This window comes from Vombatus ursinus, unplaced genomic scaffold (assembly GCF_900497805.2).
Source record: "Vombatus ursinus unplaced genomic scaffold, bare-nosed wombat genome assembly UNPS02014807.1, whole genome shotgun sequence".
In the NCBI taxonomy this organism is placed as follows: Eukaryota; Metazoa; Chordata; class Mammalia; order Diprotodontia; family Vombatidae; genus Vombatus; species Vombatus ursinus.
In genome coordinates this window covers 54,058,956-54,131,044 of record NW_020954585.1, presented here as the reverse complement: position 1 = coordinate 54,131,044, position 72,089 = coordinate 54,058,956, and the positions used below count along the sequence as shown (strand labels likewise).

General features: G+C 40.3%; 2 protein-coding genes across 2 annotated transcripts; one reads left to right on the top strand and one right to left on the bottom strand.

Moving 5' to 3' along the window:
• Positions 1–69: 69 nt before the first annotated feature.
• Positions 70–10,997, bottom strand: LOC114052334 (cytochrome c oxidase assembly protein COX19). Its single transcript, XM_027874887.1, has 3 exons — positions 10,844–10,997; positions 6,568–6,679; positions 70–673 (listed from the first exon to the last, which is right to left on the bottom strand). The coding sequence occupies exons 1-3, from the start codon at positions 10,923–10,925 to the stop codon at positions 589–591; spliced, it is 279 nt and encodes a 92-aa protein (XP_027730688.1). The 5' UTR covers positions 10,926–10,997; the 3' UTR covers positions 70–588.
• Positions 10,998–29,862: 18,865 nt separating this feature from the next.
• On the top strand, positions 29,863–70,405 carry LOC114052179 (cytochrome P450 2K1-like). The gene is made up of 10 exons (XM_027874659.1): positions 29,863–29,950; positions 32,713–32,855; positions 39,398–39,560; positions 40,653–40,802; positions 44,418–44,578; positions 55,515–55,688; positions 57,529–57,670; positions 59,321–59,508; positions 61,297–61,438; positions 70,203–70,405. The coding sequence occupies exons 1-10, from the start codon at positions 29,863–29,865 to the stop codon at positions 70,403–70,405; spliced, it is 1,554 nt and encodes a 517-aa protein (XP_027730460.1).
• The last annotated feature ends 1,684 nt before the right edge of the window (positions 70,406–72,089 follow it).

The window sequence follows — 72,089 nt, the reverse complement described above, 5'->3', positions numbered from 1 at the left end:
AAAATAGACAACTTTGTAGGCATTTAGTTAACTCAAAAATATTCATTGTACTCTATTAAAACTTACACATTTACAGAAGATAAAAGCCATGTATTTACAAATATTTTTATCAAATCACATATAACATTCTTATTTCACATTATGGGCCTATAACTGAAATGAAGAAAAACTCACATATTGGCCAAAACAAAAAAACCAAAAAAACCAATAAATCCAAACCCCATAAACTTTTTAGGAAAGCTTCTAAAAAGAGATAATTTACCAAATGATTACCCTGAAAGGTTAAATTTACTTTACAAAAGTAAACATTTTCCCCTAACTTTGGTTAATGTCAGGATTACACTCTACCCCATGGATTGATATTAGCAATGCATGGTAACATCATTTTGGTTTCTTCTTACCTCTTCGTTATAAGTATTGAAAAAAGGGAATCCTTCAAACAAAGCACCTTTCCTAAGTAAGATTTTAATATCAATCAGAGTCAAATATTAATCTCTTACAGATGGTGGGAACAATTAAAGAGAGAAGGTACAACATGTAGCACTACAGAGGATTCCTATGAGAAGCAATTCAATTGTCTTCCTCCCATTACAAGTTCTTTTTTGCTTCTGATTTTTCATCCATTAGATCTTTAAATCCCAGCTTTTCCAGTGATTCTTGTGCCATTAGCTGCCTAAGAAACAAACGAAAACGATTTTTAAAAAGCATCTTGAAAACTTTTCTAATATAGTGCTACATTGGTGTATATTTGCTGGATGTAGTTCAATAATTTCTAAGGCCTGAATGATGAATGCTGGGTTACAGCCAAATAAAACTCATGTTTCCTCCCTTTTCATCTTACTCAACCTATAGGAATCTGGCAAATTAAGAGACTTTGCAAGTAGTTTCAGTCAGCTACCTAGACTTCTTTGAATGTTTCTGGATTCTCAAGTGTGACTTTGTTATTCTTTTTGTGCTGTTCAGCTCTTTCAGTCACGTCCAACTCTTCATGACTCCATTTGGGGTTTTCCTGGCAAAGATACTGGAGTGGTTTGCCATTTCCTTCTCCAGCTCTTTTTAAAGATGAGGAGACTGAGGCCAACAGTTAAGTGACTTGTCCAGGGTCACAAAGCTAGTAAGAGTCTGAGGCCACATTCGAATTCAGTTCTTCCTGACTCCAGGGCCAGTATTCTATCCACTTTGCCACCTAGCTGCCCTGTTGTTCTTTAGGGGAAATATAAAAACAATTGAGACAGGTGGTTGGTGCAGTGGAGAGAGCTAGATCTGGAGTCAGAGGACTGGGGTTCAAACTCCATCTCTGCCACCCCAGCTATGGTACCTGGGAAAGGAACTTTATCTCTGTGGGCTAGTTTCCTTATTTGTAAACAAAACAAATGAACAAACAAACAAAAAAAGGGACTGTTTATAATGACTTCTGAGGTCCCTTTCAGCCCTGAGTCTATAATTCTATGACCTTGGTTTATAATTCTGATTTACTCTGCAAAAATAGTAGCTCAACTCCTCAAACATAGAAATTACTGTGTTGTATGCCTCTTCAAAGAAGTTACAAGAATGGCCTAGTGAAGTAAGAGGATTTATTCAAATATCTGTGTCAGATGCTTGCTTAACACAACGAATGCCTAGGTAGCTTTAAATTCAATATTAAATGAAAATCTGGAGGCAGCATGAGGTAGTGGAAGGAGCAAACCCTTAGTTGGAATCCCTGCCCTCCTTATCAGCTGACCCTTACTACCTCCTGAGGCCCAGGTCTCCATCTGTAAAAGGAGGATTAGAGGAGATGATGGATCTCCATGGGCCTTCCAGCTCGAAATCTTAGGATTCTTTAGCATTCATGCAGTTCTTCCCATCATCAAAAGGATTTTGAAACCTAAGATCATTGCCATACTACTTGACACCACTGTTAAGGACACAAGAAAACTGAAACTAAGGTTAAATGAAGGTTAAATTAGTAGAAGCTAAAATAAAATTAAATTGCTTAAAGGCAGATGTCTGACAATCCCTTTTACTGCTTTGTCTTTCCCTTCCCCTGGGCTTTACCAGTTCATTCACTGTGTGACCCATGTTGCTGCTACATAGTAGAGGTTCAGGAAAGCTTGCGGTGGGGTGGGAAGAGGGGATGATGAGATATTGGCAGCTGGTACTAAAAGTCCTGAGGTTCCTATTCACATAATATGTCCACTAAAGAAAAGGATGGGCCTACCCTCATAAATGTACTAGTTCCCTCTCCCCCATGTTGTGTGTGATTTTGAGGTGGAAACTGGGGGGGGGGGGGGTAGGAGCAGGATTGAAAACAAATGGAAAAAAAAAGGTGAATGAGAAGACTAGATTTACAACTCCTTTCCAAATCCTCACATCTTTAGTCCTTACTGAAGACTTCAAAAAAATGTTTTTTAGTACAGCTCTAAATTCACTGGATTTAGATTTCCTAAGCTCATAATATTAAGAACTCCATTAGGCAACTGGGGAAGACATGAAGTTTAGATACTATGATAAATAGCTAACATTTATACAGTATTTTAACATGGCAAAGCGCTTTATATACATTATCTAATTTGAGCCAACACTGTTAAGTAGATACTGCAGGCATTACAATTATGACAGCTGAGGAAGACAAGGCATAGAAAGGTAAGTGACTTGGCCACAGTCATGCAGTTAGTGTCATAGTTGGGAGAGGGACTCAGGGCACTCCTGACTCTAAGCCTCAGGGAGCACACCGTTCACTAGGGGATAAGACACACAGATAGTTATAATTTGAAATAAAATGTCTTAGAAAATTGATAAAGTACTATAGGATATCTACCACGGAAGGTTGTGACAAAATGGGGAGATCAGGCAAGGCTGCCTGGAGTGACGATGAACTGGGCTTTAATGGATGAATATAAGTTAAACAGATAAAGAAGAAAAAAAGACATTCAGGGAGAGAGAACAGCATAAGCAAGGCACGGCAGAATGACAGCATTGTGTTTGTCTAAGGGTAAAGAGAGTTCCCCAGTCTGGACTAAGAATAACAGAGATGTGGAGAAGATGGTGCCAGCTTGTGGAGGTCCTTGATACCAGGCAGAGGAATTTGAACTTGACAGATAATATGAGCCACTAAAAATCTGGGGTAGAAGAGAGGCATGACAGGATCTATATAAGATTATTTTGGTGCCAGAACAAAAATGACATGGAATGGGAGAAAAGTTAGAAGAGAAAACCTCTAAGAACACTACTGCAGATGTACAAGGTGGTGGTAGTGGGAACACAGATGAGGAGCTGGACTTCAAAGATGTTTCAGAATTGAGGCTGATTTACAAAAACAAGAGCATTCCCCAATTGATAAATGTTCAAAGGATGTGAAAGGCAGTTTTCAGAAGAAGAAATCAAAGTTATCAATTTTTGTTGTTGAGTTGCTTTTTAGTCATGTCTGACTCTTCACAACCTTATCTGGGGTTTTCTTGGCAGAAATACTGGAGTGGTTTGCCATTTCCTTCTCCAGTTCATTTTTACAGATAAGGAAACTGAGGCAAATAGGATTAAGTGACTTGCCTAAGGAAGTGTCTGGGGCCAGATTTGAACTCAAGTCCTCCTGATTTCAGGCCTGGTGCTCTATCCACTGTACCACTTAGCTGCCCATATTTAAAATTTCTACCAAGCTAGAAAAGCCAGCCAATTTAGTCAATAAACATTTACTAAGTGCCTACGATATACCAGGCCTTGTGCTAAGGTTTAAGTACAGGCTCAGCCACAGTCTTTTGTACAAGGACAGTACAACTAACCTCAGAAGGCCTCACTAATAAGATAATTTTTTTTTTGGCTGTAGCAATTCTATAGGACTGTTCACTAAAACATAAAGGGGTTATGATTTGTTTGGTTGTCAACAGTACCCATACCAATGAAATCATGGATCCTAGAAGTTTCGAAGAGTAACTACATCTAGAGACGGCACTTCAGAGCCCCGGTATATTTAATGTGTTTAATACATTTATATTAACAATACACATTTATGTGACGCTTTAAAGTTTACAAAGCACTTTCCTCATAACAAAACTTTGAGGAAGGCAGTATAAGCATTATCAGTCCTACTTAACAGATGAGAAAACAGGTTCTCAAAAGTGAAACAATTTGCCCAGGGTCACACAGTTCATAAGTACTCAGGTCAGTATTCAAACCTAGATCTCCTGACTTTCAGTCAGGTGCTCTCCTGTACCACCGAAATTGTAGCATAAATTTCTTTTAAATGATCATAGAGATTTATAATTGTGGACATATAGAGCATAGTCTGAAGCCCTGGGTCTAAGTCTCATCTCTTTGGGACTTAGCTTTGTGATCCAAGACAAGCCACTATAATGTCTCTCAGCCTCATGTGCAAAAATGGAGATTAGAACCCCAGTACTAGTTTCTGAGACTGTCCATGTAAGTAAAACATCAATCAGTCTGTGTGAATGTAAGCTACAATTCTTGGTGAGGAACACTGTCCCTCATTTTAACATCGCTCCTATGAGAAAGGACTCTGCAATTAACTTCTTTATAACATGGTTTCTATGTATGCAATAAGATAAGAAGTTAGGAGAGCCTAGTTCCCCGATCCAAAGTAGCATGGCATGAGTTCTCAATGAAGCAACTTTAACAATTCAGGTGATCCAGTGGGAAAAAAATGAATTAAATCATAAGATCACAGATAACAAATTAAACTACTTAGCACAAATGGATAAAAAAGCCAAATAACTGATTTAAAAAATTTTCATATGGTTGCTGTGGTGTCATGCTTCAGAAGCTACATAATTTTTAAACTTCCATTTGAAAATGACAAGAATAGGGGCAGCTAGGTGGCGCAGTAGATAGAGCACTGGACCTGGAGTCAGGAGGACCGGAGTTCAAATCTGACCTCAGACACATAATACTCAAGTCACTTAACCCCAAATGCCTCACTAAAAAAAAAAAAAGACAAGAATAAAGCAGGCATGTAAGTCAAATCCACTCAACTGGCTAGCATTTTCTTTAATCACCCATTAGTAGTTACTGGCTGACTTGAGGGAAAAAACCCCCGACCTATTATGAGTTTACCTTACATATAGTAACTTTATAGTTTGCAAAGAGCTTTTCTCATAACAACTTTGTGGAGATACGTGATACAAACATCATCTCCATATTACAGATGAGAGAGATGAAGTGACTTGGTTAGAGCCTGGGCTACAACGCACGTCTTCTAATGCCAAGTTCAATGTTCCTACACTGACTAGGAAACATAGAAAAGCACAGCAGGGAACCTACCACTGCACTGGGGGAATGGATCTTCCCACTATAAACTTTAGGTTATTCCTAAGAGCAAATGACTTCAGGAAATGAGGAGGACCCTCTGTACTATTTCCACAGGCAAGCAGATGACTGTGAGATCCAGCATAATCTCTGAGGCAGTAATGAAAGTCTATACTGGAAATTTATCTATGTTGTGTATATATATAAAAATAACAACAAAAAAATGCAGCTTCAACCAAAAACATGTTATTTTTAGGAACAGCAGCAAAATTTAAGACATTTACATGACAGTTAATACACTTTTAATTATTTATGTATGCATTATTAAGCCAGATCTTTTCAGATTCAGATTCTTTTGTTCATCTTGAGCACTAAAATCTACAGAAAGTTTAAAGTACAAAAACAAAACCATTTTAAAGGATCTTCCAACTTCTAACATCACCTAAAAGTCTTGAACTGTTTTGTTGACATTTCTTTCAAACATTTCTGTGTGGGGCCTGAAGAGAACTACAATGTATTTTAGCCCTAAAGGAAATTTCTGAGTTTGTCATGGGAACCTGAAAAATAGGGTTTACAATGGATTGGCTTATATCAAGCTGTCACTGGCAGAGACAACCAAGTTTGAAGGCTGAATTCTTCAAGGAGCTAATGATGGGCTCAGCTTCCGTTAAAAAGCAGAACTAAGTGTTGTTTTTTTTTTAAACTAGCTATTATAGTTAGTAGCTACATACTTTTCTTCTTCACTTTAGAGAGCCTAAAAGTAGCTCCTATTTTAAGTTAAATCTCTAAGGATCATCTTTGGATGGGAGGTTTGTTTTAAAAGCAAGTTCTAGAGCATTTTGGTCAAGACAGACAGAATCTCTCATCTTTCATCTCTCTTAAAATAAGCTACTGTCTTCTTCACATACTAAATAGCCCTAACTCTCAGTAGATCAAAACAATGGAATGTGTATTTTTACAGTCTGGGAATAAGACAGAAATTCTGTACCCACAATTTTCAAATCTTTCTGTGCTGTCAGCGTTTTTTAAAAAAGGACAATTTAAAAACCTGAACGACTAGTTAATAACACTGTCCAAGTTTGGAAAGCAAACACAATAAAGGAATGCAACCCCAAACCCCACATAATTCTATCATTCAATAAAATGGTCTCAGGATTGTTAAGTATCCTTTAGTACCATTTATTACGATAATCCTCAATTTCATGGGCAAACCATTCTATAGCTGTGGAATACTGTGGTTATGCCAAAGGCCTGGATTAGGCTCACTGCAATGAACTTCCAGAAAAAAATGACCATGTGCAGAGATGTTAAAAGTTGACATGTACTTGCCTCTCCATTCGGCATTCTAAATATTCTTTTGATTCATTTCTGCACAAAGTATTTTCAAAATTATTATCACGAAGACACTTCATGAATTTTTCTTTAAAAGCTTTACATTCACCTAGAATAAAAAAAAAATTCTTTTAAAAAATGAAAACCTGTCACTATAAAATGAAATCATTCCTTGTGAAAAACTTCCCTCAGGAATAAACATACATAATGCTGAAAAAATTACTTACAAATATATTTGTTGAGATTAAAATTCTATTCACACCCACCCATTATTGGATTAGAACTCTAGTCACAAACATGTATATTTTGGTAACATTTTTAAAGCTTGTACTAAGTATAGTCGAAGACTTCATTTTTCATTCAAAGCCACTGTCCTATGAGTTGTAATTATTTATAATTAGCAAAAATAATTATGTGTATGCCATTTCTCCAAAGAACTCAATTCTCCTAATATAATTACCATTTCTGGGCAGGAAATCACAGAATTCAGTCAACATAAAAATGACTAGAAGTCTGTTCAAAGATTTGGTATGTATTCTGGGCAATTATGACACTTGTAAAGACTATTCACAAAAAAGGAGTAAATATCACAAAATGAAGCAAAGCCAAAAGGAAAAGACAGGCATGTCCCTACTTTAAAGAAACCAATATGAAAAACTCCTGATAAAGTGGAGGCTGTTTGCATTATAAAATGATTCACAGCAAGTTTTATTAAATACTAAGCCTTAGTACATATTTGAATTATCTGATTTATATATAAATTTATGGTAACATTTATTAAAATATTCATATTCTTAAAACAAGATACTCATACAAAAATTTCTGATAACTGTCCAATAAACTGTACAAGGACTTCATAAATTTGATTTTCCTATTCTATTTTTATTAAATTTAATCTTGAAGAACTTGAAAAAAATTGCTAAGTATTAAAAGTTTGTACTAGTTTATGCAAATTCTTTCCTAATCCAACCTAAGAGATTCTTGACTAAAAAAATTTTCCATTTCTGCCAATGCTCTAAATAATAATTATTTTACTACCTGTATCCTCAAAATACTTGCTGAAAATGCTAAAAATCCATCTTTAGAGACCTTAATACATTATATTAGCTGTTCTTAAGGTCCTCTGCGTGCTGAATTCATATTTTTGTCCCATGAGTATGTATACAGGAGAACAAAGGACAAGAGATGGGTCAGGAGGAATGGGCTACTATCTGCATAGCTGGAAGACCCAAATCACCGTTCCATGTAAGTATCAAAGTTTCAAAGTACTTCTTGAAGGGAAGTTTGGCCGTTTATTTTTCTAGGATGGATTTAGTAGTTAAAAAAATTTTTTTTGTTAGTCTGAATTACTCACTCAAGTCGGCTTATTAAATCAAATTCCTGCTCATTCTATTCTTTACTTCAACAAACACTTTCCAGCTGTACACCATTTTAAAGCATAGCACTTCTAACACCAAGATTCAGAAAATTATGGGTCAGGCTTTTTAAACCTGTTTTTCTCCCCCTATATTTTTGGCCTAACTATGAGGTAACAAAATGAACAAAGTTCTTTTTAAAGGAACTGCAGACAGTGTGTATTTTCCCTTTTCTGTTCAGAGGAAAAGACTTTAAAAGTAACTATAAGCAGATATTTAAAGTATGGTTTATGTATATAATATTTGCACCAAGATATATGTCATCATGGTATCTTCATGACAAGGACAGATGTCTACCTTCCTAATTATATAAGAGAAAAAAGTCTATCATCTAAGGAAAGAATGTTGCCTTTAAAATGGAAGATAATCCCTGTCTATCTTAAAGCTGAAATTTTGGTAAAATCACAAAAGCATTAACAACCTATCATAAATACTTGCTATACAGGGCATCCCCAAAGTCTTAGTGTACTAAAACTTTTGAACACCCTGTATTTTTCTCATTATATAATTACACAAGTTTGTAAAGTGTGTTGTCAAAAGATTCACTGATTGCATCTTCTTCATAATCTTCTAAAGCAGCATTTGTAAACTGTGGAACTCTGGCTTATGTAGCAATGGGAACAGGGATTCCAGGAGCATATAGTGACATACATGGGTGACACTTCCCTAAACCATTAAATATAAAATTGTTTGTGTGAAAATTACTTATAACTATCATTAAGAGAGAAAAAATGAAACCTATTTTAATCCAAGATTTTTCCAACTCCCCCTTATCTATCTAAGGACTCCTGAAGACATTTATGGGTTTTGTTAACATACTGTGAATCCAAAAGTATTCTCTGGACAAAACAGTTTGGGATATACTGTTCCAATGCACTTAATATTAAAAACTGGATGTGGAAAAAAAAAGGATATAAAAAGCATCAGGCATTTAAATTGTTAACTACTCCTCACTGCATTAAGGGAGAAGAAAGCCTAAATATTTTTCTTACACTGTCCTTGGGTGGAATATCTTCCAATCACCTTTACAGCTGCTCATTTTAAGCCAATCAACCTTTGGGAATGGGTAAGAAACAAAATTATGGCAAGATAACAATGGCCAAAGATGTAGCTGAAAATTAAACAGGATGTAAATCACTTTACTCCCTGAAGAAGCACGCTGGGTGGTATAGGGTTGGCCTCTCAACAGGACCATGCTCCAGCACTAGCTGGGGGTTGGTATTTTTTGTGTTCCCCAGCCCCAGCCTGGCACAGAGCTGAAAAAGACAGCACCTTCCAGACATTCATTCCTTCAGTTGGTCTCAGGACTTGTTCCCACTACGCCCTTTGGGGAATGAGGTGAAGCACAGATTTAAGAGGGATGAAGAGGCCATCTAGTTGAATCTCCTCATTGAAAGAGGAGGACAGAGGCCTAGAGGGGTTAAGTAACCTGTTCAAGGTCACAGAGAAAGTGCCAAGGCTTGGATATGAATCTAGGACTCCTCATCCCAAATCCAACCATCTCACCCACATCCCAAGGGTGTATGGCAGTGGGTAAGGGGAAAGGGAACAGAACAAGCCCAGTTTCTATCAGAGACTTTTTTTTCCCCTTCTCAAATGCATAAAGAAGCATCCTCAAAGAGATGGGTGGGTGGGATGAGGTTGTTGTTAAGCAGTAGCTTAGCTTCAGTGGGACACCTCTTGCCAGGGCTCAGGAAGGCTTAGGGGCATTAAGGGTCAGGAGGGGAGAGGAAAAAAAAGGGAAGGGGAGAGGGAGGTCAGAAGGAGAAGAGGAAGAAGAAGGAAGGGAAGGGAAAGGGAGAAGGGGAGGGGGGGAAGGGCCAGAAGGAGAGAAGTAAAAGGAGAGGAGGGGAGAGAGGAGGGAGGAAAAAAGTAGAAGGAAAGAGAGGGGGAAAAATGGAACTGAGAGAATAGAGGGAACAGAAGAAGGGGAAAGGGGATAGGAAAAAGTAAGTGAAGAGAAGAGGGGAGAGCAAAGAGGAAGAAGGAAGGGAAGAGATAGGAGGTGGAAGGGAGAATGTGCAAGGATGGGGAAGTGGAGGAAGGGGGGAGGGAGGTCAGAAGAGAAGGGAGGGAAGGAGAAGAAAAGTAGGAGAAAGGAGGGAAGAGGAAGGAGGAAGGGAGAGAAAGGTGGGTAGGAGGAAGGAGAAAGAGGAATAGACAGAAAGGGAGAGAAGAGGAAGAAAGGAAAAGGGTACAGTGGAGGGGAATAGGAGAAAGGGGAGAGAGAAGAGGAGACAGGAGGGAAAGGAGGCGGGGCTACAGGCGAGGGTATGGGATTGAGGGGAATGGGGGAAGGGAAAAAGAGGAGAGGGACAGAGGAGGGGAGGGAGCCAGGGTGAGAGGAAAGATGAGGAAAGGGGCAGGGGGACAGGGAAGGGGAAAAGAGGGGAGAGAAGAGGCAGGAGGGAGATGAGAGAGGGGAATAGGAGGAGAGGGCGGGGAGTCTGGGAAGAGAAGGGGGCAGAGGGAAGGGAGAGAGGAGGGAGCCTAGGGAGGCAAAGGGGGAGGGGCAGAGATATGGGGGGGAGGAGGGGGAAAAGTGGAAGAGGGGAGGGGTGCAGAGACACGGGGAGGAGGGAGGGAAGAGGGGAGGGGGCAGGGGAAGGAAAGGGACAAAAAGAGGGGAGGAGGAAAGGATGAGAAGAGGGAGGAGATAGGAGTGGGGGAGGGGGACGGGGGGAAGGAGCGGAAGGGGGAGGGGAGCAGAGGCCGGGCCGGAGGGAGGGGCTCCTCACGCTCACGCCCCCTCCCCGCCAGCCCCCCAGAAGTCCCCCTCTCGCTCCACAGATCCCTCCTTCCCCCGCCACACCCGCTCCCCTCGCCGGCGGCAGCTGGCCACAAGGGCCGCTGCTCACCGAAATGGTCCAACGGGAAGCTGCCCTTCTCTGGGGGCCGGGGCTGGAAGCTCTTGGTCCCGAAGTTCATGGCGGTGGACATCGTGATCGCAGGCCTCTAAGCACGGGCCGGGAGCCCGTCACACCCGCAGCGGAGCGCCGAGCCGTTAGCGGCCAGGCAGGCAGCCTCAGCGGAGCGCGGAGATGATCGAGCAGGGCCAATCGATGCCTGCTGACTGTCCCCGCCTTCTTCAGGCCCCGCCCCCTTCGCCTCCCTCCCCTCCCCCAACAATGATCGTTATTGTTATTTTTTAATTCTGGGGAGCTGTTGGGCCGGCGTGCGGGGTCTTCCGCGGGTTTCGAGAGCAGTTCGTTGGATCTTAGATTTAGAGGCCATCTAGTCCACCCCCCTCATCTTCTAGGTGAGGAAGCTGAGGCTCAGAGGTTTTGTGACCTGTTCTGGGTCGGTGACATACCTACTAAGTATCTAAAGTGAGATTTGAACTTCGCTCTTCGCGATTCCTAGCCCCAAATGGAAGATATGATCCCACTTCTCCATCTGGGTTACTACCCACTCCCATCCCCGGTGCCTTCTCTGTGAGAGTTTGTTCCATTTAAACTATATGACATATGTGACAACTTTTAGCATGTTGTGTCCCCCTCCCCCATTAGAATGTGAGCTTCCTGAGGGCAGGCACCTCTTTTGTGACTTTATTTGATTCCTCATTGCCTAGCACACACAAATTTCCTGGCACATAGAGGTGGACCGATTTTGGCAGTCAACCCACAAGCATTTATTAGTGGCCTGCTTCTTTGGGCCAAGCCTTGTAGTGTGCACTGGAGATATAAAGACAAAAAGGTTATAAAGGCCTAGAATTTCAGAGCTGAAAGGGACTCAGCGGCCAAATAGTTCAACCCAAACTCAAGAAAATTTTTTCTGCAACATACCCTACAACTAGTCATTCTCACCCCTTTCCCCCATCCTCCCTGCCCCCAACCCTTTTACCTTTCTTTGTGTAATTACATTTATTAAGTGCCTACTGTGTGTCACTGTGCTTAGTGTTAGGGCAAATGAGGCAAAAGACAGTCTCTGCCCTCAAGGAGCTAACGCTCTAAGGGGGGAGACAACAAGCAAACGCGAAGTAAGCTATGTACAGGATAAATGGGAAATAATTATGAGAGAAGGAACTAGAATCAAGAGGGATTGAGAAGGGTTTCCTGTAGAAGGTGGGTGAAACCCTTAGCTTCCCAATTTTAATTTGGGGCAGCAATAATTGTTTTATTTATCCGTGCCCTCTAGGAGTTTATTACTGTCCAACTAGGAAGACAGAACATGCTCAAAGATACATACAGAATAAATATGAAGTAGGAGTGGGGGGAAAGGGGAAGAAGGCTGAGAAGATCCTGCTGGAATAAAGTCCTCTTGAAATATAGGCTATTACCCAATTGATAAATGGTCAAAGTATATGAACAGCAGGCAACTTTCAGATGAAGAAATTAAAGCTATCTCTAGTCATATGAAGAAATACTCTAAATCATTATTGATTAGAGAAATGCACATTAAAACAACCCTGAGGTAGCACCTAACACCTATTATATTGGCTAATATTCCAGAAAAGGAAAATGCTAAACATTGGAGAGGATGCATTGTTGGTGGAATTGTGAACTGATCCAACCATTCTGGAGAGCAATTTGGAACTATGCCCTAAGGACTATAAAACTGTGCATACACTTTGATCACCAATACCGCTACTAGTCTGTATCCTAAAGAGGTCATAAAAAAGAGGAAAAAACCCACACGTACAGAAATATTTATAGCAGCTCTTTTTGTGGTGTCCAAGAATTGGAAATTGAGGGGAAGCCCATCAACTGGGGAATGGCTGAACAAGTTGTGGTATATGAATGTAACAGAATACTATTTTGCAATAAGAAATGATAAGCAGGCGGATTTCAGAAAAATCTGGAAAGACTTGTATGAACTGATGAAAAGCGAAATGAGCAGAACCAGGAAAATTTTGTATGCAGTAACAGCAACATTGTATTGAGATCAACTATGAATAACTTAGCTCTTCTCAGCAATACAATGGTCCAAGACAATTATAAAAGACTTCCGGGGGAAAATGCTGTCCACATCCAGAGAAAGAACCATAGAGCCTGAATGCAGATAGAAGCATACTATTTTCACTTACTTTATTTTTTTTTTGGTCCTTTCCTTTTGGTCTGTTTCTTCTTTCACAACTGTGACTAATATGGAAATATATTTTACATGTCTGCACATATATGACCTATATCAAATTTCTTGCCTTTTTAGGAAGAGGGGAAGGGAGGGAGAAAAATTTGGAACTCAAAGGCTTGTAAAAATGAATGCTAAAAATTGCCTTTACATATCATTGAAAAAAAAAATACTGTTTAAACAAAAGAAAAGAAAGGCCTCTTGAAGGAGGTAGCATTTGAACTGAGCCCTGAGATGAACTAGGGTATTCTAAGAGGCTTAAGTGAGGAGTGAAAGCCTTGATGACAGACAGGTGCAAAGATACACAAAAGGAGATTAGGAGGGCTGGAGCAGTAAGAAGGAGTAAACAGCCTGGAAGGAAAGGCTGGAGCCAGATTGTGAGGGACTTTAAATGGGAGGCAAAAGAATTTGTGTTTTATCCTTGAGGCAATAGGACATTGAAGTTTCTAGAGATAGGGAGTAACAAGGTCAGACCTTTTCCCCATTTCCCTGCAGCCCCAGTCTCCCTCCTAAGACCTGGATGTCAATGAAATCACTTAGGGTCATAGGTTTGTAGCTGGAAGGCAACTATCCCCACCCCCTCTCCATTTTGCAGATGGGGAAACTGAGGCACAGAGAAATTTAGTGATTTACCCTAGGGTCTATGAATCTCTACTGTTTGCAAAAGCCCTGTAAACCATAGACTTAGCTCTCCCAAGTTAACTCCTCCTTCCCCTCTCCTCAAAACAAACAAACAAAAAAACTTAGTCAAAGCTGTGTTTCAAATAATAATGCTGTAACAATGCATGCAAACTCTAGCCTAATCTGTTTCCATTAGGGTAATAGTTCCCAGAGGAGGAAGGGGAAGTGACCCTGTGTAAGTGGAAGCTCAGTAGTGACTCCAGAAGACAAATCAGGGAAAGAGGAGGTGAGTGAGTTAGTTCTGAGGCAGTGTAATATACAATGGAAAGATCAATGGATTCAGAGTTAGAGGACTCTGCTAAGTGAAACAGATTATTGCACTCTGGGCCTTTATTTTCTCATCTAAAAAATGAGGTGATTGGATACCCTTCCATATCTAAATTCTATGATATAGCCTATTATATAGTCAGTATATATGTAACACATATTCATTACATTATATATAACGTCTATAGTATATATTATATTCAGTATACGTGGCAACTAGGTGGTACAGTGGATAGACTGCTGGGCCTGAAGTCAGGAAGACTCATTTTCTTGAGTTCAAATTAGGCCCCAAACAATTACTAGCAGGAGCAACTAGGTAGCGCAGTGGATAGAGCACCGACCCTAAAGTCGGGAAGCCCTGAGTTCAAATCCAGCCTCAGATCAAACACTTGAAACTTACTAGCTGTGTGACCCTGGGCAAGTCACTTAACCCCAATTGCCTAAAAAAAAACCCAACACACACACACACACAAAACCCCCCAAAAACCACTTACTAGCTGTGTGACTCTGGGCAAGTCACTTACCTCTGTTTGCCTCAGTTTCCTCATCTGTGAAATGAGCTGGAGAAGGAAATGGCAAATTACTCCAGTGTCTTTGCCAAGAAAACCCCTAATGGGACCACGGAAAGTCTGAAATGACTGAACAAGAACAGCATATTTGATATATAAAATATTATATATTCAGTGTACATAATGTATAAAATATACTGAAGTCGGGAGAGCCTAAATGCATGGAGATTAGTTACAAGACTATTACAAGTGTCTAGATAAAAGGTGATGAGGGCCCGAACTAAGGTGATAGCTATATGCATAGAGATCAGATGAAAGAGATGGGAAGATAGAAATGGTGAAATTTGGGATCTGATTGGATATGGGGGGTGAGTGAGAATGAGGGTAATACCAAGGTCCCGAAAGGAACAATGGGTGGGGTCTTCAGCAAAAGTATGGAAGTTTGGAAGAGGCAACATTATTTGGGGGAGGGAGTGAGGAGATAATGGGTTCTTTTTTTGACCACCAAGCCATGTCTTGCTAGGTATGTGTTAGGTGCCAGATTTTTACATCATGCAGTGATCTTTTGCACAATTTCTACCATTTCCTTGCATCATCTACCTGGGTGGCTAAGTCTGGGCTCCTTAAGGTTACGCCTTCTGTAATTTCATGTGGAAATGACCTGATCTTGGATTATCCATGTAGATCCCTCTCCTGTCCACAAAGACATCCTCATGACTCAGCCTTTTGTCGCTTCTTTGTCAATGTATTGTTGGCCAAGTTCTTGCAGATGTCCTCCAGAGCCATTTCGTAGGTTGGAGGTAAACAGTCTCTAAAGATGCCAAACATGAAATACTCAAGCTGAAGAGGACCTTGAGAAATCTTCCCACTTTGGTCTGGTCCCCTGACTCTCTAGGTAGCATCCTATCTAAAACATCTCAAGCAGCTAAGGACTTATTTTAAGAATATTCACTGATAGTGATTGGGAAACCTTCTTTAGGCATCTTTTCCATTGTAACTGACAGAAAATTCTTTCTTCGAGCTCATTTAAATCCTGTAAATCACATATATGAAATTTTTATATATGTTTATATAAACAATGTTATTATGATATCACAAAATATTGATCCCATTAATATATAGCAACAATATTAATAACACACACTGATATAATATGTAAGTATATTAATATTATATTATAATACATTAGTAATATAATAAAATATAATATTACATAAATCTATATTTGTGCTACGTCTGCAATTTCATCAATATGGGGAACTCCCAGCCCAGAAACTCTTTCCAATGATGCAGATCAGCAACTTGTATATAATTTATAATAATAACTAGCATTTATATAACTTTAATGTTAACAAAGTGTTTTAAAAATGTTATCTCACATGATCCTCAAAACAACCCTGGGAGGTAGATGCTATTATTACCCCTATTTTACAGATGAGGAACTAAGGCAAATAGAGGTTAAGTGTCCTGCCCTGGGTCACAGACAGACAGACAGACAGACAGACACACACACACACACACACACACACACACACACACACACACACTTCCTGTCTGGGTGCAAATTTGAACTCAGGTCTTCCTGATTGCAAGTCAAGTGCTCTCTTCTCTGTGCCACTTTATAGTTTTTATATTCTTTTTGAGTCTCTTTATAGTCTTATTGAGTGTCTTTGAGAGATACCAGAGAGTCTAATAGCTGATATTTGTGAAGCTTTAAGATTTGCTAGAATCCTTGGTAAGCTGGGGGACAGTGATGTGATCCTAACTGGTTGTGTAATCTACTTACTACCTGTGTCTTTGAATCACTTTAGCTTTCTGAGTCCTTAGTTTCTTCCTCTGTAAGATGAGGGGGTTGGATTAAATGAACTCCAAGATTCTCTCCTGCTTTAATCCGTGATCCTATGATCCTGATTAGTTTGTAATGTTGGACAAATCACTTGTTTCCCAGGGTCTCTGTTTCCTTCTCTGTAAAGTGAGAAGGTTAGGTTAGAATAGATGATCTCTAAGGCTATGGAAGATGATCTCAGTCCATACAAATAAAAGAATAATTCTGCCCTTGGGCAGCTTATGAACTGGGAACAACTCATTTTTTGCTGATGTGTGTCAATGTGATGTTACTCAGGTATAAACAGGAGAGGGAGCAGGGAGAGCCAGGACAAAGCAAGGTAGGACCATCAGAAATGTATGCAGGTCTCCTTAGGGTTAGGGATTATTTCATTTTTGTCTTTATGACCTCAGTGCCTAGCACTGTACCCAGCACATAGTAGGTGTTCAATAAATGCTTGTTGACTGAATTTGAAAACACTGATCCTGGATTGAGAGATGGAGATCAATGCTTTTAAATTTTAGTTTTAGTTTTTATTGCTATCTTTTGTTTTCATATGACCTTTGTTTCCCGCTCTCATCCCCTACCAAGTAGTCCATCCCTTCAAAGAAACAATAAAAAAGAAAAAAAATCAATGAAACAAAATTAACCAACAGATCAACCCAGTCTAACAATGTATGTAATGCTTCAGATCCATAGTCCCACATGTGTCCAAAGAAGGGCCTGAGATCAGTACTTTGTAGAGGTCCTAACTCCAGGCAACTTCAAAGGCCCCACGGGAGTGGGGCTGGAAAGAGAAGGGGTGTATTGCTTTTTCTTTGGAGAACGAATTTACAGGACCCATTTACAATCACAAATGGAAAATGACACCTTGTCCTTATTGTACAAACAACTGTTTTACACAGCTTGAAATAAGAGCGTGAGCATCCTCTGTTTTATTCATCAATATGTTTCCAGGACTGTGAACAATAGATGTTTTATTATCATTTTTCTACTTGACTTCATTATACCACTTAGTAATAAAAACCACAGCCCTCTCTCCAAGAGGACCTAGATACCACACCTAGCTCCTCCTCCTCCTCCTCTTCCTCCTCCTTTTCCTTACCCCTAGAGTGATGAATTATGAATTCAAGATCAAACAATTGCAATGGTCCTGTTTTATCCATATTGTTTTAATGGAAAAAGCTGCTTCTACCCAAAGCACTTAGTTTATTTGGTGCCTAGGACTGAATTTTAATCTGCATTTCACAAATGGAGAAACCTAGACAGTGGCTAAAGGGATGAGGCCAAATGCATATAAATAGCTATGGATCTGGAAGTAAAACATCTTGTCTCCTCAAACTCTATAGTTTCCACTATATTTTAGTCCACATAAAAAAAATTTGCCTTTTTTTATATCATAGACACAGACACACAGAGACAGACAAACAGATACACATCCCTCCTCCCCGATAGCTACTTCAGACTGTATATGCAACATTCCTTACCCATTATTCCCCACCTCTCCACTAAAGCAGGATAATGCAATTTCTCATCTCTTCTCAGGGTCAACATTGGCTATCACAACTTCTCAGGGGAACACTATTGATGTTATTAGGCATGTTACTTTCTATTTACCAGTACATGAATATTTATGTGAGTGGCTTTGGTGGTGATATGGACTTGGAATCAGGAAGACTCGAGTTCAAATCCAGCCCCAGAAACTTACTAGCTGTGTGCCAGTGGGGCAAGTCCCATAATTTCTGCCTGCCTCAGTTTCCTCATTTGTAATAATAGCACCTACTTCCCAGGGTTGTTGAGAGAATCAAATGAGATAATGTTTGTAATGTGCTTTGTAAATCTAAATGCATTATGTAAATGCTAGATATTATTTTTATTATTGTTGTTGTTATTATTACTTCTAGTTCTGAGAATCCCCTGTCTTTGGTGAAGTATTCAGTAAATAATTTTTCACATAGGTCAGAATGGCCTGTGCCTTATCAGGCCACTCAATCAGTAAGTAAAACTGGTAAGAGATTCAGTTGTTTGAGTCTGACTCTTTGTGATTTCATTTGGAGTTTTCTTGGCAAAGATACTGGAGTGGTTTGCCATTTCCTTCTCCAACTCATTTTACAGATGAAGAAACTGAGGCAAACAGGATTAGGTGACTTGCTTAGGGTCACACAGCTATTAAGCGTCTGCGGCCAGATTTGAACTCAGGAAAATGAGCCTTCCTGACTCCAGGCCTGGCGATCTATCCACTGCACCACCTAGAACCATACCTGAATGGTCACTTTTATTGATGACATAGCAATCCAACCTAGTCTCTATGGAATTATTTTTCTCTTTTTCACTTTAGATACCATTTAAACAAATTTGGTTATATCACTGGAACAGAAGAAGAAAATATTTATTTGGTTTCTCATTTCACATCAGATTAAAGAATTAGGGAGGAGAAAAAATGAGGAGGTGGGGCAGCTGGGTCTTTATCTCAGGTGAAAATACGGGATTTGTCCTTTTTTCTCTTTGGGGATACAGTGGCCAGTACTTGGTGCATTGCCCCCCCCCCCCATACACACAAACCTCCCCCCTCCTTCTCCAGAGCAGCCACTGCTTTGTCTTTGGATTAGAGATTAGTGCTTTCTCCTGAGGCAACACCCCTGGTGGCGAAAAGCAGCTCCCAGTGACTAGAGACCCAGCGCTGCTGGAGGCCTCCCCATAGGGAGGAATAAGGTCAGGAGGGCAGTCCAGCTTCTGTTCTGGGACGGGTTGGACCTTCCTTCGTTCCATCGGAGGTATAGATCTGGAAAGGACCTTATTTTAGTCAGTCAGTCAATAAACATTTGTTTTACTCCTACTATGCGCCAGGCACTGTGCTAAGGGCTGGAGATAGAATTATGAAAAGAGAAAGACAGTTCTTGCCCTCAAGAAGCTTATAATCTAAAAGAGAAAGACAAAACACAAAAAGAAACTGAAAAAGGGGGGAGGAAAAGGTAACCAAATGGGGGAGATGGTGGAAAGTCAGTCAGAGAAGTCCCCAAATAGTGCAGCAAGGTGAGAAGTAGATTTCTGGACTGGGCTTTCCCCTTAAATGGAGGTTTGGAGTTCGTGGCCCTACCCTCCAATCAGAGAAGCATTGGGGGTGGGGGGGGGTGCGGTTGGGTGATGATGAGGTGGAGGAAATAGGAAATTGAGGATTGAGAAACTGAGATGAGGAATTGAGGAAAAGGAAAATGAGGAAATTATAGATGAGGAAATTGAGACCTGAGGAATTAAAGGGATTTTCCGATAGTCACAGAGGTAGTAACTATCAGAGGCAGAATCTGAACCCAGGCTGTCTCACTCCAGAGTCTCTGTCTCTGTTCTTTCTCTATTGTTTTCTGTCTTCTAGTGTCCCTGTCTTTGTATGTCTCTTTCTGTCTTTCTCTGTGTCTCTGTCTTCCTGCTTTTCTGTCTCTGTCCATATCTGCCTCTGTCTTTCTCTTTATCCATTTGTCTATCTGTCTTTTTCTCTATATCTGTCCCTATCTTTCCCTGTGTCTCTGTCTCATCTTTGTCTATTTGTCTGTCTCTATCTGTCCCTTTCTATTATTCTCCATGTCTTGGCATTACTATCTCTGTTTTTCTATCTCTGTCTCTGTATGTCTCTCTCTTTTCTCCCAACCCCCTCCTTCCCCAGACTGTTAGGTCTGGTAAAAAATTAAAAAATCCTACTTAAGCCTCTATGAGAAGGGTTGCTCTCTTTAGTGGAAGGACTTATTTGTCCTTGTTCTACTGGTACCTTGAAGCCAAAGCATTACAGGGGAAGTGGCCTTATGGTTTTTCACAGAGTCATAGACTGTTAGAGCTGAGAGGGACCTGGAGATCAGCTAGTCTGACCCCCTCCATTTTACATTAAAACCCAAAGTCCATAGAGATAAAGGGTCATATTATGACTTAATAGCTGAGCTGGGACCAGGACCCAAGTCTCATGATTCCCTGTTCAGTGTTATTAATTCTCCACTTTGTGAAACAAGGAAAATTTTGTCTTAAAAAAGAATATTTAAAAGAAAAACAATGCTAGGTTCCCTGCCTATGGCAACCTCTATCTCCCTGCACTGCCCACATCAGAGGTGTCAAACTTGTGAAGGGTGAGGGTGGGGAGCAGGAGAGGCATTGCTGCCAGCAACACTTACTAAGTGGGATGTAGGATGTGTTCAGAAAAGACTAGTACCTCTGGTGTGATGGCTGCAGGAGTCCTTTTCAAGGCTGTTTTCCGCCTTTGGTGTCTACCTGTTCCACCCAACTCTCACTTGTGGCTTCAAGAAGCTCTGGCATGTGCAGTGACCACACCCCAGTAAACCATTTTGGCAGACAGGGTAAACAATTTTGGCAGACAGGGTAAACCATTTTGGCAGACAGGGTAAATCAAGTTGAGGGTAACCAAGGGGTCTCAAACTTTTCTGTGAGTTAGGGAGATGTCTACCTCAAGCATGTGAAGCTTCCCCCGGTAGAATGGGTAGATGAGAACAATCTGTTCCAATGGCCACAAAGGCAGCTAAAGCAGGTGCTTTGGAGTACTTAGAGCTTGGTTAGACATCAAAGACACCAAGGTCATCCACTGTATCTCCAGCCATCATGAGTTGTCTTGAATCTGTCCCGCCTTAGGACTGTGATGACTCTGGAAGAGAGAGTGAGGCTGATGACTTCATGCAACTCTGCCTCACTTAAATCCAATTTATGCACGAAACAAAAGATATCATCCATACCATTTTACCATTTTATCTATCTCAAAGTCCTGTGGCTACAGGCAAGTGACAGGTGTGGATACACTGGGAGTTGTAGTCACAATCCTGCACACAGGTGTCCTAGGCCATAAGGTCATCTTTGCACTGGAAGCAGCAGTCCCCTGGGTGTCTGAGCAGCCTTTTAAGGATCACACTGCTCACCTCCTGGTGTGAGGATGGGGCTAGAAAAGATGCCCTAAAAATTGTCTGCTTACCCTGCCCTGGCCTAATTATCAAGGCAGGCAGGGATCCCACCCTGTGGTTGAAACACAAAAAAAGTATAAAAATTTCTGCAAAGAAGATTCCACTCACCATCAGAACATGGAATGTGTGTACACTTATAAACAACACAAAATCCAGTAGACCTGAAAGATGAACAACTCTTGTTGCAAGAGAAATCAGCAGGTATCACATCCAAATAGCAGCCCTGAAACAAGGCTGGTAAATGAAGGTCAGCTTACTGAAGTCTGAGCTGGATACACATTTTTCTGTAGTGGCCACACTAAAGGGGAGCGCCATGAAGCTGGTGTAGGTTTTGCAATCAAAACTAATCTAGTCAACAAGCTGGTATGCCATTCAAAAAGAATGACAGACTCATGACAATGTGATTGCCACTTGCAGGAAAATGTCATGCCACCATCATCAGTGCCTATGCTACCACCATGATGAACCCTGATGAGGTCAAAGAAAAATTTTATGAAGACTTGGAGATCCTTATCATCAATGTGCCAAAAGAGTTGAGTTGGGAACAGTTTGTTACTAACTTGGAGGAAAAGTTGAACCTACACACAGTTGGCAACAATGGAGCAGAAAATGAGTGGGTACCTTTCAGGGATTTGGTGTATAGCACTGCATTTGCTCATCTGGGTCAGAACACTTGCAAACATAAAGACTGGCTTGATGAAAATGATGGGGAAATTCAGAAGCTGCTAAATGAAAAATGAGAACTCCATGGGGTTTACCAGCAGGATAGTTCATTCATCTCCAGGAAGGCATCATTTAACTCCATCAAAAGTAAAGTACAAGTGAAACTTAGAGAGATGTAAGATTCTTGGTTTAGTAAGAAGGTAGATGAAATTCAGTTTTATACTGATAGTAACAATTCAAAGCACTTTTATGATGCCCTGAAGGCTATTTATGAGCCAAAGACCTGTGGTATATCTCAACTACTCAGTGCTGATGGAGCCACATTGATTAATAAGGACCTGATCCTAGAAAGATGGGCTGAACACTTTCACAATGTTCTCAACAGACCATCAACAATCAATGCTGAAGCCATTGACTGTTTACCTCAGGTTGAAGTCAACCCCTCCCTAGTTGAAATTCCAACTGAAAAAGAGGTTTTGAATGTCATTAGGCTCCTTTCGTGTGGCAAAGCACCTGGTGCTGATTCTATTCTAGCTGAGATTTACAAGGTGTGTGTGTGGGGGTCCATTGCTCATGCAAAAGTTGACTGAAATTTTCTGGGTTTTATGGGAAGAGGAAGTTAACCCCCAGGAGTTCAAGGACACTTCCATTATCCATCTCTATAAAAGTAAAGGAAATAGATTGTCTTGTGACAATTACAGGGGAGGGGCAGGGGTCCCCTTCTTAGTCATTGCTGGCAAGATTCTTGCCAGAGTCTTCCTTAATAGGCTTATCCTTCACCTGGAAGATGGTCTGTTCACCTGAGAGCCAGTGTGGTTTCAGAAAAGGTGGAGGAATCATCAATATGGTGTTGGCTGCCTGACAACTCCAGGAAAAATGCCAGGAGCAGAACAGAGGTCTGTACACATTTATAGATCTGACCAAGGCCTTTGATACAGTCAGCCGTGAGGGCTTATGAAAAATTATGTCAAAATTTGGTTGCCCAGAGAAGTTCATCAGTATTGTACATCAATTTCATGACACTATGCTTGCCTGGGTTCTGGATAATAGACAATGTTCTCTTGCTTTCCTAGTCACCAATGGAGTGAAACAAGGCTATGTGCTTGCTCCCATGCTTTTCAGCATGATGTTTTCAACCATGTTGTCAAATGCCTTCCATGAAGATGAACACAGCATCAAGGTCAACTACAGCACTGATGGTCTATACTGCTGATTTTTTGTTCACAGATGATTGTGCACTCAATGCAGCCTCTGAAACTGAGATGCAACAAAATATGGATTGATTCTCTGCTACTTGTGCTAGTTTTGGCCTAACAATACCAAGAGAATACAGGTACTCCATCAGCCACCACCACATTCATATGTAGAACCATTGGTTACAGCAAACATAGAAATTTTGAATACTGTGGATAAGTTCACTTTCCTTGGCAGTTTACTTTCTAGGGATGTACATATTGATAATGAGGTTGACACACACATTGCCAGAGCTAGCTCAATGTTCGGGAGGCTCCGAAGGAAAGTATGAGAGAAAAGAGGTAATCGACTTACTACCAAACTGAACGTCTGCAGGGCCGTTGTGCTGACCTTATTGTTGTATGCCTGTGAAACCTGGACAGTAGACCAGCACCATGGCAGGAAACGGAATCCCTTCCATTTGAATTGTCTTAGGAAGATTCTGAAGATCATGTGTCAGGATATGATACCAGACATTGAAGTCCTTTCTTGAACTAAAATGCCAAGCATTTAAACTCTGCTTCAGAGGGTGCAACTCCAATGGGCTATGTTGTTTGAATGTAAATTGTATGTTTGCCAAAAAGACCATTTTATGGAGAACTCACACAGGGCAAGCATTCACATGGTGGTCAGAAGAAGCGATACAAGGACACTCTCTAAGTTTCTCTTAAGAATTTTGTGTAATGTGGGAGACACTGCCACAGGATCACCCTGCATGGCACACCCTCATCAGAGAAGGTGCTGTGCTCCACGAGCAAAGCACAATTGAAACGCTCAAAAGAAATGCAAGATACACAGATTTGGAGAATCCACTCCAAATGTTCATACGGACTATTTGTGCTCGACCTGTCATAGAACATTCTGAGCTCATATTGGTCTGATCAATCACAATCAGACACACAGACACACTCTGGCATAGTGTTGTCATTTTGGTTTTCTTCGAGAATGAAGGACAATAACCAATCAACTTACTGAGTACAGACCAAACCACACTAAAGTGTAATTGGGAAATATTTAAAAAATAAGTAAAATACAGTAAAACATAGATAATGTTTGTTTGTGGTTTTCTAAGTCAATATGTGACTGGCAGAAATCTATAATTAGTTCAGTGGCCCCCAGCTTTTATTAGTTTGACATCACTGTTATACATCATATAGACACATCCTGTGGTACCCAGATAGTGCACACTTCAGATAAAACCAGCAGGATTCAAAGCTCTAACTGCCCTGCTCTTTCCTTGAGGAGGAGGTAGTGGTTGCTTTCCTGCTGAAAGAGAAAGACCATAGAGTTAGAACTGGAAGGGAACCTGGAGGTCATCCAGTCCAACCCTCTCCTTATACTGATGAAGAAATAGAGGCTCAGAGAGGAAAGGTAGTTTTTTCCCTAAAGTAATATAGCAAAGATGATGCAGAGCTAGATTTGAATGCAGGTCGTCTGATTCCAAATCCAGTCCTATTCACTGAACCACACAGCTTGGCCATCTGAATATGGAACTTTTATCAGAGTTACAGCAGAAGGAACCTAATGTCTTCAGAGGATGTATATGTTCTATATAACAAATCAACTTCCTTCCTTCCTTCCTTCCTTCCTTCCTTCCTTCCTTCCTGCCTTCCTTCTCTCCTTTTTTCCTTCCTTCCTGCCTTCCTTCTCTCCTTTTTTCCTTCCTTCCTTCCTTCCTCTTTCTTTTTCTTTCTTTCTCTTTCTTCCTTCCATCCTTCCCTCCATCCTTCCTTTTCTCCCTTCCTCCCTCTTTTCCTTCCTTCCTTCTTCCTTTCCTTCCATCCTTCTTTCTTTCTTTTCTTCCTTCCTTCCTTCCTTCATCTCACTGAGGACCCCTGGAGATACAAGGAGGTTTTGCTAAAGGTCTTCAAACCTACATACACACCAAGCATTGTCATTCTGATCCTTATTTAGCTCCAACAAAATATGTGGCATAATAGGGATAAAAAATAAGCAAACAAAGATTGAATGGATAATATGCCTCACTTGTATTTCAATAAATAAATATTAAGTTCCTACTTTGTGCTAAATGCTTTCTAAATATTATCTTATTTGGTCCTCATGACAACCCTGGGAGGTAGATGCTATTATTATCCCTATTTTACAGATAAAGAAATTAAGGTAAACAGAGGTGTAGTGACTTGCCCAGGGTCACACAGCTAGTAAATATTTGAGGTTGGATTTGAACTTGGGTCTTCCTGACTCTAGGCCCAATCTCTCTCTATCTGCTACACCACCTAGCTGCCTGTATCACTATTTTCCATATTATGGAGATGCTATTATGATTGAGAAACTATTAATAGTGTGATTTCTATCATGGGGGTAATTCATGAAGGCTTTTCACACTAAAATGTGATTCTCATATTTGAAAAGATTGGGAACCTTACTCCATTTATTTTTTTAATTTAATTTTTTTAAATTAAAAAACATTTTTTTCTCTTTCCCATGCCATCCTTTCCTCCACTGAAAAAAAAAACGAACAAAAAAACCAAAAACAAAAACAAGATTCTTGCAACAAATATACATAGTCAAGCAAAACAAATCCTACACTGGCTGTGTCCAAAAATTACATATTTCATTCTGCCCCCTGAGTCCATCACTTCTGTCAGGAGGTGTTACCATTCTTTGTCATTGGTCCTATGGGATTGTGGTTGGGCATTGTGATAATTTGAGTTCTTAAGTCTTTCAAAGTTATTTGTCTTTACAAAGTTGTTATTATACAAATTGTTCTTCTGGTTCTGTTCACTTTACTCTCAATTTGTTCATACAAGTCTTCCCAGGTTTCTCTGAAACCATCATTTTCTTCATCTTTATGGCGTAGTAGTTGGCCATTACATTTGTATTCCATAATTTGTTCAGTCATTTCCCAATTAGTGGACACTCCCTTAATTTCCTCTTCTTTTTGCTATAAATATTTGTGTACATATGGGTCCTTTTCTTCTGTTTTTGAGCTCTTTGGGGGTGATAGGCCTACTAATTAATTACATATATTATAGAATAATTCTATTTAAAGAAAGGACCATTGGAAGAGGGGTGAGATTCTGCTAATGAAAATTCTTGTCTTGAGTTTCTTATATAGAAGGAATACTGACCCTGAAAAGGTTATATGGTGTTTATTTCTAATTATTTCTCTGTGCATGCAAAGTGGATCAGAATAGCCCAACATGTCATCATGTAGTATCCATTCTGTTGCTACTGAGCCTGTCTATACTTAAGTAGACTTGAAAAGCAAGCATAGTTTGTTACCAGGACTACCAATAGTCAGGATCTAGTCAAAGAAAATAGAATGGTATACTCAGATTCTTATACTTTGTGTTTGCTCCTTAGCATATGCTATGTAGCATTCTTATTTTTAAAAATGTTAAGTGCCCTATTTCAAATTAGATTATATGCTTCTTGAAGACAGGGGCATATAGTCTAACTTGAAATTAGGGGCTGTGTCTGAGAATTATCACCAAGAGTGCTGGAACCTGGGGCAAGTTCATTTGGTGGGGAAGGGAAAAGATTTCACTTGGGATGGAGGATCCCACCATGGCCAATGCATACCTGCATCAATGTTGATCCTCAGCATCTCCCATGAAAGGAATGTTCTTGGTCCCCAAGATTAGCAATGGCAAAGGTCTTGCTGGTTAGTACAGTGTCACCCAGAGATTCTGGGTTACATCTCTCTGTCATAGTCTATGATCCCCAACCCTCAATCTCATGACTGCAGGGAAGAGACAAGTTGGGGATATGGTAGTCCGTATGAGAGACATTTGATGGAATGAAATAAACATTTGTTAAGTACCTACTATGTGCCAGTCACTGTGCTAAGCACTTTACAAATATTATCTTATTTGATCTTCAAAACAACCCTGGGAGGTAGGTACTATTTTTACCCCAATATTACAGTTGAGGAAACTGAGACTGACAGAGGTTACATGACTTGCTCAGGACCACACAAGGTAGTAAGTGTCTGAGGCTGGATTTGTACTCAGGTCTTCCAATTTGATGTTAATATGACCCTGAGGGTGGTGGGTAGCCCAAGACCAAGTGAGAAAGTGACTGTGGTTGCTCAGTCATGGAAGAGGAATGCTAGGTGTATGGATAGCAGGTCTCATGAATGCTGTGAGAAGGAAGTTTGACCCCTGGACATACCTTAGGACAAAGCCCCCATCTTCCTGCCCTAGTTATGACTCTGCCATTTCTTATATTTCATTGTATTTGCTGTGTCCAGCACAGTGTCTATAGTAGTAGGTGCCTAAGAAATGCTTGTGGATGTTTGTTTGTTTGTTTGTTTTTTAAGTAAACTTGTTTCTTCTGGGATCTCAGTTCAAACAAATCCTACAAAGAAGCTAGAATTTCACTGAAATGCTATTCCTGCTATCACGGCTGACTTGTTATCTATAGGGTAACTGAACAATTGAGCTTGAGGATTAGAACTTGTATTATCTTTCTTTCCACCTACTAGATCCTTTACTATTTGAATAGGATATGGATTGCAGAGTTCTTAATGACAATGAAATAATGTCTCAGTCCTCAATATTCTATCAGCATTGTGAGTGTTTTTGACAACTTTTAGATGTTAATATAAAAGGTCAGCCTACAATGACCAAGCGAATGGAGGGCTGAGCAATTAGTCGATGGATCAAGACAGCCCAGATGGTTACTTTGGATAATTGGGATCCAAATCATTCCCATCAACTGCTTGGGGGAGCCTCCATTTATTGGGTGATCTGATCAATCATTCACTTTGATAGAGCACTTGTAAGTCCCCACTTAAACTAATGTCAGTTTGCAAAGAGTAAGGGTTAGGGTTAGAAATGGAATTGGGTTAGAAATGGAAACAGAATTAGAAAAAAATTAGGAATGGAACTGGGCCGGTCTGTCTACCACCTGCAGAACACTGACATGAAATAACATGCAATGTGATTTAAAGACAAATTCCACGGAAAATACATCATTGTAGCCCAATTCAAACTAAACAGGAGTTTGTTTTGCTCCAAACTGCCTGGTTCTATCTTGAAATGCAGAATTCCCAGCGATATATCAAGGGTTATTCCCAGCCTCAGCCTATAAACCTGTTTCTTGAACCCTTCTTCAGTCTCAGCCTCTTTCTCCAAGCTTCTATGGATAAGAATTCTGAGCTAGAAAGCAAGGACAAAAAAGTCCTGCTACTAACTTATTGTGTGATCTTCAGCAAAGTTGTTTACCTTCTTTGGGTCTTGTTTTTTTCCTCTGGAAAGTGAAAAAGTTGAAATAAATGATCTCTGAAATGCCTCCCAGCCCCATGATTCTTCAAGCAGAATTGTGGCAGCTGGATGAGAATACTTTCAGTCACGTGCTTCATTTTGTTTTTTCGAAATGTGATGCCTTGGGGTGTGGCCTAAAATCACCCAGAAGGCCACAAAACTGACTGGACAGCTCAAAAACCTAACGTCTCCTTTCATTGCCTCAGGTGATACTCAGCAAAGCAGCACAGGCTTCTAGAAGAGGCTGGCATTTCTGGTAAATAGATCAGCCTATTACAAAGACCTGAATTTATGGGCTTCAAAAGTCTGCCTGGCCCTGGAGGCTCTTGGTATTTTCAGCTACATCAGGCCCATAATGATCACACAGGGCAGGAGGTTATGATGAATGGCTATTTTCCTGCCCCATTTGTTTTTCTTACAGTCACATCCGTGCACCACCAGGTAGAACCATGATTGCAAATGCCTGTTACTGCAGTTTCAGACTAGAGCTGTAAAATGCATGAGCTATTCCTTTGATTTTTACTCCTTAAGAGAAAAAAAATTCTTTAAAGAGATATTTCCTTAAAGAGACTTATTCTACTTTTAAAATTAGAGGTTATGAGTGACAGGTCCTGAAAGAGTTAGGGAGGCAAGAAAATATATATTCTCATCTTATGCTGGACTCCAGTCATCATAAATACTGAGATACAAAAACAAGAGAACAGAGAAAGAAAGGGGAATGTCAAAAGCTATCCAACGTCAAAGAGGCTCAGCTAGTGCTACAGAAGAGATGGGCTACAAATAGCTGGAACCCAATCTCTAATTTTTCCAAACTGGATTAGTCAAATTTTATATAACAGGTTTTGGGAACTTTTGGGGAAAAGAGAAAATATATGCATTTAGACACTAAATGAATCACTTCCATAAGACTGCACAGGCAAAATCATATATAAATGAATATCTGCAATTACTTGTTTCTCCCTCCAACATCAATGACAATCCTTATATTCCACCTAAAGACTTCAGCTTCTTCAACTGAAAAATGAGGAAATTGGCTTGGATAATCTCCAAGGTCCTTTCTGACATTAATATTGGATGATTCTAATGATTCTAAATCAGTAAATGGAAGTCTTCACAATGATGTCACCCATATACTTATTTTCCTTTCCAACGAAACCCTTGCTTAATAACCACATAGCATAATTTTAAATCTCCCAAACTACATTTTGTAATGGGGAATAGTTAGTCCCAGAAATGTTCTTACCATGTACTTCAGAGGGTGGGAGGGGTGTTAGGAGAGGAGAGCTTTGATTCCCCAAGTATGGCAGGGCCTGTTTGGATGATAGGCATGCCTACAGCCCAAGATATCCAAAGGCTAACCCTTTACCAGGGAATTGAATCATGGGGTGTTAAGTAGAATGGAGGATACAACACAATTTGAGATCTGATCAGGCCGGGGGTTTGCCTATAATGACAATTTGTGGCCGTGAAATTGGCATTGAACGGCAGTTTGATTTTCTTGATTTGAAGAAAGGAGGGAGGCACTTTGCTGAAGAGTGTACTAGCTTTTGAAACAGACAGCTCACTGGTGGGGATAAACTTAGGAGAGGTCTTAAAATATTGGGGCACAAATCTGCTGAGTTGATTACCATCCCTTTCTGTTTTCTTACAACAGTGGCCTCCAAATTTATTTTGATTGAGCTCCCTTAATAGCAACACATTTTTTGAGCACCCATCTCCAACATACAAATAGTTATTCATAGTTGTAATAGTTATTTATTTATAAATGACCATACTTAGAGTCAGAAACACCTCAGTTCAAATCCCACTTCAGACACTTACTGGCTGTATGATCCTGGTCAAGCCACCTGACCTCTCTGGGCCTCAGTTTCTTTATCTGGAAAATGAGGGGGTTGGAATGAATGTCTTCTAAGGTCTCTCTAGTTCTCAGTCTCTGATCCTAATCCTGCATTGTGATCACCGTGGAGATGGAGATGTCTTCCCCAAATCTATTAGCCACTAACATTATGGAATTGGAGTAGGGGTTTTTTAACCTTTTCTGAGTCATAGATCCATTTGGCAGTCTGGTGAAATCTATGAATGGTCCCCTTCTCAGAATAATGCTTTCAAGTGCATACAATAAAATACATAGAATTATGAAGGAAATCAATTACATTGAAATATATTTATCAAAATATTAAAAAGGAAAACAAGTTCACCAACCTCAGGTTAAGAACCCAGGGGCTGAAGTATCTGGGACTGTTTGCAAAGAATGTGTAGAGAAAGACACTGGAAAGGAAGGAGTGAAGATGTAGGGTTGGAGTGTGTGAAGTGGCCTTCATCTTGCTATATGGGAGACTCTAGGTACCCAACTGTTTTGACTCTTTCAGCTGTATATGTGGGTGTTCTGTCCAAAGGAATATAAATTTTAATCACTTATACTTTGCAAGGTATCTTGGGGCTTGGAAGCTAGATTTTTTTCTTCCCTACTTATTTGTTCTATCATTTTTTAAAAAATACTGGAACAATTAACTCTTTTGTTTCATGTAGTTTTCATTATGATTTCTTGAGATGTAACTCTGGAAAACCAGGTTTTGATAAAACCTATTGGCATTCAAATGGAGCTACTTGACTAGCCTTTAGACCCAAATCACTCTGGCTCTCACTGATTGGCCAGTAATAGGCCCCAGCCCAAACTTCACTTGCTCTTTGTCTGGGTTTTTATGGCTCAGAGTGAGTGTAAATAGCAATTGTTTCTGTTCTAGCCTGAATTTCTGAGGGTCTTCCCTTTCAGACTGATTCTTTTATGAAGGCAAACTAGGCCATCTTTTGCCTCAATTCTTACCTAGCCTTTAACCAATGATTGGACATTTCCTCAAACTGACACCTGGGAAAGACCTTAGCTTAAAAAGGCCAGGGTCTCCTACAGGATCTTGGGCCATCACCAGTCGTCCTGACTTGCATCTCGCCACTAAACTCTGATGACTCTGGAGGAGACAGTGAGGCTGATGATTTTGCACAGCTCTGCCTCACTTAAATTCAACTCACTTGCAAGTCATGGCATCATCCTCTGGACGTCATTGGTCCTCTTCCAGAATGAAGGAGGAATAACAACAACAATCCCAACCCCAGCTCTTTCCTTCAAAGAGAATACACTGATAAAGGCAATGATTGATGAGCTAACTCAAGTATTCTTCAGAGACATAATGGTCTGTCTAATTCCCAGTGGGGAAAAGATACCACCTCTCTAATTGAGAAATCCATCTGAGGTCTATCTCACCCTCCAGGCATGCGCGCAGGGTGGGGAGAAGAAATATAATTAGAAAATCACTTTTTGTTCAGTTCCTGCCGGCTGCTGTATAACTAACAAATTGCCTCCCTTGCATTCTTTTATTCTTCTCCCTGCTGCTGCGTTATAGTCTATACCCTGTTTAAAAAAAAATAAATTAGTGGTCTCTGACCTTTGCTTGGAATTTGATGTAAGCCAAGTGAGTAGATGTTGGAGGAAGGGTTGGGGAAAAGGGGGGCACCGGTCCATCTCAAATCAAGTCTCCACTTGGGGATACAGTGAAAGGCAAAAGAAAGTTATTACCTTCGAAGAGGACACATTCTAAAGTAAATGTGCAACAATTTGCATGAAACATACAAACGACTATGTACAAATAAGATACATACAGAAGAGGTTTGGAGATCATCTCAGTGCCATTAGGAGGGACCTGGAAGGGCGTCTTGCAGAGGGTGGGATTTTAGTAGAGATTTGAAAGAAGCCAGAAAAGCCAGCAGATGGACGGAGATGGGAAAGACAGACCCATCTAGCACTTAGGGTGGGGAGGAACTGAAAATAGCAAGGTGTTAATAAAGTCCACCCTGGGAGTAGAAATCACAAGCTCTCGTGCTCTGCTCTGCTCTAACCTTCCTAAACCAGCTCAAGGTGATAAGCAGAAGTAGTAAGTAGAGGTGGAGAGATTTCTAATCTGAAGCAAACCCCTAAACTGCAGTTGAACCAGACCTCTACAAGAGATGGGGTGAGGTTTCTGTTGGATCCTCTTATCTGTACACACCTGTATTTTCCTTATTATATTTACCTCCCCTGGAATTCTTATGTTGTCTCTCTAGGAGACCAGTCCATGAAAAATCTACAGGTGGAAAAATTGGGGGTGGGGTAGGGGAGGCAACAGAGACTGAAGCCTAATCTCTTTATCCTCCATTTAGTATTATACATAGGAAATTACTCCTTATCCCTTAGTTCATTTTTTTTTAGTAATATTTTATTTTTTTCCCAATTACTTATGAAACTATCCCTTAATTCTTGTTATGTAGGTACAACTGAACAACTCACCCTGTCCAACCCCAAACAGAAATTTGCAGATGCCATACGGGGCTCCTGTTCATATTCACTGCCCCAGGGCGCTGAAAGGAATTGGGCAGCCCACACCGCTGGGGTTGCTGCTGTGGGTGCTTGGGTAGCAGTCAGGTTATAACTGTCCTGAGGGGCTGATACCAGACTCAGAAGGGGGTAGGTTGGGAACTCACAGCAGAGCAGGAGGGCACCTAATGGGGGAACATGAGGATAATAGATTATTGGTAGGTGTGGTGAAGGAGCAGCTGGGTGGCACAGCGGAGAGAGTGTCTGGCCTGGAGTCAGAAAGACTTTGTGAAACTCTGCCTCACTTAAATCTAGTTCGTGATCTAGGCAACACTTAACCCGGTGGTGTGTTTGGTCCTCTTAAAGGACAAACAATAACAACAACAGTAAGTGCTGGGAAATTAAATATGAGCAAAAAGAAAGAAGTTCCTGATCTCAAAGTACTTACTTTCTTCTGGGGGAAGACAACACATAAAAAGGGGATCTGAAAAGTGGGGCAGGTACCAATAGGGGATTGGAGGTAAAGGGGATGCAGAATGGTTGGTCCGGGCCATTTATCAAGATGGAGATTCTGGGAGGAAGTCACCAATGGGAGAAGGCAGCTGAAGCGCAATAGCCAACTATGGACAGTAAAATACCGAAGGTCTGGGACCTTTCTCAGAATGGAGGTTCCAAGCATACAATGGAGGTTCTCCAACAAATGGAGAAGAGAATCTCAGGGTGGAGAGAAAAACGAAAGGTAAATTGTTGTTGTTGTTATTATTATTACTACTCGGAACAAAAGACTAAGAATCAATGACCATGAATTTTGGCTGACTCTGACTCTAGGTTGATGTTTTCTCTTTTTATTAAAAATGGAGGATCATGGACAGAAAAACAATTGAAGTAGCAACTTGCTGAAGATAACTAAATAAATCCCAAATCAAATCCTTATCTCTTAATTCCCCACCTAGGATTCAGTTTTCTGGACCAGTGGTTTTCCAGCTGTTTCTACCTCAAAAAGAAAAATCCCTTTGAAAAATCAGAACAATACTATTCCAGTGCAAACGTATATGCTAGACAGTATCTTGGGAAGGTCTAGGGGTTGCCAGGGACAATTCTAGTGGGTACGGGTAAGGTACGGGACAAATCACAGTTAATATCAATTGTCTTTCACATCACAGGTATCTGGAAAAATCTCTTCTTTGGGGGTAAGTGGTGGTTTCTGTCCTACCTGCCCCGATGTCCTCTTTTACATAACTTGCTACTTGATTCCAACTGAATTCTTAGGAGATTAGATTTAGCTTCCTGGTGGGTAGTCACCTTGATGATTAAAGAAATAAATATAGTAAGAAATTAGATCCTTAGTGGAAAAACATCAATATAATCCACACTTTCTGCACTGGAAATGTTTCAGCTGGCTATTTTTCAAAGCCATGGATGTGGATATCAGCTGAAGGCACCAGAGCCAGGTCGATTCGAACATGCCTCCAGCAGGGGTGAGGATCTGCTTATAAAGGCAGTGCCTTTGTCTCTCCCTATCTCCAGATGCCACTGTGCAGGGAAAGCTAATTGAAGGAAGATGACTGCCTACAAGGGTTTGCTGCAGGGTCTGACTATCTCATCTGTGGTCTATGGGGTGCTGGGCTTGGTGGCTATCTTTTATTTGATAACTTTGCTTGAGAGATACAAAAGCAAGTTGCCTCCTGGACCCTTTCCTTTGCCCTTTATAGGCAACCTGAATTTGGTGGATCTGAGCAAGCAGTATATATCCCTGATGGAGGTAGGATTTTGTATTTGTAAGGGGGTGGTGGTGGTGGTGGTGGTGGTATATTGATCGATGAGGACACAGTCCTCAGTCCTAGGACTCGCTTGGCGAGTGAGGTCTTTTGGGGTGGGTGGGCTGATATTCTCAAATATTATGGATTTAAGACAGAACAGAGAAGGCTGAGGTTAAACATGAAATGGGAGTCCAAAAAAGATCCACTTATGGTTAAGAAACTTCTGCTTTCAAAAGATATAGGTAATTAATGCACTCTTGGTTTTGTGAACTGATCCAATAGTTCTGGAGAGCAATTTGGAACTCTTCCCAAAAGTTTATAAAACTGTGCATCTCCTTTGATCTGGTAATACCACTACCAGGTCTGTATGTCAAAGAGATCAAAGAAAAAGGAAAATGATCTGTATGTACAAAAATATGTGTATCAAGTCTTTTTATGGTGGCTAAGAATTGGAAACTAAGGGGATACCCATCAGTTGGGGCATGGCTGAATAAATTGTGATATATGATTGTGATGGAATACTATTGTGCTATAAGAAATGTTGAGTAGGACGGTTTCAGAAAATCCTGGGAAGACAGACATGAGCTGATGCAAAATGAAGTGAGCAGAGCCAGGAGATCATTGGACACAGCAGAGCAATATGGTACAATGATCAATGGACAATCAATATTGTACAATGAATGGCTTAGCTGTCTTCAACAATACAATGATACAAGACAATTCCGAAGAATTTATAATGAAAAATGCTATCCAACTCCAGAGAAAGAACTGATGGATTCTGCATGTAAATTGAAGCTTCTTCTTCTTCTTTTTTTTTTTTTACTTTATTTTTGTTTCTTTTTTTTGTCTGTGTTCTCTTTTGCAATGTGGCTAATATGAAATATGTTTTTCATGACTGCATGTCTATATCAATCTATATCAATCTATCTATATCAATCAATCTATATCAAAATGCTTACCTACTCAAGAAGGGGGGAGAGAGACAGAATTTGAAACTTAACAATGATAAAAAAACCAAATGTTAAAAATTGTTTTTACATGTAACTAAGAAAAAATAAAATAAAAATACTCTTTAAAATATATGGCACAGAGAATTAAATCAGCATATGGCTATATAGTACAGACAATTAACAATAGTTAAGAAATAGCGATTCAAAAAGGATACAGGGTATAGAGTTTTTCTTAGCTATGAATTTTTATACATTTTGCTTGCCCAGCAAACTATAGCAGTAGTAATTGAGGCTAAAACTAAGATGGAATTACTTAGATTCAAAGTTCGTTAAACTGTTTCAGTGGGCAGAACTGGAAGCAGAGCTAAGTTCCCTGTCCTTCTAGGGAAGGTCCTTTTCTTTTTTTTTTTTTTTTTGGCTAGGCAATGGGGTTAAGTGACTTGCCCAGGGTCACACAGCTAGTAAGTGTTATGTGTCTGAGGTCGGATTTGAACTCAGGTCCTCCTGACTCCAGGGCCGGTGCTCTATCCATTGTGCCACCTAGCTGCCCCGGAAGGTCCTTTTCCATTGCATGGTGAGATGGCTTATACTTAACTTGTAGTGGTTCCTTTGAGCTTAGAGAAACTTCTTTAGCTGGAACTTCTTGGATTCAGAACCTCATTTTATTTCATTTATTTATTTATTTATTTTCGCAGATAGTTTTTCTGTCTCTTCTCCCTGCTGCTAATAGAAATGAGGGTCAAAAAAGTCATTCCTTCAATTGGTTTTCTAGATTTCTGAGGACTTCATTCATGTGCCAGTTTATTTCTTCGCTTACTAGTCTCCTGGAGGATGGGAATGGGGGGCGAAGAGGAAAGAATGGGTGCTAGAAATCATGGAATGGTCTCCTTGGTATATGAATGGTAAATATTTTATAACTCATTATGTAGAGGACTACTTCACAAAAAGCATGAGTAGTTGGATGGTAAAAAGGAGTCATGATGTCCTATAAAAAATCATTTAGGCTAGGTGGTGCAGTGGATACAGCACCAGCCCTGGAGTCGGGGGGGAGCTGAGTTCAAATGTGGCCTCAGATACTTGATACTTAATAGCTGTGTGACCCTGGGCAAGTCACTTAACCTTTATTGCCCCCCCCAAAACAAAGCGCAAAATCATTACGGCTAAAATGAATGGATCTTGTTGGTATAAAAAAAATTCAGGTGCAGAACACAGGTTTGGAAGCATCACTTGGAGGCAGAACATACTTAAATCTGGATCTTAAAAAGATTGTCCCATCCTTTAATTCTCTTGTCTACTCCAACTCTAATTCCTCTAATCATCCATAGGCATGGGAATAATAAGGAAGGTAGGAAGCTTAGAAACCAACAAAGGACAAGATATGGGTGGATTCTAGAGTTTTTAGTGTTCAGAGGAACAAAAAGGTTGTGATACTTAATCTTTATCTTAGTATAGGTTTATTTTTAGTGTAGGAGCCAAGTCTGGTCAAAAAAATAAAAAAAATCTATCTGAGAGGGAAGACCCTCAGGGTTTCTGGCCAAAATAGCAACAATTGCTAGACCTTAGCTTGAAAGGGCTAAGGTCTTCCACTGCATCCAGGGCCATCTCCAGTTATCCTGATCTATGTCTTGCCACTCGACCCAGATGGCTCTGGAGGAGAAAGTGAGGCTGGTGACTTTGCACAGCCCTGCCTCACTTAAATCTAATTCACATGCATGTCATGGCATCACCTCCCTGATGTCATGGTCCTCTTTGAGAATGAAGAACAGACAGCAGCAACATCAGGAGCCAAGCAGAACTCTAACTAGGAATTTTTGTGCGAGAATATGAGTGAGGGTAAAGGTGGAGAGCTCGCTTGGGGTTGGCACACTGAAAGAGTTACTATGCTGTTGAAGGTCTGGCTTTTACTGTAAGAGGAATGGGCAGATGTAGTTGGGGCACTGAGGAAGCATGAACTGGGACGAGGTTGCCAACCTGTAGGATAGGGCCAGGGAGGGAAGAGCTCACCTGGTGTGTGTGTGTGTTTGTGTGTGTGAGTGTGTGACTGTGCATGTATGTGTGTGTGCTAGAAATCACAACCCAAAAAATGTGCTGTCAGTATCTTCTAATTTTCAGTGCCCTTGGATAAAACTCCAGTCACCTTGCCCTGGTTAAGACTCTGGGGCCCAGGGTTATATCCCTAGGTGGGCATAGGGCCAAGACAGACCACATTGAATTTCAAAAGGACATTTTTCATGCCCCTTTGTGGCTGGGCTCAACTTTATACAGGGTCAGTTATTGTCTATACAGCGTGATTAGAGAAACTTTAGGAAGTGTCCCTTACCAAAAGCCTTTCCCCAATACATTTACTGCAGATGCCTGAATTCTTATTAGTGAGTCTGTTCCTTTGGAAATTGAATTATTCTCCAGTATTCCATCCTAAAAATGCAAATATATCTGGAAGAATAACATATTAAGCCATTATCTGCTATTGATGACTTAGTTCAAATCAGTTCATGGAGATTTCCAAAGAGCCTGCATTCATGGGAGACAAGGAAGAAATACAGGTGAAGTTTAGATCATTGGGATACTATCATTTTTTTCCCCTTTCAATTCAACATACGTTTACCGAGCACATCCTATGTGTCAGACACTGACTTGGACGTGGGCGAAATGGAATGTTTACCACATAAACAATTTTCTTTTCCTCCTAAGACTTTTTTTTTAATTAACAAGTACTTATTTTACCCCCATTGGGGGTAAAAAACAAACCAACCAAACCTCTTGCAACAAAAATGCAGTCAAACAAAACAAATTTCCACATTGATCATGTCCAAAAATATATTTCTCATTCTGCATTTTGAATGTATCACCTCTCTATCAGGAGGTGTAGGTAATATGCTTTGTCAATGGTCCTTGAAATCATGGTTGGTCATTGCGTTGATTTGAGTTCTTAAATCTTTCAAGGTTGTCTTTACAATGCCATTGTTATAGTTGAAGTCATTCTCTGGTTCTGCTCTCTTCAACCTGCACCAGCTCATACAAGTCTTCCCAGGTTTCTCTGAAATCATCCTTTCATTTCTTACAGCACAACAGCTTTCCATTACATGCATATACCATAATTTGTTCAGTCATTTCCCAACTGATGAGCATCTTCTAAGTTTCTAGTTCTTTGCTACTACAAAAAGAGTTGCTATAAAGACTTCACATATGTACACACATATGTTTATGTGCACCTTTCCTCTTTCTTTGCTCTCTTTGGGTAGAGTCCTAGTAGTGCTATCATTGGGTCAAAAGGTGTATACAATTTAGTAGCTTTTAGGGCATAGTTCCAAATTGCTTTCCACAGTAGCTGTACCAGTTCACAGCTCCAACAGTGCCTTAATCTACACAAATTCCTACAACCTCTCGAACATGTGTCATTTTCCTTTTTTTGGTCATATTTGCCAATCTGATTGGTATGAGATGAAAATTCATACTCAAATCAAAATTTGCATTTTGTTTCTTACTAGTGATTTGAAGCAGGGTTTTTTTGTTTGTTTGTTTGTTTGCTTTTTTGGTATGGCTAGTGATAGTTCAGATATCTTCCTCTGAAAACTGTCTATTCATATCCCTTGACCATTTGTCAATGGGTGAATGGCTTTTTTTTTCTAATATATTTGAATCAATGCCTTACATATTTTAGAAATGGGGCCTTTATCAGAGAAACTTGTTGAAAACACTTTTTCCATTGTGAAACTATCTCACAAGAGCATCCCTTAGGGGAGGAATCCTGCGGGAAAATAGAAGGTGGTACCTGGTGAGCCACTGGGAAGCAATGGAGACGGGCTATCTCAATACTAAAGACATCATTGGAAAAGGAGGTGGGAGGGCAGCAGAACCTCCATGAATAGTTCAGTTTTGTCTTGCGTGCACTCCTTCGTAATCCTCTTTGTCCTCTGTACACATTTTAGCTGTCCAAAACGTACGGGGAGGTGTTCACTGTGTACCTGGGTCCCAAGAGAAAAGTGATACTCATGGGTTATGATGCCATAAAGGAAGCCTTTTTAAACCACAGTGAAGAGTTTGGAAACAGGCCAGAAATTCCGATATTTAAAAAGATAGGGGAAGGACATGGTAATTAAAATTTCTTTTTTCTTTCTTCCATACCCTGGGTCTCTTTGAAAGGGAACCACTTTTACATATGTGTGTGTGTGTATGTGTGTGTGTGTGTGCGTGTGTATGTGTGTGTGTGTATATATATGTATATATATATATATATATATTTGTACAAAGAGAGAGACAGAGAAAGTTCCATTCCCAAGCTCACTTACCTATGTGACTTTCAGAAAACTTCTCACTTTTCCTGTGCTTCAAACTTCTCAAAATATAGAATCAGAGAACCATTGAATTCTTTCACTGAAAGGAATCTCAGAGGTCATCTAGACCACTGTACCATACATTGTACCATTAGATCCTCTAGACCTAATTGTACCATAACACTATAAAGCTCACTATGGATCCATAGGTTATGGAGTACACAGTTTACAAAGTGGTTTCCTCATAGTAGCCTCCTGAGGTAATAGTATATTATTACTCTCATTTAAAAATTAGTCAAGTGAAGCTCAGAAAAAAATAAGTGGCTTTCCCAGTCACATACCTAATGAGTGGAGGGATGACATTTAACCTTGGGTTAAGCGAGATTTCTGTCACCAGGCCACATGAGTTTCTTTGAGTCTCCAAAGGTGAAGGGCATATTTTATCATGACTACAAGAGCTTCCATCATGAATTTCACTTGTAATAATGTCATAATCATTTCGAGCTGGGAGGGACCTCAGAGATCATCCAACTCCATTTTATAAAGGAGGAAATTTGGGGAGAAGGGAAGTGACTTGGTTAAGGTCACACAGTGAGTCTCAAAGCGAGGGCTAGGATTGAGGTCCCCTAACTCATGATCTTGTATTCTTTCTATCATGCTACTCTACTTCGTTTCTAATTTCCACCTCCCAGCTTCCCTCTTCTCCCTCCACAATTCACACCCACTCCCACCCCAGCTCCTACTCCCCCACACAAAATAAGACAAGACTCCCTGAGTTCTGTTCCATTGATAGAAATTCCTTCTAGAAGCCTAGATCATATAAGCAGTTGGGATTTATGAAGCATTGAGACGGAATCAGAGGCTGCATTTGGGGACATAATTCTACCTCTCAGTTATGCTTTTGTATTAGGTATTGTTTTCAGTAATGGAGAAACGTGGAAAATGATGAGGAGATTTGCTTTACATAACCTCCGCGATTTTGGAATGGGAAAAAAACTCATAGAACTCAAAATTCAAGATGAACTACGTTTTCTTATTATGTATTTTGGATCTCACAAAGGTTAGTATTGGGGGCTCTGATGATGAAATCAATAACAACTATAAATTTGACAAATGAGCAAGGTAGCAATCCAGGTTTCCCCAAAATCGAACTCAACTCCCAAATGATAGCACTCTTTTTTAGGGTCCAGAGTTTCTATCTCATGGGGGTGCCTTCCACCAATACAGATCATATCTTTGTATACAGACTTTTTAAGTTATGGTGAGAAAAAAAAAATCCTTACATTGTATCCAGTCTCCTGGGAACATAACTAAGATGGTCCGTGGGTCACAAAACCAGAGCACATTGCCGAGCAAATTCTCAGAAACTTTCTAGTTGGTGATGGGACCATCCTAGCATTGTCCTCTGTTGTCATAGTCTTTGAGAATGCAACATCATCTACATACCACAATGAGGAAATGGAATAAGTCATTAGTAAGAGGCAGATAGGTGGAGTAATAGATAGAGTGCTAGGCCTGGAATCAGAAAGTCCTGAGTTCAAATGTGACCTCATACACTTACTAGCTATGTGATTTTGGGCAAGTCACTTAACCTCAGTTTCCTCAATTGAAAAGTGGGTTCTGCCTCCCAGGGTTGTTGTGAGGATCAAATGAGATAATATTTATAATAGGCACATAATAGGTGATCTATAAATGTTAGCTGATATTATTATTATTAAGATAATTCCTTACTTTTATAAAGCACTTGACTATTCAAAATGGTTTCACATTCATTTGATTTGATCCTCACAATAAACCTGGGAGGTTGGTATGCCAGATTATTACCTAGAACATCTGAAACAGGTACTTTAGGAAGTATGAGAGAGTTCATATGGATGGAGGACAAGTGCCCTGGCATGAAGCCCCTATTGCCATGAAAACAGAAGAGGAAGCATCCCCAGGAGGGTGCCAGTGGTTGGTATACTCTGAATTCTTCACTCTTGGAGCAAAGCCCTGTTATCTCCACCCTAATTATGGTTCTGCTATTATACCTGTTTTACAGATAAGGAAACTGAGACTCAGTTAATTGATTTACCCAAGGTAACATAAGTAGGTAGCAGAGATGGGACTCAGGTCCTTTTGTCTCCAAATTCAATGTTTTTCTACCATACCTTGCTGCCTCTCTAATAACAAAAATCAGAACTGCCAAGACTCAGACTTCAGTCTTACTGGCTATAGCCAGCTGAGCTAAGAGGTAATGCTAGAGGAGAATCTTCTCGCATAGTTAAAAATTGAGGTCCAGGAAGATTCTTTGGACTTCTAAGCTTAGTTGAGGTCACAGGATCATAGATCATAGACCTAGAAGAGATCTAAGAGAACAGTTATTCCAAATGCTCATTTTAGCAATGAGGAAACAGATGCCCAAGATAGCTGAATGACTAGTCCAAGTGATGGGGGGCTTGGGTGCTTGTACTGGGACCCCAGTTCCATGGCCGTGTTTCTCCCTAGCCTCAGAAACACTATCCCTGGCAGTTTCTCCCCAGCCCAAGGACATGGTGCCTAGCAATTACTCATGAGTAGGCCCCAGCAAGACCATTATCTCTCTCCCTGGTGCAGTTACAAACATCTCCTGAAGTAATTATTAGTTTGAACTGGCTTTACACTAGGTCATAAAGAGATTCTTACCCATTGGACTATCTATACTACTGCCCTACCTCATTATCTACAAACTGGACTCATCATTATCTGTATTCTAGACCTAAGACATATGTATACTCCCTACTTCTATCTTGTCAAACAAGACATTGACTGGTGGCAGAATGGTCAATTCTCAGTTATCCCTGAACTCTAGTTAACTTAGTGACATAGTAGGCCTAAAACCACACCTCCATGTGCCCCCCCTTGTGGGCTTTTCCTAGTGAACGCTGGGTAAAACACCTACGCGGTAGATACAAAAAGTGCATGTTCCTTTAAGAACTGACCACTCCTTAACCACTCCCTAATCCCGCCCTGAATCACCTAGTTAGCATTTTGACACATGTTTTATTATATTTGATCCTATATAAACTTTAACTGTACCCCTCTAAGGTCGCAGGTTCCTTAAGAATCCTTGCCTGCCGAAAAGCGTAACAATAAACTTTTTGCCAACTTGACTTAAAGAATGCTTGAGTCTGTGAATTCATTACAGACGATCCCGTCCTGTATTCCAGTCTTTGAGGGGTCTCAACCTCTCAGACTGCAACACAAGGTCAAAAAAGTAGAAAGTTCCAGAAGTGGGATTTGAACTCAGGTACTTTGGACTCGAGAGCCAATGAAGTTTCTCCTGTGCCATGCCCATGAGGAGATAAAAGGAAAAGTGCTAAGACTGCTATGGGTAGGAGATGCTACTTGCAGAATGGTTTCCCAAACATTGTTTTCCAATTGATCATTTCTGAGGATTCAGTGGGTTTACACAACTCTACCTGCCTTCCCAGGGTGGATGGGCTACTCTGAGCAGTCACTCCCTCTTGTCTAGTCTGCCTTTGTTACCAGCAGTGCAATGAGATAGTATGCAATGGCTAGAGGTATAGCTGGCCTTCACCAAGTACAACTTGGGTGGCGGAGTCTGAATACCCAGAGGCTCCCAAGCATCATTAGAACTAGATGGGGCCCTAGTGGTCATCTAGTCATTGAATCACAGATTTGGACCTGAAAGAAAGGTCATCTAGTTCAGTATCACACCCAAGACTTTTCAGACACATTCATGAGATGACAGAACAATAGATAGGGACCTAGAGGTATTAAACTTGCAGCCCTGGACCACAAGGGAATCCATAAAACTCCCTCGTGCCTTCCAAACCACATTAAAATATAATTGGGAAATGTTTAACAAAATAAGCAGAAATACAATCCAACATATGTGTGACACCACTGAGTCCAATCCTCTCATTTTACAGAAGAGGAAACTGAAGCCCAGAGAGGGAAAGTGACTTGCCCAAGGTCATACATTTAGTGAGAGGCAAAACCAGGACTCAAACCCAGGTCTTCAGACTCTCAGTTCAAAGGGATGCAGGGGATATTTGGTAAATAATTGTACTATCCTATTGAAATATTCTAAAAGTCATAGTTGTCATGAAAACACGTGTGGATAAACTGTCTTTATCCAGACAGCTTGTCTTTCACAATATTACAAAAAGAATAGCAAATCAAGGAAATTTTCTGTCAGGCCCTTACCCCTATTGTTTTTATTGGTATTGAACTGTTACAGCCTGATCTCTGTCCTCAATGCTTGGCTCATCCCCTCATCCTGGTACTGATCCGACACAACTATAATCCCAGTGGAAAAAGAAATTCATTGAGATCTTCATGGCCATGAAGACATAATCACATACATTTTTCACAGCCTTGACAGTCTGTGTCACAATTGCATGCCACTAAGGACCAAGAGGTGGTGGAGGCAGTAGTAGTGAAGTGGTGGAAATCAGTGATCCCTACTTTTGGAGAAACTATTTAAAACCCCTGGTCATCCTCTGGTGGAGTATAATTAATTCATCAGTTCTGACTACACGGACTGGAAGATAGCTTGTTGGGTGTGCAAGAGAGGGGATTTCTTTGCTATATAGGTTGCCACCAATGTCCCTTCCAGTTCTCAAGTTTTGTGAATTCATTCTTCCAATCATGGCACCCTTGTTTTTCTCTTTACCGCTTTGGGATGTAGGTAAACCCGTTGACACATCAATCATCTTAAAACATGTTAGCTCAAATATCATCTGCTCCATCCTTTTTGGCAACAGATACGAATATGATGATTCTGAATTTCAGCATTTGTTGAAGCTCTTGGATGAAAATATCAAACTAAGTGGCTCTGCCATGATTGAGGTAATTTTGTGTTGTCTTTCATCCTTTTATTCTTACTGTTCTTGTCTGTGCTCAGTTTCCTAACCGTCCAGTTAGTATAACTCACGTAGAGTTCCATTCCTTGTACCCGTATGGGATCCTAGGAAAGGCACCGTGGTATAGTGGGAAGAATGCTGGACTTGGAATCTGAAGAAACTTGAAGCTAAATCCTCCTTCTGACTTATTAGCCTTAAGACCAGAAAAGTCGCTTAACCTCTCTGTTTGCTGATATATGAATTGAGAATAATACCTGCAATGGCAGCTAGATGGCACAGTGGATAGAGTGCCAAGCCTGGAGTCAGGACTCCTCTTCATGAGCTCAAACCTGACCTCAGACATTTACTTAATAGCTGTGACCCTGGGCAAGTCACTTAACTTGCTTGCCTCAGTTTCCTCACTGTAAAATGAGCTGTAAAATGTAAAAGGAAATGACAAACCACTCCAATATCTCTGCCAAGAAAACCCCAAATGGGGTCATGAAAAGTGCACCAGGACTGCACAGCAACAACATAATGATAATGAGACAGGATGAACTGGTTTTTTTGTGATGAGCAATTCTCCACATACCCCAATTATTTATGTATTTCATGTACTCCTCACTATTGACTAGGAGAGTCCCTGCTATCATTGGTTTAAATGGATGTTCAGAAATGTTTTTGTGTGGCAAGATGGAAAAAGAACAGGGATAGACAACTTTGGACTCTAGGGCCTTGGCAGGGGATTGGGGGGGGGGTAGAAGAAGTGGTGAGGGAGAACTGGTAGCAAAAAGAGAATTAAGGAAAGGGGCAAGGGCAGCTAGGTGGCACAGTGGATAGAGCACTGGCCTTAGAATCAGGAGGACCTGAGTTCAAATCTGGCCTCAGACACTTGACACTTACTAGCTGTGTGACTTGGGCAAGTCACTTAACCTCATTGCCTAGCAAAAAAAACCCCAAAAAAGCAAAACCAAAAAAGGAAAGGGACAGAGATGAAGTAAATATGCCTTAAGACAAATTAGAGCAATTGGAAAGTTTAAGGAGAGATGTATGTTTGTGGGGAAATAATAATAACTGCTAAGACCTTTAAAACATACCTTATCTCAGTTGAGTCTCATAATTATGTGAAGTGGGTAAAAGCTATTATTCCAATTTTACAGATAAGAAAACTAGGAGACAGGGGAGTTAGGTCCTTGAATCATGCTTCTCATATCTGTCAGAGCTGAGATTTGAGCACAGGTGTCCCTGACTTAAACCTAGTGTTTTGTTAGTCACACCATGTTGCTTCTCAACTACATCTGAGTATTGGGAAAGCTGCCTGGACTCTCTCTTCAGCCTGAATCTGGGAGTTGTGTTGGAAAAGCAATCCAGAAAAGGCCTTTTACCCGTGGGGTAAGATGGTTTTGATTGGCCTTTAGTTAACAATGGGCAGAATGTGTGTGTGTGTGTGTGTGTGTACTAGAGTTAGTGTACACACTCCAAACACCACCCTTGTATAATCCATTTAGAGCCTTGACCTGTTAATTAAGCAATTCAAGTTTCTCTCTTGACTAAGTTTGTCCATGCTGTAAACTCCTCCCATCAATAAATCTTGTCAATCCATCTCCCATTATACTGGTTCCCCATCCAATCTCACCATGGTGAATGCCAACTAATTGCCCCTATTAGCTCCTCCTGAACCCTTATCTCTATTCTAGTAGGTTCTTCTCTCCCTCTCTTTTTTTAAGGCAATTGGATTTAAGTGACTTGCCCAGGGTCACACAGCTAGTAAGTGTCAAGTGTGTTACGTATCTGAGGCCGGATTTGAACTCAGTCCTCCTGACTTCAGGGCTGATGCTCTATCCACTGCACCACCTAGCTGCCCCTGGTTCTTCTCTCCAGACCCACTCCAACCATCATCCTTTCCATGCATGTTTACAAATTCTTACTATATTCTCAACAGACTTTTTAGCTAGCATTCATTCTACCTCCTTGCAGTTTAACTGAAACCTGACTTTCCCTTGAGGTCATCATCCCTCTCGAGTCAGGAAGACCTGAGTTCAAATCCAGCCTTAGACCAAACACTAGCTGTGCAACCCTAAGCAAGTCACTTACCTCTGTTTTCCTCATCTGTAAAATGAGCTGGAGAAAGAAACGGCAAACCATTTCAATTGCCAAGAAAATACCTGAAAAGCGACTGAACAACAACAAACACCACCTTATTTCTCTACTAAAGGTCACTTCTCCCAACTCCCAACTCCAAAAGAGGAGAATTAGTATAAGCCTTGCTTTCTATTGTTTTATTGTTGTTGTTCAGTTGTTTTGGTTATGTTTGACTCTTTGTGACCTCATTTGGGGTTTTCTTTCTTTCTTTTTAAATAGTATTTTGTTAAATGGGAAAAGAATCCACATGTACAAAAATATTTTTAGCAGCTCTTTTTGTGGTGGCAAAGAATTGGAAGCTGAAGAGATGCCTATCAATTTCGAAATGGCTGAACAAGTTGTGGTATATGAATGTAATGAAATACTATTGTGCTGTAAGAAATGATGAGCTGGCAGACTTCAGAAAAACCTGGAAAGACTTATATGAACTGATGTGAAATGAGCAGAACCAGGAGAACATTGTACACAGTAACAGCCACATTGTGTGTGATGACTGACTTTGATAGATTTAATTCTTTTCAGCAATGCAGCAATCTAAGACAACTCCAAAAGACTCATAATGAAAAATGCTATCCTCATTCAGACAAAGAACTCAGGAGTCTGAATGCAGATGGAAGCATACTATTTGCTCTCCTTTTCTTTTGTTGTTTTGTTTTGTTTCTTCTTTCTTGTGGTTCCTCTTATTAGTTCTAATTCTTCTTTACAGCATGACTAATGTGAAAATATGTTTAATTTGAATGTATAAGTAGAGCCTATATCAGATTTCATGCCGTCTTAAGGAGGGGGGAAGAGTAAGAGGGGGAGAAAATTTAAAACTCAAAATCTTATGGAAGTGAATGTTGAAAACTAAAAAGAAATTAATTAATTATAAAAATAAATAGTATTTATTTTTTCCAAAGACATGTAAAGACAGTTTTCAACATTCATCTTTCATAAGATTCTGAGTTCCAAATTTTTCTCCCTCTGTCCCCTGTCCCCTTCCCAAGACAGTAAGCAAGCTGTTATAGGTTATACATGTGCAATCATGTTATACATATTTCCACATTAGTTCTGTTGTGAAAGAAGAAAGAACAGAAGAGAAAAACCACAAAAAACAAAAACAAAAGAAAGTTAAAATAGTATGCTTTGATCTGCATTAAGATTCCATAGTTCTTTCTCTGGATATGGATAGCATTTTCCATCATGGGTTCTTTGTAATTGCCTTGGATCATTATGTTGCTGAGAAGAGCTCAGTCATAGTTGATCATCACAAAATGTGGCTGTTACTGTGAACATTCTTCTTTTGGTTCTGCTCACTTCACTCAACATCCGTTTATGTAAGTCTTTCCAGGTTTTTCTGAAATCTGTCTGCTCATCATTTCTTACAGCACAATAGTATTCCAATACATTCATATACCACTTGTTCAGCTATTCTCCAATTGATGAGCATTCCTTCAATTTCCATTTCTTTGCCACCACAAAAAGAACTGCTATAAATATTTTTATACATGTACTTTTTGTACTTTTTTTGTACTTTTCCCTTGTTTATGACCTCTTTGGGATACAAATCTAGTAGTGGTATTACTGGATCCAAGAGTATGTACAGCTTGATTGTCCTTTGGGCATAGTTCCAAATTGCTCTCCAGAATGATTAGATCAGTTCACAACTCCACCAACAATGCATTAGTGTCCATTTGGGGTTTTCTTGGCAAAGATACTGGAGTGGCTTGCTGTTTCCTTCTCCAGCTCATTTTACAGATGAGGAACTGAGGCAAACAAAATTAAATGGCTTACCCAGGGCTTACCCAGCTTGCAAACGCCTAAGGCCAGATTTGAACTCGGGTCTTCCTGATTCCAGGTCCAGTGCTCTATCCACTGAACCACAAATTAGGGAAGAGTAAAAGGAGTAAAACAAACCACCATATACGTGAATCTTCCAGTTTATGCAACATTCCATACCCATAATCCTCCACTTCTGTAAAGAAGGGAGGGAAGTATATTTTTGTCTGTTCTCTAGGGCCAAGTCTGATCATCATAATTACACAATGGTTTTATGTTTCTTTTGACTCTCTCCTTTTACATTGTTATAGTCACAGTGTGGATTATTTTCCTGGTCCCGCTTACTTTACACTGCTTTGGTTCATCTATATCTTCCCATGTTTCTCAGAATTCTTCGTATTCATCTTTCCTTTTGGTGAATTAAATCTCATTATGTTAATGTACCTCTGTATTGTTTAGTCAGACTGATGGCAGGGATTGTATTTTGTTTCTTTTTGTGTCCCCAGTGCTTTAGTATAATGCCTGGTACACAGTAGGTGCTTAATAAATGTTTATAGAAGGAATGAATGGGTGGATGGATGAATCTACTTTTTTTCTAGTTCTTTGCTACCAGAAAAAAGTTCTGTTATAAATGTTTTTTGTGTATATGGCGCTTTTCTTTTTGTCTTTGACATACTTGGGGTAAATCTGTAGGAGTAGGACCTTTCAGTCAAAAGGTATGGACATTTAGTCACTTTTTAGCCTAATTTCCCGTTGCTTTCCACAGTGGTTATGTTAGTTCACAGCTCCATCAACAGCATTTTTAGGCTGGTCTTTCCGATTTTACAAATGAGGATACTGGGATCCATAGAGGTTATATTATTTACTCCAGTTCACACAAATGATTTGTAGCAGGGTGGAGATTTGAACCCAAGTTTTTTGCCTCCAAATTCTATGATCTTTCCACTGTATCACACTTCAAGAAACTTTAAAAGGTATTTGTTGAATTGAAGTGAAATGAAATGACGTGGCATGGTGGCACATAACTGTAACCTCAGCTACCAGGGAAGCTAAAGCTGGAGGATCTCTTAAGTTTAGGAGTGTTTTCCTACATTGGGCAATGTGGATGGTGAATGTGCACCAAGTCTGACATCAATGTAGTGAATGTCTGGGAACAAAGGGGTCATCAGGTTGCATACAGAAAGGAAAACCAACCTAGGTCAGAAATGAAGCACATCAAAGTTCCCATAGAGCGTATGAATAGTCTAAGTATTTTCAGCTTGGACAGGACAAGGAAACCCAGTCTTAAAAAGAAAAGAAAAGAAAAGAATAAATTGAAATAGGACAGTGTAATAGCATTTATATAATGCTTTAAGGTTTGCAAAAAGCTTCGTGAACATTATCTCGTTTTATCCTCACAACACTTCAGTTGTTTCCATCATGTTCAACTCTTCACGACCTCATTTGGGGTTTTCTTGGCAAAGATACTAGAGTGGTTTGCCATTTCCTTCTCCAGTTCATTTTACAGGTGAGGAAACTGAGGCAAGCAGGGTTAAGTGACTTGCCCAAGGTCACATAGCTAGTAAGTGTCTGAGGCTGGATTTGAACTCAGGTTGATGAGTCTTCCTGACTCCAGGCCTAGCACTCTATCCATTGTACCACCTAGCTGCCCATCACAATACCCCTAGTAGGTAGGCTATTATTATCTGCATTTTGCAGATGAGGAACTGAGGGGAATAAATAGATGTTAGATAGCCAAAGACAAAAGGATCTAGGTTATGAAGGGGCTGAATGCAGTATAGACTTACAGTGTAACTGTAATAGTCCTACTTCTATGGTTCTGGCAGGCAGCTAGGTGGCCCCCCCCCAACCCATTTAAAATTAGATAATATTGTGATCAGCGTTTGTAGGGATATTTCTTAACTGAAAGAATACCTGAAATTGTTGCTAGGATCAACCTGGCAAAGCAGGTTGTTCAAAACAAAAGTTAAGGTCAGTTTCAGTATGCAAATTAAGTTAAAATTAACTGAATCAAATTTTTTTACAGTGAGAAATTGCCTGACATGAGAAAGAAGGGAATTATTCAATTCATCTCCTAGAGAAAAACTTCCCACTATTGGGGGAACATTTGGGGATTAGGTTACTAGAAGCAAGATGCCTGAGACCTATCCTAAAAGGACTGTATATATATATAGTCCTTTATTATTTAAAAAATACATTTATTTTTATATGAATTTATATCTTTTTTATTCCTTCTGCCCCTTGAAAACATACACACACACACATACACAAAACCCTAAAAACAAAATCTCATCATAAATATGTATTTTTGTTCAATCACATCTGATTCTTTGTGACCGCATTTGAGGTTTTCTTTGCAAAGATGCTGTAGTGGTTTGTTATTTCCTTCATCTCATTTTACAGATGAGGAACTGAGGCAAACAGGATTAACTTGCCCAGGGTCACATGGCTAGCATCAGAAGTGGGATTTGAACTAGGGTCTTCCTGACTCCAGGCATGGTACGCCATCCACTGTGCCACCTAGTTTCCCTGATAAAGATGTATATAATCTAGTAAAACAAACTCCCACATTGGCCAGGCCCCAAAACCCATGTCATTCTCTGTGACTTCAAAGCTCCTCACCTCTCTGGCAGGAGTGAGTGACGCATACACATGGTTTCTTAAAGAGAAGATATGCACATTTAAGTGAGAGGCAGCAAAGAGTGCAGAAGAGAACCATAGACTGAAAGTTAGGAGTCTTGTGCTGTCGAAAGCCCTGGTTCTGCTACGTCTACTAGCTGGATTTTCAGTCAGAAGACCTGAGTTGAAATCTCAGTTCTACCCCCATGTAACTTTGAGCAAGTTACTTAAACCTGCTGGACCTCAGTCTCATCTGTAAAATGGAGGAGTTGATCTAGATAATTTCAACAATCCTACACAACTCTAAATCTGTGGTCTATTTTTAAAGGCTTCATCATTATATATTCTTCCTACGGTAAGGGGAAAGGAATGATAATAATAACTAGCATTTATATAGTACCTACTATGTGCCAGACAGTATGCTAAATACTTTATAAATATTATCTGATTTTTATCCTCACAATGACCCTGAGAGGTAGGTGATATTATTACCATTTTATAGATGAGGAAACTGAGGCAAACAGTTAACTGACTTGCCCAGGGCCACATAGCTACTAAGTATCTGAGGTCAAATTTGAACTCAAGTCTTCCAGATTCCAGACCCAGTTCTCTATCTACTGTACCACTTAATTATAGGAGATATTTATTGTCTTATTCTCACAATTGCTTTGAAGAGGGAAAAAGAGTGATCAAAGCTTAAAAGCCCTGGTTTGCTGTCTCTCTCAGGTACCAGTGCTGGCTTTTGTTGACCTAAGCAAATCCTTTGTGAAGGGACAACATATTACAGTAGGTAGAGTGTTGGAAATCAAGTCCATCTGGGTTCAAATCCTGCCTTTGATGCTGGGTGCCTGTGTGACCCTGGGCAAGTTGCTTTGCCTCTCTAAGCTTCTGTTTCCTTATCTGTACTGGGAGAGATTATAGTAACCCTCAACTCATAGAGCTGTTGTGAGATCAATGAACTCGTACATGTGAAGTGCTGTACAAACCTTAAAATGCTAAATAAATATGAGTTCTTTTTATTATAACACATTATTGCCAGCCTAGATGGCTTGGAGGACAGTTTTATGCTAATAGAGTGATGATGATTAGAAAGCGAGGCTACCTGTAGATAATACCATCTCACCTGGATCATCTGTGGGCCCTGGTTTGGAACTCAAGGTGGGTAGGCTTGAGAAAACTAGATTGACTTTAGAAGGTAAAGAAATCAAAGGCATAGAAATAACAGCAGGCGATCCAAGAAATGCCTCGATTATCCAGCTGGTGACAAGGCTGACATATAGCACTATCAGAAAGATGGGCAATGATATAGCCAGGAATAACTGCTATCTTTGAGGGTATGTATGAAAGGTACCCAGGACTCTAATGCCAAATGTTTTGTGGTACATGCCTTTATGGTTGCTAGGTGGTGCCATAGTGCACAGAGTGCAGGCCCAAAGTCAGGAAGCCGCAATCTTCCTGAATTCAAATTTGGCCTCAGACACTTCCTAGATGTGTGACCCTGGACAAGTCACTTAACCCTGTTTGCCTCAGTTTCCTCATCTGTAAAATAAGCTGGAGAAGGAAATGGCAAACCACTCTAGTACCTTTGCCAAAAAATCCTTAAATGGAGTCATGAAGTATCAAACATAACTGAAATGATTCAACAACAATAACGACTCATGTGTTTGGTCTACTTTGGATAATTAATATTTGCTGTTGTATAGTATATACTCGCATAGTGTACTGTACACCATCCTGCCATATCATGTTGGAAAATATATACTATGCCTATCATTATGTAGTGTGCCTGTGAACTTGCTTTAATTTGTAAGTACTATAATTTCTTTAACTTGGGAGACAATGTGGAAGGCATGTGAGGTATCACAGATTTAGTGCTGGGAGGGACCTTAGAGATCATTGAGTCCAACCTCCTTATTGTATAGATCAGGAAACTGAGGCCCTGAGAAGGTAAGTGACTTAAGTGAAGGTCATGCTGATTATAAGTGGCAGAACCATCATTTTACCCAGGTTCTCTAACGTCCAAACGATTGCTCTGAGTTTTTCCTCCTTTTCTCCACTCTTTGGAAGAGAAGGGTGATTGTTGATTGGAGGGAAACAAATACTGCATTTCCCAGAATGCTGCAGGCCCAACGTGCACAGGAGAATGCGGATTGTTAGCACTGAGTAGAGACTTCTGGGAGCAAGAAGGCAAGCCTTGGCCATTGGGAAACAGTGTCTGAAAGTAACGGCAGCCACCGGCTGAGGTGTTGTTGGGTTAGCACCAGAAGCAAGATCTCTGGAAGCCACTGTAATATTTTTGCACAGTGCAGATGCTCAAGGGCCTGACAAATGCTGACCAGGCTTTTGGAAATGCAATGAGACAAGACTCAAGACTCCAAGGGAAAACCAGAGGCAGGATGGCCCTCACCAGAGAAGTTCCAACCCTTTCCATTTAGTAGTGATTTCTTCACTGATATTATGAGTTTGTACCTTGCTTGTTTCGTTTATGCCTTTTATCTGTTTTGTAATATGCACCATAATCAAATGTCCCTAAGTAGCCTTGGTTGCTTGTGGGTGTCACGATACCCTCGTGATATCCCTGAGCTCACATCAGCTAGATTCTGATGTTCCCAGATTTGTCTGGGTGAGGGTCAAAACACAAGCCCTAGAGAGTATTTGTTATTGAAAAGCTTCTAAGATAGGAACTCTAAGGTCCAGGTGAGTCCAGATCTGTACTGGACCAGAAGCTACCCAACAAGAAACTGTAGCACAGCCAGTGACCACACCCTGGTAAACCATTTCAGCAGACTGTGCTATACTGGGTTGCAGGTAACTGATACACCTCAAACCTGAACTAGGAAGCTGTCTTCCCTGGCGGAATGGATGAATAAGAGCAATATGTTCCAACAGCCGTGAAGGTGGTGGCAGCAGGTGCTGTGGAGGGCTTGGAGCTTGGTCAGACATCAAAGACCCCAAGGTCATCCATTGCCTCCTGGGTCATCACTAGTCATCTTGACTTTTGTCCTGCTACTGGACTTCAATGACTCTGGAAGAGAGTGAGGCTGCTAACTTTGTGCAGCTCTGTCTCACTGAAATCCAACTCACGTGGAAGTCAAGACGGGAATGTGATATCAATGATATCACTGTGATATCATTGACCCTCTTCAAAAATGAAGGATGAACAACAGCACCCAACAATGTAAGAGATATCACACCATCATTTCTTACCAAAAGAGTGGTGTAAACAGGAAATGCTACGTAAGGTCAAAGAAGAGAGAAATCCCTTTGGGATGGGGATGGTCCATGTAAGCTTTACACAGAAGAAGGTATTTGAATTGAGAGTGGTAGGATGGGTGAGATTTGCATTAATCAGTCTTTCAGCAAGCATTCACTAAGTACCAACCCTGTTCTAGGTGTTGTGCTAGGCTCTGGAGATAAATGAAATGTCCCCTGCCCTCAATGAGCTTACAGCCTGGGGATGGGGTGGGAAGTGGGGAAGGGACAACACACCCACAGTTAAGTATATACAAAATACTGGATGTCTCAAAAGTCTTAGTGCATTTTAAAGCCTTAAGGACTTAAAATTTGCTAAGACTTTTGGGACACCTTGTATATAGAAAATGAATGGAAGTTAATTTGTTGAGGGGTGAGTATTGGTGGGGAGGCACTAGCAACTAGTCTGATCAGTCTGATGTTTGGACAGCATTTCAGGAGGAGAAAGCCTCACGCTCCTGGGTGGGCATGGGGCATGATTAGAAATAGTAAATACTTTGGGGCAGCTAGGTGGCGCAGCGGATAGAGCACCGGCCCTGAAGTCAGGAGGACCTGAGTTCAAACGTGGCCCCAGACCAAACGCTTGACACTTACTGGCTGTGTGACCCTGGGCAAGTCACTTAACCCCAATTGCCTAAACAAAAACAAAACCACAACAAAAGAAATAGCAAATACTATACCTTTGGTAGGGTAGCAGATCCCCGTGGAACAATAAAAGGTATACATCTGAGAAACTTGAATTTATGTAAACTTGAATACATACTTTGGAAAGCGTATTTGAGTATGCCCAAGCATATTTTATTAGTCACTATCAAGGCCATCACTTCAAACACATATTGGTCTAATTAGATTCAAGTAAGCATTTTTTAAAGTAGAACATTAGCGGATATTTATTCTCAGTCCTTTCAAAAATGCTCTATAAAAAAATAAAAGAAGCATTAATAAGGGCTCATGTGGCTGGGTCCTGTAAGTGGGGGTTGCGGGGGGAGAAACATAATAAAATGTGTTAAGGTAGGACTGTGAGGATTCTCAGCCCTTCTGTGAGGAGAAAGTATTTTATGCAAAAAATATAAGCAGGTTTCATTCTGTTTTCCCAGATGGCAGCTATTAATCTATGGTAATCAGCATGCTTGCAATAACTACCTCTTTTCTCATTTTTTTTTCCTGCCTAGCTATATAATTACTTTCCTTTTCTGAGATTCCTGATTGGAGCCTACAGGAGGATCCTACAGAATGTTCAAGAGATCACCATTTTCTTTCACAAGCTATTTGAGAAGCATGCCCTCCATCTTAATGTTAGTCACTTAACTGGTTTTGTGGACAGTTTTTTGTTAAAACAGCAGCAGGTAAGCATAGTTTCTATGTTAACTGCAGAATTGCTCCATGACCCTCCAGGACTTTGAACTCTATCAATTTTCCTGGCAAATTTCCATACTGAGTTTTATAGGGTTAATAACAACAAAAACAACAACAATAATAGCTTCCATTTACGTAACAATTTAATGTTTTCAAAGTACTATGCACGCATTCACCAATTCCTATGAGGTAGATGCTATTGTTATCCGCATAAAGAAACGGAGTTTCAGAGAAGTCACACAGCTAGTAAGCATCCGAGGCTGGTATTGGATCCAATTTTCACGTGGTGATTGATACATGATCACATGATAATGGAGTCATCACAGAATCTTTGAATTAGAAGGCTTTTCCAAAGTCACCTAGTTCAATTTGGAGAAGCTATCCCTTCCACGAATTTCTCTATAGCTAGCCATCTAGCCTCTGTGACTAGGGAGCTCATTACCTCTCAAGGCTTCTCATTCCACCTTTAGAAAGCGCTCAGTGTTTGGAAGTTCCATTTATTATTGTCTCCTTGTAATTTCCACTCATTCATTCATTCATTCATTCAATTATTAATGAATGTTAGACACTATACTGTTAGAGATACAAATAGGGTTGTCAGAGATACAAATAGAACAATTCTTGGCCTTTGGTGAATACCCTTTAATTAGGTCAGAGAATCTTAGGATTTAGAGCTAGAAAATTCCATAGAGACCACTTTGTCCAATTCCTCATACTGCTATAGGTCTTCAAACTTTTCAAGTCATTGTCACATGGGTTATGTCATTTGACTCTCTTAAGAAACCCATGTGATGGGTCCAATATTATTATCTCCATTTATCAGTCTCTAGAAGTTGAGTTATTGGAGTTTTCTGAGCCTGGATCCAGGAATCAGGAAGACTTCTCTTCCTGAGTTCAAATCTGGGTTCAGATACTTACTAGCTGTGTGACCCTGGGCAAGTCAATTAACCTGTTTGCCTCAGTTTCCTCATCTATAAAATGAGCTGTAGAAGAAAATAAACCATTACAATATCTTTGGCAAGAAAACCCCAAATGGGGTCACAAAGAGTTGGACATGACTGGAATGACTGACCAGTGACAATGCCACAGAGGGGAAACTAGGTGGTGCAGAGGATAGAGACCTGGGCCTGGAGTTAGGAAGACCTAAATTCAAATCCAGCCTCAGACACTTGCTAGCCGTGTGATCCTGAGCAAGTCTTAACTTCCGTCTGACTCTGTTTCCTCAACCGTAAGATGGGGATGATAAAAACACCTACCTACCAGGGTTATTGTAAAGCCCAAATGAGATATTATTTGTAAAGCACTTAGAACAGCATACAGTGAGTGTTTAATAAATGCTTGCTCCCTATCTCTTTCCTTCTTTCTTTGGCACTGCTTCTAAATGTAATAGCACTAAGCCAGGTCCTTGCATAGAAATCTGTAGAATCTCTGTCATGAGCATTCTGATGGAATTTTTGTCCCTTGATAGCAAGCTTAAAATCTATTTTCTGCTACTGGATCTCAGAGTAGTAGCATCCATTTTCCTTACAGGTCAGAATCACACAATCTGAGGTGTGTTGGAGCCAGCCCATATAGGCTTGCAAGCCAAAGTGTCCAATTTTCAGTGTGAGCATTAACACTTTGGAAATCAGCAAATGCTATAAATCAGCATTTGATTTATTGTTTTGTTGATTGTCTAGACTTAGAAAGTGGCAGAGAATGCATATTAATGCCTGTTAAAATTAAAAGTGTGTCCTATGTACATTTCCTTCCCTGGAGAGCTGGTTGCTAAACATCTGCAAACAGAGCAACAGTGAACAGTGACTATCGATGATGATATATGTGTTCTAGGAAACTCAAAATCCAAAGACTGAATTCCACAAGAAAAACCTACTCTTCAGCACAATGGATATTTTTGGTGCTGGGACAGAGACAACATCGACAACACTTTGCTGGGGCCTTCTTCTGATGATGAAATATCCTGAGGTTCAAAGTAAGAATCATGTAATGTTATGGCTAGAAAGAATCTTGAAATTCATCTAGTCAAACTCCCTCATTTTATAGATTGATCAATCAATAAGCAAGCATTCATTCACTCAATTTGTGGTTTATTTATGTATTTCTGAAGGCTGGGTCTTTCTATCTCACCCAAGCTGTAAGTGCAGTGGCCATTCATAGATGTGATCCCAATATTAATCAGCATGGTAGCTTCAATCTGCTCTGTTTTTCCAACCTGGGTTGGTTTGTCCCTCCTTCAGCAGTCTAGTATCCTACCAGTGCTAAGGGCTCAAATTAATTGAATTAGTACCGCTGCTGCTCAGAACTCCTGAGCTCAGGCAATCCACTAGACTCAGTCTTCCCCAGCAGCAGGGATTACAGAAAGTGTCACCACACCCTATACAATAAATATTTTTTAAGTGTCTACAATGTGCCAGGTATTGTGCTAGACATTGAAATACAGTAATACAAATAAAATAATCCTTGACTTCAAGGATTTCACATTCTATTGGAGGTGGGGTGGGAGAGTGTACAACATGTACACTTATAAGCTTTTATAAAATTTATACAAAGGATAGAGAAACTGAGGCTAAGAGTGACCTATCTAAGGTTACAGAGTTCATTGATAGCAGAGCTGGGTAGCATGGTATAGTGGCTAGAGTGCGGGACTTGGAGTCAGGAAGTCCTGTGTTTGAATCTCACCTCAGATACTACTCATTGATCATAGTCAACCATAGTCAAGCCTTAGTTTCCTCATCTGTAAATTGAAAGATTTGGATTCAATGACCTGAAAGTTCCTTTTCAGTTTTAAATTTATGATTCAATGAATACTGGTGTCCTGACCCTAGACAATCACCCTTCCAATACATCCCCACTGTCTCAACAGGTTCCTATTCACTCCAAATCAATCAATCAACATTTATTAAGTGCCAGGGACTGTGCTAAACTCTGGGGACACACACACACACACACACACACACACACACACACACACACACACACAAAGGTAAGATAGTCCCTGCCGTCATGGTGTTAAATACTTACCAACAAAATAATTACATAGTAAAAAGGTAATATCTGAATAAAGAACTTGCCAAAGAACAGAGACTTATTCAGTCAAGGCTGACTCTTCGTGACCCCATTTGGGGTTTTCTTGGCAAAGACACTGAAGTGGTTTGCCATTTTCTTCTCCAGCTCATTTTACAGATGGGGAAACTGAGGCAAACGGGGTGAAGTGACTTGCTTAGGGTCACACAGCTAGTAAGGGCCTTATGCCAGATTTGAACTCGGGTTGATGAGTTTTCCTGACTCCAGGCCTGGTGCTCTATTTGCTGCGTCACCCAATTGCCCCCAAAACAGGGTAAAGAATCCTAAACAAATATGGTAGTTTACTTTAAAAAAAGGTTACCTTTCCAAATTTATACTTTCAGGCTAATTAATCACTGAGTTATGCAATTCAATTGTTTCTAATTCTTCTTTGTCTGCTCTATGCCATGGATCTACTTTTCTATTTTTTTTTAACTAGTTACTAGTAGTTTTAATGATGACTGCTTTATGATATAATTTGGGGTCTGCATGTACTACCTTCCCTTCATTCTTACCTCTCTTCACCTTTTTTTTTGGTTGTTTGTTATATCTTTTCAAGGAAGGGTCCAAGATGAAATCAATAAAGTCATTAGTCTCAGACGAGACCCTCAGGTACAAGATCGAAAAAATATGCCATACACAGAGGCAGTGATACACGAAATACAGAGATTTGCCAACATTGTGCCAATGGGTGTGTCCCGCAGTGTTCTTGCTGATACAAAATTTCGGGGATATGTAATTCCTAAGGTGCGTATTGTTAAAAAGAAATTATGGAATTTGGTTCTTTGAAAATGGGCCCCTCTTTACTTTATTTTTATTACTTTTACTTTTACCTTATTTTGAAGTTGTCAGTGGGAAACATTATTGATGTGGCCACCGGAGGGTTTTCAGCCTGTCGATGGTTTGCATTTTATCAATTCGTTTGAACCTCACAGAACTTCCTCAGGTTGCTGTTGTTATTGTTGTTGTTCATCCTTTGATCTCAAAGAGGGCATGACATCATAAGTGTAATTTCTTTTTTTTATTTTTAGGCAATTGGGGTTAAGTGACTTGCCCAGGGTCACACAGCTAGTAAGTGTCAAGTGTTTGGTCTGAGGTTGGATCTGAACTCAGGTCCTCCTGACTTCAGGGCTGGTGCTCTATCCACTGTGCCACTTAGCTGCCCCTTATAAGTGTAACTTCTTGACTTGCAAGAATTGGATATGAGTGGGGCAGACCTGTGCAAAGTCATCAGTCATTTCCTCCAGAGTCATCAAAGTCCAGTGGCAAAGACAAAGGTCAAGATGACTGGTGATGGCCCAGGATGCAGTGGGTGACCTAGGGTTAGAAGTGAGCTTAAGGGGGCAGCTAGGTGGCTCAGTAGATAGAACACCTGCCCTGGATTTAGGAGGACCTGAGTTCAAATCCAGTCTCAGACCACAGACTTGACACTTACTAGCTATATGACCGTGGGCAAGTCACTTAACCCCAATTGCCTCATATAAAAAAAAAAAAAAAAAAAAAGAAGTGAGCTTAGGGAGCTTCTGGCTCCAGCATCTCAGAGTTAGGAAGGACCCCAGAGGTCATATAATTCAAGATGGGATTGACAAAGAATCCCTTTTACGAAAGCTTGGCAAGTCTCTGTCCAACATCCACTTGGTAACAAGATCTATTCCCCCTCCCCCAAAACTCCCCAAGGTGGAGAAAACTTACTGTCTGTCTCTGGAGGCAGCCCATCCTTATTTTGGATAATGCTAAGAGTTAGGGAGTTCTACCTTATATTGAATTGGAATCAGACTTGTGGCAATTTTAATTTAATTTAGCTCCTAGTCCTATCTTTTGGGGTCCAATAGAATAAATTCTTTTTGTTGTTGTTGTTCAGTCATTTCAGTTGTGTCCAACTCCTCATGACCCCATTTGAGATTTTCTTGGCAAAGACAGCAGAGTAGTTTGCCATTTTCTTCTCCAGATCATCTTACAGATGAGGAAACTGAGGTAGAGTTAAGTGATTCACCTAAGGTCACACCTTAGTAAGTGTCTGAGGCTGGATTTGAACTCATGAAGAGGAAACTTCCTGATTCCAAGTCCAGAGCACTAGCCACTGTGTCACCTACCTTTTTTATTTTTACATCCCTTTCATTTAAAAATATGTCTCCCTTTTCCTACCCATTAAGCCATCTCTTGTAATAAAGAATTTAGAAAGATAAAATAAAGCAGTTCGGTAAAACCAGGCAACTCACCATGATAAATTTTTAAAAAAATTTTTTTAAAGTTTTATTTCTGTCTTTTGTTTTCAAATAACACTCATTTCTGGGTATCCTGCCCCCACCACCCCCACCACCCAGTGAATTTTCCCTTGTAAGAAAGAAAAACAGTAAAGCAAAGCCAACTACCATAGTGACTACCTCTCACAGTGAGTGCAATATTCCACCTCACTGATCTCCCACGTCTTCAGGCAAAAGGCAGGAACGAAGTGCTTTCGAAAGGAATATTTAGACGTACATGAGAACAGTGGATGGCTCTGTAATGATGCCAGTGTCATTTTTCTCCTTTCAGGGAACAGAGGTGATTCCCTTGCTCAGCTCTGTTTTTAAGGACGAAACACAGTGGGAGACACCTCACCAGTTCAACCCTGCTCACTTTCTTGATGCCACTGGAAACTTCGTCAAGAGAGACTGCTTCATTCCTTTTGGCCTAGGTAAAAAAAAAAAAAGAGAGAGAGAGAGATTCTGGGAACATTTTTAATGGTCCCCACAAATTATGACATAGGTGTTTTAAAAAGAATACACTTTCCCCCAAATAGCTTAGGTTCATGGATGGAGAGCTAGAAGAGATTGTAGAGTAATTTGCCTAATCAAAGTGATTTGCCTAAGGTCCCATAGGCGATGTGTGACAGGGCCGGATATGTCTCCAGATGAAGAGCTGTCATCTATTTTACTATGTTATCTCCGTTTTTATTCCTTCTGGCTTAGGTTAAAAAAAAAAAAGGAAATTCTATGAACATTTATAATTGTTGCCACAGATTATAAGAGAGACATTAAGAGCACAGTGCCTGGCACATAGCTGGTGCTTAATAAATGTTTATTGATTGATTAATTGAAGAGGGGACACTTTTCCCAACGTTGAGACTACCCTCTCAAAACCAGTTTACTTCTACCCCTTTATCGTGGAATTACAATCAAGAGCTGAAGGATTCACTAGAAATTACCTAAACCAGTCCTCTTGTTTTATGGATGTAGGGAGCATGTTGATTGAAGTTGCTGATGGTAAAGGTTGCCAGCTGCACCTGGCCCTTTTCAGTCTTGCTCCCAAGCTAATTTGCATGCTCACTAAAGGCATTCTGGGTGGGGGGGAGATGAAAAGAATTTCTTTTGCTCTAGGAGCTTCCAGACTTTTTAAAGTTGTGCTAAGTAGATTCCCTGGGATGATTTGAATGGGATGCAGGCTAGCAAAATGCAAAGGAGAAATCAATGTGAGAAAGTGTAAGGGAATATGCATTTATTCAATGCCTACTATATGCCAGGTACTGTCCTAAGGGCTTTACAAACATTATCTCATCTGATCTAATTTGATCCTTACAACAACACTAGAAAGTGGGTGCTATTATTATCCTCATTTTACAGTTGAGGAAACTGAGGCAAAGAGAGGTTAAGTGATTCACTCAAAGTATGTTACTTTGCAACAGATAGTAAGTATCTGAGGTAAAATATGGACTTGGGTCTTCCTGATGTCAAGGCCCAGAGCTCTATCCATTGTGCCACCTAGCTGCCTGGATGAAAAGACCTAAAATGAACAAGTGGAATAATGTTTTGTCCAACTCCATACCAACAACCAAAATGCAAGCAAGCATTTGCTCAGCACAGCATAATTAGGTGATGCTGGCTTTTTCTAACCTCTGAAATCTTTTCCAGTAGTAGTAGTAGTAGTAGCTGCAGTAGCAGTAGTAGTAATAGTGATGATGATAATGATAACTCTGTAAAGTAAGAAGCAAAGGAAAGGAATAAGCATTTATTAAATGCCTGCTATATGACAGGCACTGTGCTAAGCGCTTTATAAATATTATCTCATTTAATCCTCACAATAATCCTGAGAGGTAGGTTCTAATGTTATCCTCCTTTTAAAGTTGGGGGAACTAAGACAGACAGAGATTAGGGTCACATGGTTGGAAAGTGTTTGAAGCCTGTTTTGAACTCAAATCTTCCTGGCCCCAGGCCCAGCACTCTATTCACTGCACTACCTAGCTGCCTCTAAGTAGTATAAGAATTATGACCCTCATTTTACAGATGTGAAAGCTAGGGCTCAGAAATATTAAGTTATTTATCTTGGGTCACCCAGTACAAAAGTGTCATGGCCAGGTTCAGAAGCCAGGTCATTGAACTCCCAAACCAATGCTTTCTTCCACTATATTCTACTGACTGAGTTAGCCGTACTGAATATGCTCTGAGTTCCAATACACTTTTTTTACCAACATGCTTATTACTAACATCAACTCTAAATAAAAGACTACAAAAGCTATAGTAACAAGGGTCTTTAATAGAGGCAAGGGAATTGCAATTTGGGATACCGAAAACAGCACCGGAGTACTGCCCAAGAGGGGCAGAAGGATTTAAATACACTTCAACAGAGAGGGAGTCTCATGGAAGGCACAGCCTCATGAATCTGTTATGTAAATTGTTTTGCAAAGTAGCTGAAAGTCCATAGAGGGAACTGGGGAGGCTAGGGGCATGGTGACATCTGACCAAGACAGCAGTCCCCAGGTACCGCAACAGGGAGTTTCTGAAGAAACCACAGAACCAATGTTAACTAGTTTGGACCAGCTTGACCATCCTCAGGCAGTTTGTGACTCTGGGCTTTGAGTTAAGTCAGCTCATAGCTAGCTGCATTCAATACTAGAAAATTTCCTTGCTGTTCTTTTTAAAAAGAGATACGTAATAGACAGTATAATTAGTCTAGACCTAAAGAGTAGTTATTATAGGTTGATTTCAACTCGGAAGGAGTTCTTCAGTGGAATGCCCCAGAGATCTTTGCTAGGCCTTATGCTACTGATCATTTGTACTAATCACTTGGATAAAAGGCATAACTAGTATGCTAATTAAATTTATAGATGCTATTGGATGACAGTGTCAGAATTCAGGTTAGAATATACACTTAGATTAAAAAAAAATCAACATCCCAAGTACATCACAAGAGACACAAGACTAGATAGCAACTTGTCTGAAAAAGATTTGAGGGTCTTAGTGGATTGTAGGCTCCATAAAAATGAGCAGTGTCATATGGCATTAAAGAAAGTTTCCATTAAAGAATTTTAGATTGGATTGAGAGGCAAAGCAGTCAGGATGATAGAGATGATAGTACTTTGCCCTGGTCAGATCACATGTGCAGTAGTAGTATGCTCAGTTCTGGGTACTTCATTTTAGGGTAAACCAGGTCTCAAGCTTGAACATTTGCATGAAACTCTCGTCATTGGTGGAGAGATTGATGATCCAACACTGCATACCTATGTGAGGGACAGAGTTGGTACAAAAGCTTTGGAGAGGATAAATGCTCTTTTCACTTTCTCCTTTGAGAGAAAACATGTGGTTCTGGACTCTCTTCAGGGAACTCCCTGTGAAGAGAAAGAAACTTTGGAAAGCAGATGCAGGGGAAAGAGAGTTCCTTATTATGTCCATAATTTCCCACCGTACAGACTTCGGGAAGTTACACTTGGGTGAAATCAGGACAAATCAGTTGAGCTGAAATTTCTCTTTTGAGTCACCTGGGTACCTGTTCTTATGGGTGAATCTCTAATATGTACATAGACTAGTAAGTGTCTGAGGCCAGGTTTGAACTCAGGTCTTCCTGACTTAGCTCAGACACTTACTAACTGTGTGACCCTGGGCAAGTCACTTAACTCTGTTTGCCTCAATTTCTTTGTCTGTAAAATGAGCTGGAGAAAGAAATGGCTGACTGCTCCAAGATTTCTGCCAAAAAAAAGCCCAAATGGGGTCATTAAAGGTTGGAAATAACTGAAAAACTATTGAACAACAACTCCAAGCCCAGTACTCTATCCACTAAAATATCTAGCTGCCCCAAGTTTCATATAAAAGGTGGTATTTGACATTGTGAGTTCCTTGGGGGCAGGTACTGTCTTTAGTCCTTTTTTTGTATCATCACTTAGTTTAGTGGCTGGCACATAGTAGGTGCTTAATATTTATTAACTAACTGAGGGAAAATAAGAATTCTCAAAGTAGTGGTGAAGAGGAGATGCATTCTGGCTGTGTGTGTGTGTGTGTGTGTGTGTGTGTGTGTGTTTAGATAGCTTATGCAAAAGTATAGAGCTGGGAGATAGAATGTTGTGTGGTATACTGAGTCCTGGACTTGGAGACAGACCCACTTTTGATTCCTGCCTCCACTAAGCTGTGTGGCTTTGGGCAACTCATCTTAACTGTCTGAGCCTTAAGGACGGTGGCTGGCACATAGTAGGTACTTTGTTGATTATAGATTGTTGACTATTTTCTTATCTTTTAAACAGGATTTTTAATAATACTTGCACCATCTACTTCAAAGGAACCATCATGCATCAAGTGTTTTGTATGTATAAGACACTGCAGAAATATGAGCTATTAATATTGATGATGCTCAACACAATTGTTTTTTCTTGGTCCATGCCTGTGATTTCACTAGGGTGGTGAATTTCTTTCACCAATGCGGATTGGCAACTCTTCCTCAAGTTCCAGTTGCCCGGAATATGGAGAGATTATGCCCCATTGCCTTACTCTATCTTTACTGCCTTTTTTTTTGAGCCAAAAAAAGTTTATTGGCACACCAAGACATCAAGCAGTTGGAGTGAGACCAGCCACCAAATTCCAACTTCTAGCTGCTTTTATAATCAAGAATAAAACAATTTACATATAAGGGTAAAGAAATTCTGATTGGTATAACTCTCAATGAGAAGGCAGAATTACTGTCAATTCCTCCCCGTTACAGCATCATTGAGAGATGGGATGAGCCCTCAGGTCATGGGAGTAGCCCACAGGAGATGGGATTAGTCTGCAGGAGAGGGATTAGGGATTAGAGGGATTTACCCTCTCTTGGAGGCTGACTAAATGCAGTACTCAAAGGTTTAGCAAGGTTAAAACATGGGGGTCCTTCAGGTTGACTGTCCCAATGACTGACTTTGTACAGTCCCCACTCTGGTGCTCACCATACTTATGGTGCAGCACCACATTCAGATCTATATCATTCCTCTATCTTCACCTGCATCATCCTAATCTCTGCTGCTGGTGCCAAATCAATTTGAGTAAGCATTAGTGGCAATAAACTTGGGGATTTAAATTTACAACAGGAAACAATTGTACTGTGGCCATGAATATTACAAGAATCATAATCCTATGTTTTTTTCAATGTCATGAAAGTTAAACTTAGTTTAACAGAGTCATAATCCCTTAGGGAGACAAACCTTGATAAATAGGCTCTGTAGGTTAACTAAGTCAAATTATGAATTAAACCACTTAGAGGGCTCACCACATACTAATTTGAGAGGAGAGATTTACATATCACTAAGAAAACTCAGTAAATAAGAAACAAAATCATGAAACAAACAAACAAACAAATAAGAAATTGAAGTAATACAGTTGTTGTTGAGTCATTTTTTTTTCAGTCATGTCCCCATTCTTCCTGACCCCATTTGAGCTTTCTTGGCAACGATACTGGAATGGTTTGCCAATTCCTCCTCCAGCTCATTTTACAGATGAGGAACTTAGGCAAACAGTTAAGTGACTCACCCAGGGTTGCATAGCTAGTAAATGTCTGAGGCTGGATTTGAACTCATGAAGATGAGTCTTCCTGATTACAAGGCCAGTGCTATCCACTGCATCACCTAGCTGTCCTTGAAGTAATATAGTAATGGTTATTAATATTAAGTAACATGAAGTCTGCTTGTAAATTGGTAACCTAATCCTGATGTTCATTTAATCTGCACATTTCATCTTGAGTCCCAGATGTCTCCATATAGTCATCTGGGCCCTGGAAACATCTTCTCATGGACATTCTGGAATAAGCCTGGTTCTCAGGGCAGGTCTGAAGGAAGTTCCTCCTAGTGGATCTGCATTTCTGGTTCCAAGTCACTTGTAGAGATTCCTAAGTAATTCAGCTAAAATTTGTCAATATGTGTGTGTGTGTGTGTGTGTGTGTGTGTACATGTATATACACACATACACATATATGCATGCATGCATATATATACATATATGTATATGTATATATATATGTTCTTCATATCATCTTGAAGGAATGAGGTACTTTAAGGATCTAATTTTATACATGAATATATAGCTATTAGCAAGGGAATGGTAAAACTGAGAACTCATTTACTTAGTTACTTATGATATGGAGTAGACCACAAATTCAGATTAAAATAGCAAAATCTTTCAGAATTGCATCCTATTATAGTAAATCAGATGTTTTAGTATTAATCTATTAGTTAATAGGTTTAGTATTGCAATAACAAAACTTCCACTTTTCACCTGCCCTGATAATAGAAATTTGCTATGAAAAGAAAAAGGAGGGAAATGGTTATGACAATATCAAGATTGTTCCTTCAAGCACATCAACTAGCCAGATTGGAGATTGCAGAGATAAATGACAGACAAGGCAAGGAAGGAAATCTTTTTCCTGGTTTGTAGAAATCTATGGCATTACAAATCAATCAGAGACTAAAAATTGTAACTGAAATATAATATCTTCACTATAAGTTTCCAAATTATGATAATTGCTAAAACCCTTTAGTGGATTTGGGAAGTATGTAGCTAGGATTAAGATGAAGTACAAACAGCACACACCTCTTTCTCCTTTCTGGAGGGTGATAGATTTATTGTTTTAGTAAAAGTTGATTTGCCCTGTCCAGAGAATAAGCAGAACTGAAACCGGCGTGAAATGATTCAACAGAATTCCATTGTTCAGCTAAATTAGTAGTGAAGTCATCTAGACTGAAATAGACTATGTGATGAAATGTTAGACTAGAACGTAATTAAGGAATAAGAAGAGATTGACTTAAGAAAATAGTGAAGGTAAAGAGAAGTGAGGAATCAGTTTATGTTTAAAAATATCTCATGCTGAAAATCTGATAAAAAGTCAATGAGAGTAAATCCCTGCTTAATATCAGGGAGATCTGGGAGAGCTGTATGTAGGCTAAATCCGTCTTCCCTGTCCTTCTGAGCTCCCTTTATGCACTGTTTCACAGAAGTTTATTGTGAGTTCAAAGTTCTCCAATGTAAAATGACCTTGTGCATGCTAGAGAGCTTCTGAACTGGAAACCCCACCAAGCCCACCTCACTGCTTGCATTGCTGCCTTTGTGGGGCCTGCCAAAATCTTTACTTTCTTCTTCTGATTTTCCCCTAGAAAAGTGGTTTTTTAAGGGTGCCATGGTCTTTGAGAAATTCAGATTTTATGAAAGTCTTTTGTGGACTGGCATCTCTAATGGACATGGTAATAAGAGGCAGTCTTGGTTAGAAAGTCCAGCCCTACAGCTCCAATAATTCATTTACGTGGGATCTAGTTCTTCAAATCTGTTTTGTTTTGTTTTGTTTTTTTAGCATGCACAGCTGAGAATAATCAAAAATAATCAAATAATTATCTGGCCAAATTTGCTTCTGTGCACTCATTCCAGGCTGAACTGAGCTCTACTGCTCTAGTTTTGGACATTCTTAGTTGAATGGGCAGTTTTTCCTTATCCCAAGCTTTTTAAGTGGGAGTGGGCAGTAAGTTTACTCTCTGCCAATCCCATGTGGATACTGGTATGCCCTTACCTTGTGGCAGCCTAATGGTGGGTAAGACCAACCGCTGACCTTGGGTTAGCCTAGTGTATCTAGTATTGGACAAGACATATACAATGCCTTTTTTCTGTGTATGCTGCTCCTTTGTGCACAAATGAGAAAGAATCAGTTTTTGGTTCAGGACTTATTTCTCCTTATCTTTGGGGAGTTTAATTCTCCAACCGTAGCTGACTAAACACTGAGAACGTCTATTCCAACACACAATCAGACAAAAGTCTCAGTGCCAGCTGCAGGGTTGGACAGTGGACTGTCCTAGTGATAGCCATGTGAGTGAAGGATCCTTTCATGGTCCTCATGGTTGTTAAAAGAAATCTTGGTTTGGGCCTTGCTCTGGTCAATTAAAGCAAACTCAGGAAACAAGACCAAATGAGTTTATTGGCACAACAAGTCATCAAGCAGTTGGTGTGGAGCTGCCTCCTTCCACCCCCACCCCCACTGCCTCTCAATGACTATAATAATAATGCACATTTGTAGAGTGGCCTTAACTCATCAAAGTGGTCCAAGGTAGGGTGGCAGGGAACTTATACTATGCTCCAACTTTTGCAGTGGGCGTAGGGTAATTGAGGTCAATCAACTACAACAGACACAAATAATGCAGAATATTTTGGCTTAAGAATGGAGCTGGGTTTAAAGAAGTGGATGGAAATATCCCTAATGTCAAAGGTTTATTTTAGAGGCCTCTCTCAGGGAAGTCAGTGGAGTTAACTCCTATCTGCTAGGACCGATCAGAGGTCTACCCAGCTTCTTGTGTGTTTCTCTCTTACCCCATGCCTAGAGTACAGCCTGGTGCATACTCAGGGCTCTTAGGGAATGGGCATCTGTGAGCTAAAGACCCATTGTACCTTGAAATTCACATGGCACAAAATCTTGACATGAGCAGCCTGTGCAGCCTGTTAGAAAAATGGCTAGGTTTTAGCTCTATCTCTATTCTAAATTGGTTATGTGAACTTAGCCAAGTTAATTAATCTCTCCATTAATTATCCCACCTGTGAAATTAGGACAGAAAAAATTTTGCACCATATCAATGGTTACATTTATACAGGTATTCCCAGTGAGGAAATTACCTCCATTGATGTAAGTCAACACCTGTTCTGCAATTTATAGACTTAAAAAAATTGCCCAGGGCACTAAAAGGTTAGGCTTCAAGGTTGACATGGCACTTTCTTCATAACAAGCCTTTGAAATAAGGTCTCAAGTAAGAAGTGGTATCTGTGGGTAGCTAAGTGGTGCAATGTATACAGCACTGGCCCTGGAGCCAGGAGGACCAGAGTTCAAATCTGGCCTCAGACACTTACTAGCGGTGTAACCCCGGGCAAGTCACTTAACCTCAATTGCCTCCAAAAAAAAAATGGAAGTGTTGCCTGAAATGAGTTTTGAAGGTAACTAGGGGCATTAGGTAGGGCAGAGGTTAGAGCACTGGATCTGGCTTCAGAAAGAACTGAGTTCAAATCCAGACGTTACTTGTGTGTTCCAGGGCAAGTCACTTAACTTTAGCTTCTGCATCTGTAAAACAGGGATAACAATAGCACCTATAATGAGATGATATTTTTAAAGTGCTTTGCAATCCTTAAATGCTATATAAATGCTAGCTATTATTATTTCAAAACCCGTCAGCATAACTGCTCATTTGTTGGTTTCTTCCTATCCAGGACGCCGGGTTTGTATTGGAGAATCTCTAGCCAAGATGGAACTCTTCCTGCTTTTTGCAGGCTTACTCCAGAAGTTTACATTTAAGCCTGCCCCAGGGATAGAGCCAGCAGACCTTGACCTCACTGCTGAAGTCGGCTTTACCTTGACCCCAGTGCCTCACCTGGTATGTGCTGTCCCCCGGGAGGAAGTCCATGGCTCTTAATGTGGGAGAGCAGCTGTTTGGCTCCACTTAGACCACCGCATCCAAGTTGGTGGCAAAAGAAACCGGGATGGCTTTTGACCATATGTACACATTTCCTGCCTTGTTAAAGATCCAGTTGGTCTGCAAGAGCACAATTTTCACAATTACATTTATTAAACATTCATATCTTATTACATGCTTGACCAAACAGATAATCCACCCATTTTCTGACCTTGAAGATAGATATTATTATACAAATGTAATATTTAACTTGTATGGTAAATAGCTGTCTCAGCTCAATGTTCTGCAGAAAGGTTGCTGTTCAGCTATTTCAGTCGTGTCTGACTTTTTGTGACCCCATTTGGGGCTTTCTTGGCAAAGATACTGGAGTGGTTTTCCATTTCCTTCTCCAGCTCATTTTACAGATGAGGAAATTGAGGCAACCAAGGTTAAGTGACTTGTCCAGTGTCACAAGTGTCTGAGACCGTATTTGAACTCTGATTCTCCTGAATCCAGGGCCATTGTTGTATCCAGTGTGACACCCTAGCTGCCCACTTACTGGGTTAGGGCAAAGTAAACTTGTTAATGGTTGACAATTTGCAAGTGCCTCATTTCATCCATCTTCAAATCAAACCTGAATTAAGGGAACAGCACCTCCAATATTACCCTGTGGGGAGAAAGACCTCAACATATCCCTGCATAGGAGGTCAGTAATATATTAATTGTATCCCCAGCACTTAGCACAATGCCTGGCACATAGTAGGCACTTAATAAGTGTTTATTGGATTGGATTGAATTAGGTCATTACTGAGAGGATCAGTCTGGCCTCACCCTTGGATGGGGCTAAGTAAGGGAGGAAAAAAACTGGCCATTGGGTACTTTTCTGCCTTCATTAGTTGTTCTTACTAACCAGGTGCTAAGCTGAGTGGTTTCTATCAACCAAAGGAATAAATGTAAGTGTTGTCAGAACCCTCTAGGTTTCGATGCCTTGGCAAAAGCCCCAGTCTCTCTACCTAGAACCCAACTCTCCTGATTTCTTGACCAGCACTCTTTTGATATGCTGCCTTTTCATCTTTATTAATTTGTTTTAAGTGAAGCCTTTTGCTTAGCACAGTGCCTAGTAAATAATCAGTACTTAATAAATGCTTTTTTCTTTCTTTGTATTAGCATTTACTAGAACCTGTAGGGCAGCTAGGTGGTGCAATGGCTAGTGCATTGGGCTTGGAATCAGGAAGATGACTCTTCATGAGTTCAAGTACAGCCTCAGATACTTGCTAGCTATATGACCCCGGACAAGTCACCGAACCCTGTTTGCCTCAGCTTCCTCTGTAAAATGAGTGGAGAAGGAAATGGTAAACCACTCCAATATCTTTGCCAAGAAATCCCCAAAATGGAGTTATATAGAGTAGGACACAACTGAAATGACACAACCAACAACAAAACCTGCTGGGGAATAATAATATGCCTGAATTCTCACAATTGTGTTTGAAATTTTCAAAATAAGAACAAGAGGTTGGCCATGGTTTTCACATGATACCACACACACACACACACACACACACACACACACACACACTAAAGCAACAAAAACAAAGTAAAAAAATTCGCTTCAATCTGCATTGAGATTTCATCAGTTTTCTCTTTGGAAGTGAATAGCATTTTTCATCATGAGACCTTTGGAACTTTCATGGATCATTGTCTTGAT

Coding starts and splice junctions, on each gene's coding strand:
- LOC114052334 (XM_027874887.1), bottom strand. CDS start 10,925: ATGTCCACCGCCATGAACTTCGGGACCAAGAGCTTCCAGCCCCGGCCC. Junction 6,680..10,843: donor CTTCCCGTTGGACCATTTCG/GTGAGCAGCGGC, acceptor TTTTTATTCTAG/GTGAATGTAAAGCTTTTAAA. Junction 674..6,567: donor TTAGAATGCCGAATGGAGAG/GCAAGTACATGT, acceptor TTTGTTTCTTAG/GCAGCTAATGGCACAAGAAT.
- LOC114052179 (XM_027874659.1), top strand. CDS start 29,863: ATGACAATTTGTGGCCGTGAAATTGGCATTGAACGGCAGTTTGATTTT. Junction 44,579..55,514: donor GTGGCTCTGCCATGATTGAG/GTAATTTTGTGT, acceptor TTTCCTGCCTAG/CTATATAATTACTTTCCTTT. Junction 57,671..59,320: donor GAAATATCCTGAGGTTCAAA/GTAAGAATCATG, acceptor TATCTTTTCAAG/GAAGGGTCCAAGATGAAATC.